The sequence below is a fragment of the Malus sylvestris genome, chromosome 7, assembly GCF_916048215.2.
Source record: "Malus sylvestris chromosome 7, drMalSylv7.2, whole genome shotgun sequence".
Classification (NCBI taxonomy): Eukaryota; Viridiplantae; Streptophyta; class Magnoliopsida; order Rosales; family Rosaceae; genus Malus; species Malus sylvestris.
In genome coordinates this window covers 24,515,200-24,587,288 of record NC_062266.1, presented here as the reverse complement: position 1 = coordinate 24,587,288, position 72,089 = coordinate 24,515,200, and the positions used below count along the sequence as shown (strand labels likewise).

The 72,089-nt window shown below is 37.3% G+C and overlaps 4 protein-coding genes and 1 long non-coding RNA gene across 6 annotated transcripts in view; 2 read left to right on the top strand and 3 right to left on the bottom strand.

Moving 5' to 3' along the window:
- LOC126629616 (amino acid transporter AVT1C-like) overlaps positions 1-6,249 on the bottom strand; it is a 6,875-nt gene extending 626 nt beyond the window's left edge. Inside the window, exons 1-11 of one of the 2 annotated variants that reach the window (XM_050299696.1) lie at positions 6,037-6,249; positions 5,010-5,251; positions 4,114-4,436; positions 3,062-3,276; positions 2,803-2,826; positions 1,554-1,734; positions 1,158-1,377; positions 857-992; positions 694-713; positions 289-428; positions 88-131 (exon numbers count right to left, since the gene is read on the bottom strand). In XM_050299696.1, coding sequence (XP_050155653.1) covers positions 88-131; positions 289-428; positions 694-713; positions 857-992; positions 1,158-1,377; positions 1,554-1,734; positions 2,803-2,826; positions 3,062-3,276; positions 4,114-4,436; positions 5,010-5,194 — 1,488 coding nt within the window. In that variant the 5' untranslated portion in view covers positions 5,195-5,251; positions 6,037-6,249. The remainder of the gene's footprint in view (positions 1-87; positions 132-288; positions 429-693; positions 714-856; positions 993-1,157; positions 1,378-1,553; positions 1,735-2,802; positions 2,827-3,061; positions 3,277-4,113; positions 4,437-5,009; positions 5,252-6,036) is intronic. The other variant, XM_050299695.1, reaches the window with a different exon arrangement.
- Positions 6,250-44,803: 38,554 nt separating this feature from the next.
- Positions 44,804-45,463, top strand: LOC126630208 (uncharacterized). Its single transcript, XM_050300321.1, has one exon. It carries the CDS (start codon positions 44,804-44,806, stop codon positions 45,461-45,463), a length of 660 nt encoding a protein of 219 aa, XP_050156278.1.
- A 12,200-nt stretch (positions 45,464-57,663) lies between these two features.
- LOC126630206 (putative glycine-rich cell wall structural protein 1) lies at positions 57,664-58,468 on the bottom strand. The gene is made up of 2 exons (XM_050300320.1): positions 58,416-58,468; positions 57,664-58,144 (listed from the first exon to the last, which is right to left on the bottom strand). Exons 1-2 carry the CDS (start codon positions 58,466-58,468, stop codon positions 57,664-57,666), a joined length of 534 nt encoding a protein of 177 aa, XP_050156277.1.
- Positions 58,469-59,279: 811 nt separating this feature from the next.
- Positions 59,280-60,679, top strand: LOC126630468 (uncharacterized). Its single transcript, XR_007626012.1, has 2 exons — positions 59,280-59,468; positions 59,514-60,679. It is a non-coding gene; the product is annotated as an uncharacterized LOC126630468 (long non-coding RNA).
- Positions 60,680-61,409: 730 nt separating this feature from the next.
- Positions 61,410-62,912, bottom strand: LOC126630205 (uncharacterized). Its single transcript, XM_050300319.1, has one exon. The coding sequence runs from the start codon at positions 62,910-62,912 to the stop codon at positions 61,410-61,412; it is 1,503 nt and encodes a 500-aa protein (XP_050156276.1).
- Positions 62,913-72,089: the final 9,177 nt, after the last annotated feature.

Genomic DNA, 72,089 nt, shown 5'->3' with positions numbered 1-72,089 from the left:
GAAATTTTGGAATATATGTCCTGCAATTAAGTGCAAAGTTACTACCACAAGAATAGAAGAAGAAATAGAGAGCAAAGGTAAACTTACTACAAGCATTGTAAATAAAGATCCAATCAGCGACATCACGAGACCTGCAATAGTTTAAGGTAAGTTCGTAATACTTTTAACCAACACAACATGACAATCAAATGGTTTTCCAAAGACATAAGTAAGCACGGAAACACAGCTTCCAGGAAATATGAATATAAAGTGGGAAAGGCAAAGAAAAGAAGTTCAAGGCAGACTTACCAAAGAAGGGGATGCAGAGACCGACAACCAGGGTAGAGACAACCAGTGCCGTTCTAATTAAGATTGCGTATACGTGAGACTTGTTTGATGGTACCAGCTCCTCCAGACTCATTGCAACGGGAGATATAGTTAACGCATATGTGGGTCTAATTAAGGAGAGACAAGTAAGTCTTTTCTCGTCATTTATTATTTTGTTTTGTGTGTGTATGTGTGTATGTGTGTAGATGTTGAGCAACAAAAGAAAAAATATATGCATATGTGGTTCTAGTTACTGTTCTTTCCGATGTTTTTCCGAAGACAAAATAAAATTCGAGATTGCATGCATTGTGTGCGCTTGTGTGATATATGTTTGTGTTTGTGCATAAGATGACATTCATTATCTGCATAATTTGCAGTAAAGGATATTTTGTAAAGGGGTTGACCACCTGTAAAATAAACCAGTAATAGTATTAGCAATCAGTTATAGTCTCTAATTAATGATCAAAGGAAAGCCTCGCAACATGCATATAGAACACAAGGTTATTGTTTGAGGTTACGAAATCTATAATGAAATCTTTGATGAGCATACCGTAGTCCATAGAGCAATCTTGGTCGCAACTAAATCGTGAGGCATGTTGAGAGTGAACTGCGACTGTGTTAATTCTCCAAACATCGTGTAACCCATGACAGCAACTCCACCGTACATTAAAGTGCAAATACAAAAACTACATGGATAACAAATCCAAGTGAAACAATGAGTTCAGAAGTTGCAATTTATTCACAGACAATAAGACTTGACGAAAAATTGACAAAAGAAAAGGCAGAAAACTTTTTTAAGAAATTATTTTAGTAAATTAGATGAAAAGAATGATTCAGCATCTTTAGCTTACCAGGTTAAGAGGATTGCAGGGTATTGGCTTCGGTTTTCCAATGAAGTATAAATGTTTGGGAAAACAGCATGTCCTGAGTAGCAGTAACCGTAGAGACCCATAGCAACAGGAAGGGTTGCAAGGTTCAGTGGTGTTCCTTTGCTCTCAAAGCCAACTCCATCTACTAGACCAACCCAAAGGAGGCAAAGGACGACCAAGATCGATGCAATGACTCCACCCGCTGGAAGCAAAACAAGTAAAATGTAAGAGTTTCTCCAAAGAACAGCATGCATTTAGTTAATGCATTCTTATTCCGATCGAACAGATTTTCTAGCTTCATCAATAACATGGACAAAGCAAATTCATTTCAGACAATTAGATATATAAGATACATTATATTCAACTTTCCAAACTCACCTGAGATATAGCTAAGAACGCTGAGGTCTCGAAGCCATACAGTAGGAAGAACAGCAAGGGTGGTCACAATCGCAAACAAAAGGTGAGCATCTAACACGAATCCGCCCAAACTTAGTTGCGCATTTGGAAATAGTGAAGACAAGTTATCACTCTCCAAAATTATATATTCTATGCAACAAGCCTGCAGGTAGAGCAATTTAAAGTAGGTGATCTATGTGCTTAAAAAGATATAAGTAACACTCAATATGTCAAGGCAACGCCTATGATGAGCATATTTTTGATTCAGTGTCTCACAGCAGCATGACAATGTGATGATGTATATATGAGCAAAAGAATCCGTTCCACTAGAGAAATCGATCATTTGGCTACACAGTCATTTAAGCTTGGCTCTAAGTTCCTAACAAAAGAAAATTCTTTTTCTGTCCAACAATAGCTAGTCTGTTCACTGCCTGCATTCCAAATTCTAATTCACAAAGTCTGAAGCCCCCAAAAGCTAAGAACCTCAATCAAATATGGATCTCAAAGAAACCTTAAGTGCAGTTTAAAAAGATGTTATGAGGAGGAGCTACGTGTTATGGCCCTATATCCCACACGTCTCTATATCAATCGTTGTGATAAGTTACGCCAGGAGTGTGATAGAGACATGGGAGAAATACCCCGAGATAGGTAAGTTTTCAATGATGTGCTCAAGAGCCGATTTTCACACACCTTTTTTAGTCTCTTATAAACCCCTCTTTATTCCTCGCTATCAAGTTGAATAAATTAAACGAAAACAATAGTCTGGATTAAACAAGGGTGTGTAGGAGGACAATTAGTTCCCTTTTGGTAAGTGAGCACCATGACAAGAACCACCTGCCTCTTGTCTATTTTCAGTTTTTCTTGAGTACCTACTGGCACTCAAGTGCAGACATATAATTTCACTGTTGATCTAACAGTCCTGGGTCGATTAATTTAAGTAATTGAGTTTCAAATATGTATCGACATTGAATGCTTACAGATACTCATAAAAGTTGCTTTGTTTTAGTAAGTTCACTCAATGACTAGTCAAAAAACACATCCAAATGTGGACCCAATTTATATAAGAGGCTCACTATATCAGATCTAGATGTGGGACAAGGAATTTAACGGTTGTCCCCACTGGGACCCAGCTTCTTGTTCCTTTCTAATCACTCCGTGGATGTGTTCCATTTCAAACAATACAGTCATAGATATGGGTAAATACTCACTCAGTCAAGCCAGCTGTACTTACATATAATTCCACGTACAGTATTATCTGCGCCCACAAAAACAAAAACAAAAACAATTCACTTAGACGACAACAATTGCAGCCATTCAATTCAAATCTGTAAATTCACTTTGTAATTTAATGTCTTGTTTTCTTCTATGATTCCTGCTTTTAGATAGGGTTCGATCATACAAGTCGGTCTCGCCTTTATTAAAGATGTGATACATAATCCGGTGGTCGTGTTTAAATATGGTACATATACTATAACTGTAAGCAAGCTTACCGAGATGGCGATTCTGCCTCCAGTACCAAATGCAGCTTGGCCAATATCTGGGTAAGTCTCAAGCCCAGGTTGGCTATCCAAGCAGTAACGCAGCAGCAATCCTGTGTAGAATGAAAGCACTGCAAAAATAAGTAACACGAAGAGCCCAAGCCATCCCCCTTCTTTGACCGCGTATGGTGTCGAAAGGATCCCAACCCCGCAAAGAACGTTAATTCCTGAATAATGTAAAATGGTCGGTCAATGCTGATCGATCTTCAAATTACGTCACATGTTCACTTTCAAAGTTTAACAAGTTATCCAAACTATAGCTTTAAATTGAAAACTACACAAGCCAAACAAGTTAATCGGTGCCCATATTTTGTAACTTATTTAGTGGATCTTTTCATGTGCAGTAGGGCCAAATTGTAAGCAACCACATTAGCTCATGTGAAATAAATACTGGGTTTGCTTGTTTGGATGCCCATAATTTGAAGATATTAATAGGATATGGACAAAGCAATGAGGCAATCTGCAGACACGTTATATTATATTCCTCAGATTTGAAGAAATTTGGTACCTATATTTTATTCCTCAGATTTGAACAAACTAAAAAATCAGTGTAAAAAGAGAACTCTGAACTTGACAGATAGCTTCTACTCTATCCCGGTGTATATCCCCGTGTTGTTCTTCCGAGATGTGTGCTATAGGAACACCGCGGTATACACCCAGGGATGAGAATAAGAGTCAGACCGACTACTGAGTTGAACTGCAAGGATATGCTAGCATATTTTCAACAATACATGACATATAGTGAAGCTCAAGACGTTGTAACTTTAAATTGTGAAAACTAACAAATTTCAAAGGATTTGTATTTACGACACACGAAAAGGTCTAATTATATATTAGACATCCTTGAACGCAATAAATAGTATGATATCTTTTGAAAGTACTCAAATTTGATGCATCGTCGATAGAGATTTAATTGATGACCAAGAAACAATTCCTAGACTTAAAACAGCATTATGGCAAGTATAACCTGCAGATGAAGGTGAACATAAAATGTTCATACTTACCATTGATCACGGCTTGTGCAAATGAGCTGTGGCGAGGCATCGGATGATGGTCATGAGTAACCCTGGATGCTTTCTCATCTTTTCTAACCGAAGACCTCCTTGGCAGAGGAGGAAGCAGAGAATGAGAACTGCGCCTCTGCTGCTGGTGTTGTTGCTCATCTGCGACCGTTGGTAATGGTTTTGACAAGAAAGGTAATGTTTCGGGAGTGTACCTTCTTGTTAGGGATGAGGAAAGAAATGAACTTCCTAGTCTTGACAATGAAGGAGTGCCCAGAAACCCAATACTAGGGGATGGAACACTACCATAGAGATCAATGGATTGCCTGAAAAACCAATTGCAAGACAGTAAGTTTTAATTCAGAAGTCGGAACTAAAGATTGAAGAATCACAAGAATAAGAGAATCAAATAAATTATTATCACCCGTCTAATTTGTCAATAAACTTCTCTAGAGACAATTCAAAATCAACGAGCAAGTCACTAAATCAAATCTCTCCTTTTGGTTCAGCAAGTATAAAAGAAAGGATGCAAAGAGAAACAATGAACAAGTACTTTTCAAGCCTGCATTACCGCCTAACAATCCAAAACCAATGTGTTCTTTTGGCTTAACAAATTGAAATGTTACAAGCAGCCAAATATTGGTTTATTTTTCTTCGTTTAAATTTTTGTTTCTGCATATCTGTAAACCACCACTGCAATAGTAACATGTTTTGATCATTATTCTCAGTAAGTAAACTTTCTCACAAATCCACCAAATTTTACCATTCATGTTTTGATTCCCAGCAGAAACTCACCTATAGAAATAGATTTTTTTATTTTTTGCTACATATTACAGTGGTAAAAATTCTAATTGAACAATAAAGAAATCATGGTAAATTATATGGGGGAGAGAGGGAACCTGTAACTTTGAGGCCATTGATTGTTGTGAGAACTGGGATTATTCGGCTGCCGATTCTCAGTAAAAGATTCGGCAGAAGAATCCGATTCGCCTCCGTCTTCAATGCTCTTATTGAATTCCTTTTCCTCATCATCTTCTTCCTCACTCTCAATGTAAAAACTCCGATCCGAAACCGAATTATTCATCTTCTTCTTCAAATCCTCCTCTGCCAATCGCCTTCTGCAGAAAACTCCCAAAGAAATCTATGAAAAATTGTAATTAGGTAAAAGGGTTTGCAAAATTCAACTGACGCAGTTGAGAAAACCAGTGAAAAATCATGAATACAATCAGAACAAAAGTAGGCTCAAGCCACATTTTTCTCCTTTGTTTGATGCTTGGGGCAGAGAGTTAGTGGTTTTCCTTGTATGGAATTAACAGAACGTGAAAAGTGTTCGAAAAAACAGAAAATTATTTATTTTCCAGCTAATTTAACGTATATGATAGTAACAACTATCCAAAATTTCATCAAAATAAATAAGACCTAAAAAAGAAAATAATACAAATTAATTTGGTAGAGACATAATGATACACGGATTCAGCAGAAAGTTTAGCCTACGGTTTGATGTTTTCAAAGAGGAGCTTGCATGTTCCATGTTAAACTCTGTTTGGTTTCCGAGAAAATAAAAGAAACGAAAAAAAAGGCTGAGTAAACTCCGGAATCAATGATTCCTAAATCATCTTAGACTACACAAAAAACCCAATTCAGTTAAGCTCGGATACTGTAAGAAAAAACAAATTTGAGAAAAATACAAGAAGAAGGGACATCAGAAAATGTGACCCGAAAAATTTCTTTTCTTTAGTCTAATTTTCCACCTCTGTTTTCTCGGCAACCATACAGGGAGTGTAACAGAATACATATAAATTCTCTCTCTGGTAATAAATACCAGGAGAAATTAATGAAGTAGAGCTCTCTAAAGGCTAGAAGTGGCATGGTATTACAGGAGCTCCAGAACTTGAAAGAGTGGACAGGAAGTAAAGAAAAGTGAACCTCTTTTTCTTGGATTTTCTTGCTTTTTGTTTCCCGGGAATCGAAAAGGAGTTTTGGGTTTTTCTGGGATTCAAGAATATGTAAAAGGTCGAGACTGCCAAAGCAGAAAATTTTGAAAAGGCTCTGGCTTTTTTTCCAGAAGATGCCCCCAGCGAGAACGAGAAACAGGGTGAGAGAAGATGCCTGCGGGCCACTGTATGCACTTGGAAATATGTACTTACATATAAAGGTAATGTTCTGTGAACGTGAACAGTTCAGAGATGATTGGCAATTTTATCCTTCTCGGCGTTCTCGCAGGTAAAATCTGTGGTGAATTAATTTGGAGAATTTTTAACTTTAAGATTGAAATTTAAATAATCCTTTGATGTGTTCTTAATTCAAAATAATTAATGTGCATTTTATTTAATATCTCTCGTTAAATATTTAAATTTATTAATATACAAATTTTAATTTATTTTTTGACCAAAAAAGAATTTTTTAATTTATTAATTTTATTTAACATTCTTCAAACTTGAAAAACTCAATTAATATACCTAAATGTACCGGAATGCATTATATTGAACTAATGTATTTAAATGTTAGTACCGAAATGTATATACCGAAATATATACATCAAAATGTATTATATTAAATTAATGTACCTAAATGTGTGTACCGAAATATATGCACCGAAATATTAGTACCAAAATGTATTATATTAAATTAATGTACCTAAATTTTTGTATCGAAATGTACGTACCGAAATATATGTAACTAAATGTATGTACCGAAATCTATTATAATGAATTTAATTTACCTAAATGAAGAAAACAAAGTACATTGAAATATATTGTATAACAAAAATTAGTTTATCTAAATGTTTACAACAAAATATATTATGATAAATGAAATTAAAATTAAATAAAATTATATATTAAAAATTAGGAAGAAAAAGAGAAATAATTAAAAAATCAAAATATAATTAATAAATGAGGTTATGAATGTATCAATTGACTAAAATTAGATTTTGATCTTACTCATGGTTTTAATCTAAAAGTCATATTTACTAAGGATTAAAATGAAGTTTTCTAATTAATTTGTATGGTATGTAGCCCCCTTGTCCTTCCGAACACAATCGGGTCGTCGTTTCCTTCTTTCGTTTTACTTCATTGACTTGAGCTAATTATTTGAATGATTTCATAGCTGATACAGGGGCAAAAAACGGTTGATTGGTATCAGAAAATGTGCTTTTATAAGGTTGGACAAGGATTGTCTACCCTTCTTTTTTCCATGCCCTCCTGTTTTGTATGATCACTGTTAAGTCACGCCAACATTTTATATTATTTTTTTTATAAATATAATAAGACAAAAATGAATAGTAATATAAAATGTTGATGTGGTTTAACCGTGACCACATAAACAGGAGGGCATGGAAGGGCATGGAAAAATGGAGGGCAGACAATCCTTGTCCTATAAGGTTTCACATAAACAAATGAAAGTGTAAAGTTGCACTTCTAGTGTTTTCTAAGAAAAATATTTTTTTTATTGATATTGTCTTGTAGTATTCTTCTTAATCTGGAAGTAGTATTTTGCTTAATGTATAAATGAGAAGTATTAAATTTAAATTTCATGAATGGCGAATTTGATACTATTTTATTTCTCTCACCATTTAGAGAAAATGTATTGTTCTGAAAAGAAAAAAAAAAGGTAAACTGTTTCTTACTTGTTAAAAGTTATTGAAGTTGGAGATGGTTTTTATCTCTTTAAATTTTTTTTTATGAATGAACAGTTTTAATTTATTTTTTAAATAATGGGTAGGTGAATTCACATAAGATGTGTTGTTAAAAATAAATAAATAAATAAATAAAATATGTTGCTCTCACATTTACAATTTGGACGAGAAACATCTCTCCTTTGTAAGTGATTTTTGAATAATGGGAATGATAGTCGGAAGAAGCATGTGCATGTCTATTAAGTGACTTTTAACGAGAAACATCTCTCCTTTGTAAGGGGAGTATTTTTGCTCACCACTATTTAGTGTGGTGTATGCTCACTACTCTATTTATTATCGTTAGATAAGTTTGAATTTCGAGATTCGTGTAGTGGATATAACAAATCTTAAAATTCAAACTCATCTAACAGTGATAAATAGAGTGATGAGCATACACCACATTAAATGGTGGTGAGCAAAAATGCACTCCCTTTGTAAGTGATTTTTGAAGCCACGTACATTCTCAAACAACATAAATAGCATAGAATTATAAATATATACTATTATGAAAAGTGATTCTTCAGAAGAAAAAATAAACCTAGCGTCTAGAGAGAAGAGTCGCTGATCGTTGTCTTTGATCTTGGGTCCGCAACAATCCTTCTTGGTCTTTTACCTCCCTCAATCTCATCTTGTTTTTGCTTTTAGTGTATATATTTTCCGTGAGACATTGTAGTCATCGTTTATTGGCTCACGCGCACAACTAACACAAGGATTTGGCTTTACCTTCAAAATGCGTTTAGAGCTACAAGGTTATCAGATTGCATCAGGTTTAGGTTTAACCAGTACAACATTAAGAGATTAACTGATATGACTCTCTGTCTCTCTTTAAGATGTTGTGACAATGTGGAGCATCAACACTACTTTGTCCTTTTAGTTTGATTTCGATTAAGAGTAAATCGCCAAAATGGTCTCTGAGATTTGCATAATTCATCACTTTGGTCATTGAGATTCCAAATCGATAAAAGTGGTCCCTGAGATTGTCCACCATCCATCATTTTGGTCCTTCCGTTAAAAACTCTGTTAAGTGTCCCGGAGCTCTTGGCTGGAAGTTTGGGCAATTTTCAAAGCTTCGTAATTCAATCGTTTCTATACTAAATTCGACCCATAATATATCAAAATGAAGATAGGAAAGTGCAGAATAAGATTATACCTATTTCGAAGCCCAATGGTTGCCGGAGATTGCTGGAAAATAGCCTCAAAGTTGACTGATCCAAGTGAAAACTTGAAAACTCGCCGAAAACTGGATAAACTTTAAACGTTCGTAACTTCTTCAATACTCAACGAAATCAAGTGATTTAAAAATGAAAATCAAGTGATTTAAAAACGAAAATCATACTTCTCGATGAGACAAAGAGAATGGTACCTTTTTTGACGGATAACTCACCATGGGTTGGCCGGAAACGGCTCAAAAGTGACTGTCTTGGTCTCGAGTTAGCCGTGGCGAGTTAGCTGTCAAAAAAGGTACCATTCTCTTTGTCTCATCGAGAAGTATGTTTTTCATTTTTGAATCACTTGATTTCGTTGAGTATTGAAGAAGTTATTAACATTTAAAGTTTACCCAATTTCCGGCGAGTTTTCAAGTTTTCACTCGGACCAGTCAACTTTGAGGCTATTTTCCAAGAATCATTGAGCTTCAAAATAAGTATAATCTTATTCTACGCTTTCCTATCTTCATTGGCCTGAAGTTAGCCAAGTGCTCCGGGACACTCAACGGAGTTTTTAACAGAATGACCAAAATGATAGATGGTGGACAATCTCAGGGACCACTTTTATCGATTTGGAATTTGAGGGACCAAAGTGATGAGTTATGTAAATCTCAGGGACTATTTTGGCGATTTACCCTTTCGATTAATAATTCCCCAAAATTCACTGGAAGTTTGATGATTTTGGATCTTCTCCTTATAATAGTTCTTTCATTTTAGTTTTCATCTTGGCGTGCTAGATCCCTTGGATCTATATGTAAGGTTGAAACTGTTTGATTTGTTGGATCTACTTCACTTGGTGTTTTGGGGTCATGACTATGATTATATGGTGTTCTTAGACGATGGTACTGTTGTGAGTTATATATATTAGTTAGAGTGTAAATAGTAGTTTATTGTCCCACATTGATGAAGTACATATGTAATACCAATTGTAACTCCTATATATACTCCACTTTGGAGATTAATGAATATATAAGAAATTCTCAAATATTGTTATATATATTTTTGGTATTTACCATGTTTAGTTTAATATTGATATTTATCATGTTTAGTTCAATACGGCATCAGAGCAGTTCGCTCTTGGTGACATGTGTGCTTTAATTTTGTGCCCACATTTTTCGTGATTTCCTTCAAAAAAAAAAAGTGAATAGTGGCTCGCTACAGTACAATGCGTGAACAGTGGTCTGCTTTGTGAACAATGATCCTCTACAGTGCCGTAAATAGTCTCTGCTACAGTGCTGTGAAACAGTGCTCTGCTAAAGTGTCTGGTAAATTGTTTTCATTCCGCTGCGTATCTTTTGTGCCTTTGTTGTTCAGGTTTTTTGTTCAATGACTCAATATAATCTTAGTGTTGTTATGCATCTTAGTGGAACAAATAAATGGATAATAGATACTGGGGCCACTGATCATGTGACTAGTGACCCTAGAGTGTTTGATGAGTTATGTGATTATGTTCGTGATCCGTATGTTACTAGTGCAAATGGAGCACATTCTCCTGTGAAGGGTGAAGGCATTATCTCTCTGACTCCAACCTTATCATTGGTCCGTGCTTTACTTGTTCCTGATCTTAAGTGCAATCTTTTGTCGGTAGGAAAACTTCTTGATACTTTATATTGTTCTGCTCACTTCTAGAGTGTTTGATGAGTTATGTGATTATGTTCGTGATCCGTATGTTACTAGTGCAAATGGAGCACCTTCTCCTGTGAAGGGTGAAGGCACTATCTCTGTGACTCCAACCTTATCATTGGTCCGTGCTTTACTTGTTCCTGATCTTAAGTGCAATCTTTTGTCGGTAGGAAAACTTCTTGATACTTTATATTGTTCTGCTCACTTCTATCCTACGTATTGTTATTTTCAAAATATTCAAACTCAGAAGATAATTGGTCATGGTAAAAGAATAGGGGGTTTGTACATCTTCACTATGGAGGATACTGTTGTTTCTGGTTCACATAATCATCAGGTTTCAAGTGCTAAAGTGGATGACAGACATCAAATTTGGTTGTGGCATCGACGATTGGGACATCCATCATTCAGTTATATGAAACATTTATTTCCTTCTTTGTTTCGCACTTGTAGTAATTCAGAGTTCAAGTGTGAAACATGTGTCATGGCTAAGAGTCATCGTGCTTCATTTCCTGTAAGTGATTCTAAAGCTACTTTGCCATTTGATTTGATACATTCTGATGTGTGGGGTCCGGCGAAAGTTACTTCTAATGGATTCCGTTGGTTTGTTACTTTTATTGATGATTGTACTCGGTTAACTTGGGTGTTATTGATGAAGAATAAGAGTGATGTTCCATTACTTCTTCAAGATTTTTGTACAATGGTGTCTACTCAGTTTCAGACCAAAGTTAAGGTATTCCGGTCTGATAACGGGGGCGAATATGTGAATCACACTTTGGCATGTTTTTTCCGTGATCATGGTATTATTCACCAGACGACTACTTCGTTTACACCCCAACAAAATGGTGTGTCCGAACGGAAGAATCGTCAAATAATGGAAGTTGCTCGCTCCTTGATGTTGGATAAATGTGTTCCTAATCATTTGTGGGATCATGCTGTTTTGGCTGCTGTGTATTTGATCAATCGTTTTCCAAGTAAGGTTTTTGATTTTCAGACACCGTTCGATATGCTACAACAACATGTTTCTCTTGTTTCCGTATCAAAGCTTCCTCCGAAAGTGTTTGTGTGTATTGCGTATATGCATGTCTACTCTCATCAGCGGAGTAAACTTGATGCATGTGCTCTCCAGTGTGTCTTTATTGGATATGCTAATAATCAGAAAGGCTATAAGTGTTATCATCCTCCGACTCAAAAAACTTATATTACCATGGATGCCACATTCCATGAGGAAGTTTCGTATTTTGTGAAGCCTTCTTCCGGCTCTCCACTTCAGGGGGAGAGAGGGAGTAAAGTGCAGATCCGAAGAGATGGTATGGATGATGTGTTACAGGCAGAGTTGGGAACAGAACCTATTATGTTGCGTGATACTGATCAGTCGACTACAGATAGTGATCGGTCACATGTTATTCCCAGAACTATCTTTACTGATGATGGATCAGATGTGCCCAGCAAGTTGCCTGTTAGTATGTCTGATGAATTGCCTTCTAATGATCGATTGCCTGTTGCTGATATGTCTAACGAGTTTCCTGATGATGGTTCGTCCAGTGATGATTCTGCTAACAGTTTGGTACAAGATGGTGGCATACATGAGGTAAATTCTGACGATTCTTCTACTTATCAGTTGCCTCCACGAGCTAATCGTGGAAAACTTAAAGTACAATATGAGCCTGATATGCATGCCAAAGCCAAATATCCTATCCACAATTATGTGTCTACTCATCGTTTATCCAAACCATATGCATCTTACATATGTCAGCTATCTAGTGTATCAATTCCAACAAAATTGCAAGATGCCTTGTCTGACCCTAAGTGGGTTAATGTCATGCAAGTTGAGATGGAAGCTTTGGAAAAGAATTCTACCTGGGATTTGGATCCTTTACCAAACGGAAAAAAAGCTGTTGGATGTAGATGAGTGTTTACTATTAAGCACAAAGCAGATGGTTCTATTGACCGGTATAAAGCTAGATTATTCACTAAGGGTTATACTCAAACCTATGGGGTGGACTACCAGGAGACATTTGCTCCTGTTGCCAAACTTAATACTGTGCGTGTTCTTCTGTCCTTAGCAGCAAACCAGGATTGGCCTCTGTTGCAGTTTGATGTTAAGAATGCTTTCCTTCATGGTGATCTTAAGGAGGAAGTGTATATGGATCTCCCACCTGGTATTGGAACATCTCCTGGAAAATGTGTTGTATGCAGGTTACGAAAGGCTTTGTATGGTTTGAAACAATCTCCTAGAGCGTGGTTTGGGAGGTTTACAAGTTCAATGAAGAAGTTTGGGTATATCCAGAGTCATTCAGATCATACTTTGTTTCTAAAGCGTCAAAATGGTAAGCTAACTGCATTGATTATTTATGTTGATGACATGATAGTGATTGGTGATGATCAAAATGAGATACAACGTCTTCAAAAGTATCTAGCTACTGAGTTTGAGATGAATGAATTGGGTGAATTGAAGTATTTTCTTGGAATCGAGGTTGCACGATCCAAGCATGGTATTTTTCTGTCTCAACGGAAATATGTTCTTGATTTGTTAGCTGAAACAGATATGTTAGATTGCAAACCTGTTGATACTCCGATTGAGCAAAATCATCGTCTGAGCTTATTTCCAGATCAAGTTCCTACTCATAAGGAACGGTATTAGAGGCTTGTGGGGAGATTAATTTATTTGTCTCACACTCGCCCTGACATTGCTTATGCTGTTAATGTGGTAAGTCAGTTTATGCACTCACCTAGTGAAGCTCATATGGATGCAGTAACCCGTATTTTGAGGTACTTGAAGATGGCTCCAGGCAGAGACCTGTTTTTCTCCAAGAATGGTCATTTGAATGTCGAAGGGTATACAGATGCAGATTGGGCAGGTTCTATCACTGATCGGTGATCTACATCTGGATACTTTACGTTTGTGGGTGGTAATTTAGTTACTTGGAGAAGCAAGAAACAAAAAGTGGTGGCTAGGTCAAGTGCAGAAGCTGAGTTTCGTGGTATGTCGCATGGTGTATGTGAGTTGTTGTGGTTGAAAAAAATGTTGAGAGATCTTGGGTTTAACCCCAAAGGTGCTATGAAACTTCATTGTGATAACAAGGCTGCTATTGAGATTGCTCATAATCCAGTGCAACATGATCGAACAAAACATGTGGAGATTGATCGACATTTCATTAAGGAAAAATTGGATGATGAAATTATTATGTTTCCGTTTGTGAGATCTGAAGATCAACTTGCTGATGCTCTTACTAAGGCTGTGTCTAATAGTGTGTTTTCCAACTCGATTGACAAGTTGGGCATGCGTGACATCTTTGCACCAACTTGAGGGGGAGTGTTGCGAGTTATATATATATTAGTTAGAGTGTAAATAGTAGTTTATTGTCCCACATTGGTGAAGTACATATGTAATACCAATTGTAACTCCTATATATACTCCACTTTGGATATTAATGAATATATAAGAAATTCCCAAATATTGTCATATATATTTTTGGTATTTACCATGTTTAGTTTAATATTGATATTTACCATGTTTAGTTCAATAGGTATCACATACCCTGTACCAAAATGCTTGTTTTGCTCTCACATTATCTCCGTGTAACACGAGATTAGGATTCTATTGATCATTGTAATCTTGCAACACCATATTTCCTAAAATATTGGACCACATGCTTGTGACATTTTTTTTCTAAAAAATTTTATGTTAAATTGTTTTACTTCAAATAATGAGGTTGAGGACTATGCACCAGTTTCAAGAGGTAGTTCAAGTTCATCATACAAATTTTTCTATTGGAAATCATAAAAATATAAATAGTAAAGCATTTTTGTTTTTCTCTAGCAGCATCTACATCCGATAGTACTGAAGTGACTCATGCATGGAGCCTACTAATTTTAATTCATTATCTACTAAGAAGAAACTAATCATATGGAAACACTGTTGTAATACATCTTCGCCAACTGGCCCAAGTATGTATGCATTTGCGTGGCACCGCATCCCATTTAATACGTAATGGCTGTGTGGTATGATACATTGCATTAGCACTAATTTAATTTGTAGACAAAATTTACAAATTAAATATTGTGTCATTAATATAAATGAGTACATTCTTCTATGTCATTTAATTTACAAAATTTAATTTGTCCACAAATCTAGTTTCTTTAGCATTACCTTTATATTTTGTAAGAGTTTTGTTTAAGAATGTTTTTGTAAGAAATACTTTTGATCATAATAACTTTTGTTAATTAGAAGCATAATAAAATTTTGTTAATTAGAAGCATAATAAAATTTTCATTAGAAATTCAGATATGATCCGGAAACATTTTTAAATTTTTTCATCAAACATTATCATAAACGTTTTTGGTACTCGAGTTATAGGGAGAAGAACTCCTACATTTTTATAGTCTTATCATTTAATTGAGTTATAGGGAGAAGAACTCCTACAAACCTTGGATCCGATATCTTAACCCAAACCCTAATCACAAGCTGGAATTTGGATGAGGGGTTAGCTAAAGGAAAACTCATCCATCTTATAATTGTTGTACGTTGCTTTCAGATGTGATTTGACACCGAATTGACAGCGAGGTTTGTAGCTTTGTGCCATGAGCAATTCTCTGTTGCAACAAATCGGATAGATCCACACAGGAACCTACAAAGATCGCTGTTGCAAAATTATGGAATTATATATATTATCACAATTTGGTTGTCTGGCTGCAGAGGCAGCCTCTAGTCATGACAGACAGTTACATTTACCACATTATGTGCCATGAGACTCCTTCCACCTAATTAAAACATAATTAATATTTGTTTTTATTCATAAATATATGCAGATAAGATAATAAAAATTCTATGAATTAATCACACTCAACAAGAAAATGGTGAAAGTCGGAAACATGAAGACGAGGAGAATGGGATACGTAGGAAGACAAATGGGGTTGCTGCTACTCCAGTTCATGCACCTGTTAGTAATGAGGTATCTTGGTACGTATCATATCATGATATATTTGTAGAATTATCACATAGACACATTTCTAATAACATCAATATTGTCTTCAACTTGTTAATTACCACATGCACAATTCGTCAGGTGTGGAGTTTTACCACAAAAGGTTTCAGTATTAGTTGGAGTGGAGTTAGGATATTTAAACTTCTTTTCACAGAGATACGGATATGGTCAATGTAGGATATTACAACATGTAGATCCACACATCAACAACCACATGAAACCAAGGGGACTCACCCTACATGCGGGGCCAAGGGACCCACCATCATCGCAAGGGGCCAAGGGGACCCACCCATCATTTGACAGTATGGGCCCGCTCCCTGGCTCTGATACCATGTAGAATTATCAGAGAGATGGGCCAATAACCCACTTCCAACAACACCGATATTGTTTCCAACTTGTTAATTACCACCTGCACAATTCATCAGGTGTGGAGTTTTACCACAAAATGCCTCGATATTAATTGGAGTGTGGTTATGATATTTAAACTTCTTTTTACAGAGATACGGTCGATGTGAGATATTTCAACAATAGGGTAAATTGCGGTTTGACCCCCTGAACTATCACTCCAGTTGAAATTGACCCCCTAAACTTTTTTTTTGGTAAATTACCCCTTGAACTATTTAAAATCAGTCAATTAACCCCTTGTCGTTAGATTGTAGAATCAATTCCGTCAAATTTAAGGGCAAATTAATCATTTTATCATTAATTGTTACTTGTTAGCTATAACCACCAATAAAATTTTGACACATGGACAAAAAATAATTCAAAAGCATATAGCATAATAAGAAAACATAAAAAAGCCAAACGTTTACATGACAAACCATCTCATATTGTCATTACACATTATTTTGTTTTCACATGTTATAATTACATTGTTGGTTATAGTTGACAAGTAAGAATTGATGAAGGAAAGACTAATTTTCCTTTGAATTTAACGAAATAGTGGATGAAATTTACCGACAAGGGGTCAATTGACTTATTTCAAATATTTTAGGGGGTTAATTTACTAAAAAAAATAGTTCAAGGGATCAATTTCAACTGAAGTAATAATTCAAAGGGTCAAATAACAATTTACCCTTCAACAACATTATCATGGATAAGATCTATCTGTCTGTCCATGATAATATTAATGAACAAATCTTAAAATCGCAATCATGCATTGGATGCTTTTCTTCTATTACAAAAATATAAAGATATGTATGTTATAAGAAAGTTGACCTACCTGTTGGCACACATCGATCGCTATCTCCCAACATCGATCGCTATCTAACGAGAGCGATTTTCGGAGTGGTTTTCTATAGGTTAGGGTTTCACCATATTTACAAATATTAATTAATTAACTTGCTGCTGAATAATAGTAACTATAATTAAAAACTAGCATATGGGCACACACAAAATGTGTGAGATTTTTTTTTATTTTTGTGTTTGAAATAGAAGGAGAGATCAATAGAGTGATAGAGAATGTGGGAGTGAGAATTTTTTTTTAATTTTTAATTTTTTTTAATTAGAGATATGTTGAGATTATATGTATGTGAGACTTTGAAAAAAAAAAGCAAAATTTGGTTGTGTGAAATTATATTTCTGCCCTATATTTCTTATTCATGTTCTGTTTTAATTAGAGAGTTAAACTAGTAATTTCATAGGATTTTGGTTGACAATGAGTGTTTTATTAATTAGTAGAGATAGGCTTAGGTAGTTTTTTTTTTTAATTTTTTAATTTTTATATTTTTTTAATAAACGATATTATCTATATTAAAGAGAGAGATAGTGGATTTAGCCTCACAATGGGCTAACAATAATGTTGTTCAAATTCTCTTTTAGTGAGAATCGAACCTAAGACTTATCACTTATAAGTGAAAGGAATATGGTTTAGGTACTTAGTACTAAGTGACAATAGGCTTAGTTGATTGAGGCACTTAGGTACATTAGGCCACACAAGATCATTTTGTATACATTATGGGTACATTTATTATTGGTTTTCATATGTTGATTTTATTCATATTATCGATTGGTACATTTATTTTTAATTTTTGGTGCGTTCAGCTTTGTACATGTCATTAATTGGTATGCCTAATTTTAGTGTTTGATACATTTAATTTTAATTTTTGGTACATATCATTGATTGATAACTTATTAACTCTATTTTTTTTATTAATAATAATAATTTTGGTTTGAAGAACACTAGGAATTGTTGTGGTCTATTTTTATCTGACAGAAAGACTAGGGCCGGCGGCAGAGAGAGAGAGGAGAGAGATGTGTGTTTGTAGAATTGTAGGGGAATGTATGTGTTGTTATCCCTCCTACATTGTGCCTTTATTTATAGTAGTAAAGGGAGAGAAGATATTCCTTCTCCTCCAAGTAATACAAGTTGTAATAGGAAATGATAACTAGAATCTAATCTTATCTAGGATTTACACAATCATACTTAAACTAGGAATGTTTACAACACTCCCCCTTGAGTGTGTAAATACTCAAGGTAGATTCAGCATCATGCAGAAGTTGAGGAAGTCGACTCGTCGGCATTGATTCCAAGGAACAACGCTTATTCTCAATAAGGTAGGAACTTGCATAAGTAGTAAGTCTCACTAAAAAAACCCTAAGGCTATGGCAAAAACCCGAGTAGGGACAAAATCCATAGTCTAAGGAAAAATGCGTGAGAAATGCAAAGTCAAAATAAACGTCTACAGGACGTCATCAGGGATATGACCAGCCCAAGGTGGGTGCCTCGTTAAAACCTAGTTAGGTAGCAAAAACCCAGTGGGAAAAATGCTCCTAATCGTAGGGAAAAAGAGTACATTAAGATCAAGCAAGTATCCAGAAGATACTCCCCCTGAGTTTGACATAATTCCAAAGAGAAATAGCAAAGTTACAACTCAGAAAGTTTACGCATACCAATTCCATGAACAAGCCTCTGAAACGTCGCCTTCGGTAGTGATTTGGTGAAGAGGTCGGCCAGATTGTCTTGTGATCGGATTTGCGTGACTTCAATCTTCTGATGCTCTTGTTGTTGATGTGTAAAGAAGAACTTCGGCGCAATATGCTTGGTGTTGTCTTCTTTGATGTAACCCTTCTTGAGCTGTTCGATGCAAGCTGCGTTGTCTTCAAAAATCGTCGTCGGGGCATTAACGGCGGGATGAAGATCACAGGAGCTTCGAATATGGCCCACTACTGCTCTCAACCAAAAGCATTCCCGAGTTGCTTCATGTAAGGCGAGAATTTCAGCATGGTTAGACGAAGTGGCAACTAAGGTCTGTTTAGTTGACCTCTAAGATATTGCGGTGCCTCCAACGGTAAAGACATAACCTGTTTGAGAACGCGCCTTGTGCGGATCAGATAAGTATCTAGCGTCGGCATAACCAACAAGGCGAGAATCAACCCGATGAGCATAGGGTGCGGCATCACTCGAGGATTCGTAGGGATAGAATAAGCCCAAATCCGTAGTACCCTTAGGGTGCGTTTGTTGTACCGGACTGTCTCGGACTGGATTAGTTGCAAGGACTAAGCTGGACTGCTTTAGACTAGACTAAGCTGTACTAGCTTAGTGAAGCGTTTGGTGCAATGTCGGACTAAAAAGCAGATAACTAAAAGATTCAAATATTATATTATTTAATCTATATTTATTAATAGTTTATTATTAATTTATCATTTTTTTTGTTTGTAGAATCATCTCTCTCTGCCAATATCTTTTCATGTTTTTTCATCTTAACCCATTCTTCTTTTCCTCCGCCAGTCTCTCCCTCTCCTCTCTGTATCATGTTTCACCATTTTTCTAGAATTCTCTTCCACTCCGTATACCTCTTTCTATTTTCCTCTACCTACTCTCTCACTCCCCTCTCCCACTTTTCCTCATCCACTCTCCCCCTTTTTTCCTTATGCAGAGATTCGTGTAGAGGATTTATCAGAGCTCTCCACCCAGTGCCTTCACCGACTTTCTAGGAAAATCTCAAAATTTTCTGGTGATTTTGCCTTTTTATTTTGAATTTGTGTGGGGGATTTGTTTGCAGGTGCTTAAATCTGGGGGTTTTGCATTTTTTTGTTTTGAATTTTAGGTATTGATTTTGAGATTTAGGCAGTGGGTTTGAGATCTGGGCATGGGTAAGGGAGTCGGAGATGCAGACGACAAAGGCGTGCAAACGATGTTGGAGAGGGGATTAGGAATCCCATGCTTTTTGGGGGGTCTCACTAGGACGACCTAGCGAAGCACTTAGTCGGAACGAGTCCGACTTAGTCTCATTTAAGTTTAGTCCAACTCGCATCAAACACGGGATTAGTAGTCTTAGCAAAGTAATCCAGTCCAGTGAACTCTAGCAAGGGCAAACAAACACGCCCTTAAGGTAACGGAAGATGTCTTTCACGCCAGTCCAATGTCTGCGTGTTGGTGCATTGCTGTATCTTGCCAAAAGATTAATAGCGAAGGAGATGTCGGGTCTAGTACATTGAGCTAAGTACAATAAAGCGCCTATCGCACTTAGATAAGGAACTTCAGGCTCCAAAATCTCTTCATCATCCTCCTTCGGACGGAAGGGATCTCGCTTTGCATCTAGCGTACGAACGACCATAGGAGTACTCGAAGACTTCGCTTTATCCTCATTAAAACGGCGCAACACCTTATGGGTGTAGTTCGATTGATGTACTAAGATTCCATCCGAACAATGCTCTATCTCGAGACCGAGACAGTATCGAGTCTTACCTAGATCTTTCATCTCAAATTCCGACTTCAGGTGCGAAGCAGTTCTCGCGAGCTCTTCAGGAGTTCCGATGAGATTCATGTCATCGACATATACTGCAACAATCGCAAATCCGGAATGTGACTTCTTAATGAACACACAAGGGCATAGTTCGTTATTCACATATCCCTGACTAGTCAAATACTCACTTAAACGGTTATACCACATTCTTCCGGATTGTTTCAAACCGTATAGTGAACGCCTCAGCCGAATTGAGAGCGTGTTCCGGGGTTTGGAAATATTTGAACCAGTCAATGTAAGTCCTTCGGGAACTTTCATATAAATTTCCGTATCAAGATCCCCATAGAGATACGCGGTTACTACGTCCATCAGCTGCATATCCAGTTTTTCGGAAACTACCAAACTGATAAGGTATCGAAAAGTAATCACATCCATAACGGGTGAGTAAGTTTCGTCATAGTCAATCCCGGGGTGTTGTGAGAAACCTTGTGCTACAAGACGAGCTTTGTAACGCATAATTTCGTTCTTCTCATTACGCTTCCGAACGAAAACCCACTTGTAGCCAACGGGCTTCACATGTGGAGGAGTAGGAACTACAGGTCCAAACACCTTACGTTTCGCAAGTGAATCAAGTTCGACTTGGATTGCTTGTTTCTAGTTTGACCAATCAGCTCTACGTCGACATTCATCAACGGAACGCGGTTCAATGTCATCGCTCAACATGATCTCAGTAGCTACTGCAAATGCTAATGCATCGTCGACAATCATCTCATTTCTACGCCACACATCATCTAAGCTAGCATAATAGACCGAAATCTCACGATTCTCGGGAGGAGGATTCGTTTCTTCAAGGACGCTTCCATAATCTAGAATTTCCTCATGAGTTGGGTAAAATGAGTAAGCGATAGTCGGATTCACGGTAGGCTCTTCAGGACCTTGTGCCGTGGTTTTCCTCTTTCGGGGGTGTGAATCCTTTGAACCAAGGGGTCTGCCACGCTTTTGTGTAGGGGCAGATGATTGGCTAGCCGCTAATGTACGTGGATCACCAGAATTGGCGTCCCGGGCTTCCAGGAGGGTAGTCCGTCGTACATTTGGTACATCCATCTTTGCAGGCGTATTCGCAGCTGGAATATGTGATCTTGTCACGCGCGCTAGATCGGTGAAAGCATCCGGCATGCTCTGAGCTATGCTCTGGAGATCTAATATGCGTTGCACTTCAGCTTCAGACTGAGCGGTGCGGGGATCTAAATGAGACAAAGTGGGAGTCGTCCACGATAATTCGCGTCGTTCATTAGGAACGTTGACGTTCTTATCTCCCCCTAACGACGGGAAGACTGTCTCATAGAAGTGACAATCCGCGAAACGAGCGGTAAACAGATCGCCTGTCAAAGGTTCTAAGTAACGAATAATCGAAGGAGAATCATATCCGACATAGATTCCCATCCTTCGCTGATGCCCCATTTTTGTACGTAAGGGCGGCGAGATCGGCACATAGACCGCACAACCAAAAACGCGCAGATGCGATATGTCGGGTTCGCATCTGGTGACCAACTGAAGGGCACTAAATGGTTGTGTCGTAACAGGCCTCAGGCGGACCAACTTTGCTGCGTGCAATATTGCATGGCTCCAAGCAGCGATCGGGAGCTTGGTACGTATGACCAACGATCGAGCAATCATTTGTAAACGCTTAATGAAAGCCTCTGCCAGGCCGTTCTGGGTGTGAACATGGGGTACAGGATGTTCAACTTCAACCCCAACCGACATGCAATAGTCATCAAAAGTTTTAGATGTGAATTCTCCAGCATTATCCAATCGAATATATTTGATCGGATAATCAGGGTGGTGAGCCCTGAGCTTGATAACCTGAGCCAACAGTTTGGAGAATGCAGCGTTCCTTGTGGACAACAAGCACATGTGTGACCAACGTGTAGAAACGTCAACCAAAACCATAAAATATCTAAATGGTCCGCAGGGAGGTTGAATCGGTCCATAAATGTCCCCCTGAATCCGTTGTAGAAAAATGGGAGGATTCGAACGAATCTTGTCATAAGAAGGCTTAGTAATAAGCTTTCCCATAGAACATGTTTGACATGCAATTTCATGGATCGAACCTAAGCTTCGGGTTAGTGGATGCCCGTGTGAAGTTTTGAGGATACGGCGCATCGCTATTCGTCCAGGATGTCCCAAACGATCATGCCAAAGTGTAATTTCGTGCGCGGTCCCTATGGTAGGGCCGGCCACATAGTGGCATTCTATGGGGCGTATGGTCGTAGTATACAGACCACTCGGGTTATGCTCCATCTTCTCTAGAATACGCTTCTGGCCATATTCGTAGGAAGTTACGCACAGAAATTCAACTCCGTTTTCTACGTGGGTTTCAGCGTGGTAATTGTTACCTCTAATGTCCTTGAAACTTAGTAACGTTCTTCTGGAACGTGGATAATAGAGTGCCTCAGCAATGGTCAAGATTGTACCATTGGACAACATTATACGTGCCTTACCGTATCCTTCGATCAGGTTGGATGGGCCTGAAAGGGTTGTCAGAGGTGCATTCTTAGGTACGAAGTTAGTGAAATAGATGCGTTCACGCAAAACAGTATGCGTGGTTGCACTATCTGCCATACAACTAACTTTCCCACTAGTCATACCTAGAATGAAAAATTAATTTGAATCGGTCACATGCATAAAAGTTTATAAAAACAAGTATCAATTCAAAATAATTTCATTTATTAAAGGATTAAAAACTTAATATCCAAAATAAATCGCCAACTAATGATCCAAAACATAAAGGAAAATTGTTCAAAATCAACCAAAAAACAAGGTGGGGTTCGGCCACTAGGTGGAATTCGGCCCCAATTGTATTATTTCAACTGAAAAATAAGTCTATGTCTAAGATTCTAATCTTCCATAGGAGTGGTATCCTCCTGAAAGTCAGAAACCTCCATCTTTGTAGTCTCCGGTTCGTCCACTTGCAGGAAGTTTGATTCAAACTTCGTACGACGAGAATGATATGCATCCACAACCTTCTTGGGAGCACGGCAAATACGGGACCAATGGTCCTTGGAACCACAACGAGAGCACATATCGTCATTCATTGCGGCAGGTGCTTTGCCCTTATTCTTGAAGTTCGGGGCCTTGGGAGCGAGGTTTGGGCGCTTCTGGGCTTTGTTTCCTCCCTTGGATGGGCCTTGGCTCTGTTGACCTTGGTGGGATGGCTTCTGGCCGCCCTTACCACGCCTCTTTTGGCGTTTTGGGTGCTGATTAGTGCTATAATGTGCTTCAGGCACATCAGTAGCCCCAGTAGGTCGAGCTTGATGATTCTTCATCAACAGCTGGTTCTGCTTTTCAGCAAGAAGTAAAACAGAGATCAAATCCGAGAACTTAGTGAACTTCTGAGCTCTATATTGTTGCTGCAGGACAATATTAGAAGCAGAGAAGGTCGAGTAGGTCTTTTCCAGGAGATCCTTTTCAGTCAAAGTTTCATTGCAAAACTTGAGAAGTGATCGGATTCGACAAACTTCAGAATTATATTCATTCATAGACTTAAAGTCTTGGAAGCGTAAGTGCTGCCAATCGTGTCTTGCTTCAGGCAAGAATATGTCATTTTGGTGATCGAAACGATCAGCCAAAGCGACCCATAATGCACGTAGATCCTCCTCAGCAAGGTACTCAGTTTGCAGAGCGTCATGGATATGTCTTCGGATGAAGATCATAGCAGTGGCTTTTTCAGCTTCGCCAACAGGTTGATCTGTTGCTTCTTCAATAGCAGGACGCAAGTTCTTTGCGGTGAGGTGGAGCTTCACATCTCGAACCCACTTGAGGTAGTTCCTTCCTGAAACCTCCAAAGCGGTGAAGTCGAGTTTGTTCAAATTCGACATGTTCCTATCACAAAATAGATGGACAAGATGTGGTTAGTGTAATGGAGAAAAATCAATCCATTCACATAGGAGTAGAACATACAGGTTCTAATAGACATGTATTGGTTTAATTTTGCATGAAAAACTTCGGGTTTTCATGGGTGATATATTTAAGTGAAAACTTCAGGTTTTCAAACAAGGCATGTTTAGAAGAAACTTCGGGTTTCAAAGTAATTATGAACTTCAGGTTCATATATTCCTGTAGGCAAACACAAATATATATGCAAACAAATATGCAACAAGTATATGCAAAAATATAACCTTTAGGTGTATAATTATAATTGAATTAATTTATTTTTTGTCTTCGGGGCCAAATTAAAGTGTGGGTGAAAATATAAAAACCCATATTATATTAAAAAAATATTAAATAATAAAATTTCGGGGCCTAAAAATATAGGCCAAGAACCCTCGGGTGTAGGCTGCAGGCCCACGGGGTGAGAAAAGGAATGGGCTGCTGTGTGCAGCCCTAAAAAAATTTCTCTTTTTTTTTTTTTTTTTTTTTTTTGCGGGCGGGCCACTTCAAGTTGGCCCAAAGAAACAAAAACAAAAAAAAATTTCTTTTTTTTTCGGTCTGGGCCGCTGCAGGTGAGCCCAGGAAATAAAAAAAATTTGTTTTCTTTGCGGGCTGGGCCGCTGCAAGCGAGCCCAGCTAAAAAATTGTTTTATTTTTCTTTTGTTACACGGGCCGAGAGACAGAGCCCGAGTTGGGCTCGGGAAAGAGGTCCAAAGAAATCCCAGCCGTGCTGGGTGTGCGATGCCGAAGAAGAAAGTCGGAGTTCGTGGACGGCGCCATGGCAGGCGGTGTGTCCAGGGTCGAGCAAGCCATGGTTCGTTGAAGAACCAGGTGTTTGTCGACGAAGAAGAGATCTCGACGTCGATGGAAGAAAAAAAACCGAATGAATTCAATTGAATTCGAGTGAAGACCCATGAAATTCTGCTGGAATTTCTAGAAATCGTTGGTGAAAACGATGGGTGGTGTCCAAGTTTGCACGACTGCAGGTCGTGTTGTGTCGGAAAATCGACGGCGAGGACCTGGGCTTCAGGCCGTAGGTCGGGACAAGGTGCTTCAAACGCACCGTTTCGGTTCAAGGCTTGCGGCCTGGGTTCTCGGTTTGGGTTGGGCCATCGCAGGCTGCGGGCCTGGTGGCTTGCGGCCTTGCAAAGGCACGGGTTCGACTATAACCCTAATTCCCAATCGCAAAAAAAAAAAAAAATTTCTTTTTCAATTCAAATATAATTATATGCATGTAAAATTCAATGAATCACATATTTACGTTGATGCATATGCAAATAATAGTTTCAATGCATGTACATATGTAAGATTCAATTCATGGCAAATATCAAATTCACATAATTGTAGCAATTTTGATTATGAAGCATACACAATTTACGTAGAATCTAAAATACGTTAAACGTAAAGTTGGGTCATGCATCATGGTGAATGTTCATGCTATCAGGGCTTGCAAAATATCGAGTTAAAAGCCGTTGTTTGGAAAGAACCTGATTGCGTGATGATATGGATGAACTGGTTTGATGCAGAAAAAAAATCTCCAACGTCAGATTCCTAAGCGCAGCGGTAGGAGCGTGCTGATAACGTGTTGTGGTCTATTTTTATCTGACAGAAAGACTAGGGCCGGCGGCAGAGAGAGAGAGGAGAGAGATGTGTGTTTGTAGAATTGTAGGGGAATGTATATGTTGTTATCCCTCCTACATTGTGCCTTTATTTATAGTAGTAAAGGGAGATAAGATATTCCTTCTCCTCCAAGTAATACAAGTTGTAATAGGAAAGGATAACTAGAATCAAATCTTATCTAGGATTTACACAATCATACTTAAACTAGGAATGTTTACAACAGGAATGAGCTTCTTTTGCTATTTTGCTTGAGTTTTATTTGTGGATTGAGAGTGCTCTTGTAAGGTTCCACTTATATGCTTATTATAATATATATGTAATATTCTAATGGGGTTTCAAGTTGTCTTTTGGATTACCGAACACTTAAGCCGATTCTGATTAGATTGAATCAGCTGCAACTTAACACGAACTTCATGTGAAATGGTTCACTTAAACTCATTTAAAGTTGCTTAATAGTACTGTTTAATGATGATTCTCTTTTAACTTTTAAGTTTGAATCTATTTTTAAATTCAAATTCATATGGCATGCCCATAATTTAATTAGTCGAAATTCTCAACATTATTGTAAATATATCATTGTTTCATTCAAATTTATACCTTCCTTCCTACCATATAATTAAATGGAAAGTGCGAGGAAAACCATGTTTTCAGACCATATTTTGTAGACCATATGATATGCTCATTGATGATTGGATACTTCTTTAATGATTTAAATAAGAAATCCAACAATCAACTGCCACACCATATTGTCTACATAATTTTTTTGGACACTTTGGATGCGGTCTCAAATTATCAATATTCTTTGACTAAAACCTTGTTGGTTTTCAATTTTTGATCGAAGTCCCTGAAATTAATGTGATAATGTATTTCTATGTAGGTTACTATATTTTTTAAATTAAAATTTTAAATTTAAAGTTGTTTGTATTAATGTGATTTTAAATAAAAAAATCCATAATTTGTGGATTAAAATTATTAAAATATAAATTATACTCTCCAATATATTGTGTGTCACAGCCCGTCCCGAAATATTTAGTTTTGACGGTGTGAAATTACTATTTTGCCCTCGGACGTTTTGTGTGATTGTGTGATTTAAGTTTGGAAGTGAACTAATACCTTAAGTCCCTGATATTTGGAACCAATTAGGACTTAAAGTTGTTATGGTTTTGTGGTTGTTTGGAAGTCAAACAATTTTGGACCACACACACACTCCAACTCCCTTTCTCTCTCATTCCCGTGCACTCTCTCTCTCTCCTCCTTCTCGATTTTCTTTTGTTTCCATCAACTTTGTACGGACGAACTCCAAGCCTTCCATCTCAGGCACGGATCGAGGTTTTAAAGGTAACATTCAAACTGTTTGCATGCCTAGGAGTTGATTTATACCTTTATTTGGACTTAAAACCTTCGAAAACCCTAGTTTCTCACGAGCTCCGATTTAGGTACTGTTCATGCACTAATTATTGTGAGGTTTTTAGGAGTTTTTAAGGGCATAGGAAGCTTTAGATTGTCTTCACGAAGCTCGGAGAAGAAAAATTAAGTGATTTGGACGTCGGAAAGTTGAGTTTCAACGAGTTGCAAGTTTAGCCGGATTATTAAGGGATTTTCCGGTGATTTCCGTGGGTTTTAGGGCTTTTGGAAGGTATGGTTGTGTTCTATTCGTATTAAGCTTTAAATTGGTTTAAGTTTCATGCAAATTGGTTGAGAAATGGATGAGAAATGAAGGTTTTAAAGTTTTCCAGTTTCCGGTGACGGCGACGGTCGCCGGAGTTCGAAGGTAGGGGATGACGGAATATTCTGTCAACTTTGACGGAATATTCCTAACGACATTGGTTAGTTTTAACAGTTTTTGTTACTTTTAACGGAATATTCCTAACGGTGTTAGGGGATTTCGTTAAGGTCGCTGTGCGTGTCTGCGCGTAGGGCTGTGCCCTTGCCGGCGCATGACGACGCGTGAAGGCTCCAAAAATTATTTTAAAAATATGGGGATGTTCGTGGAGTTGTGTAGGTCACGATGGTATATTTATATACCTCATTTGAGCAATGTATGAGAAGTTATTAGTTAATATTGGTTATGTGCTTTAAATTAACATTTTTATAGTTGTTTTGCATATAGGGGAGACTTATCCTAAGGACAAGCGCAGTCAAGGGCGACTCGGGGGCTACGACCCTTCGACATACCAGTTAGTGGACTTTTGGTTTTAAATATATATGTATATGCTTGGTATCTTTCCCAGAAAATGCATTTAAATGAGTTATGACTTAGATTGCCATGCCAAATGTTTTACATTTAGAATATGCATATGATGTTTGCATATATATATATATATAAATATATATATATATATATATATATATATATATATATATATAATTGTGGTGTTGTGGATGCTCAGGTAAGTCCCAGGTGAGTTTAAGAATTGTGAATGTGAATAACGGTTGTGATTAATTGAGAAACATTGAGCTCATAAACATGCACCCGGGTGTTAGTGATTAGCCAGAGATATGGCACAAGCCTGTATATAATGTCACCTCTCGCACCATATGCTCACATTGGATCCAATTCAGGTGCACAGTCTTGTCGTATAGACTACTATAGGTGGTTTCGACTCGTAGGTGACTAGCGATTTATCGCATAGCTATCATGAGTGTGTAGCATTGAGCATAACTATATTATACCCAATCTTGTCGTACATACCTTTTAGTGGATCGGACTTGTGTGCAGTGTAGTGCCGTATAGGTCATTTGTAGTGACTTTGGCTAAATTGACTAATGAGCTATGAATTCAGCCGTATAAACTTCTGCAGGGTTTCTGGCTAATATGTTATTTTCCATGAATCTATTTTTACCTGAGTTACTTATTCTATTTTATGTTTTGGCATGACATACTTATGAATATGGTTATGTGAAGCATGAATTGTTATATATATATATATATATATATATATATATATGTATATATTTATATTCTATTTCTAAGAAAATTATACATGTTTTACGACGAGGGGTTAGAGCATTTTGATGATGAAATAGTTTTGAAAAGCTTTGTTTTTGGCCACTCACATTTTCTGCTTTGCGCCCCTCCAGGTTTTAGGTAGACTTGCTGTTGGTGGCATTGAGGATCTCTGCGGTTCTGACAGAATAAAAATTCGTAGGATATCTTTTGGTTCTGTATAACTATTACTTGTCTTACTGGACTGCACCTAGACTTTCTATGCTCTGATTAGGAGTATTTACTCTTGTATCTCACTCCTAGCACTTTCTGCTTATTAGTACACATTAGTAGCTTTCGGTTTTTATTTATTTGTATATTTCATATCCTTATCACTTTCGCATTGTGCACATGGTTACATCACCCTCACGTGACGGCCAGGACGCCCTGATTTTAGGTCGGGGTGTGTCACTGTGTGTGTGTATATATATATATATATATGTATATGTATATAAACATGGTTACATTCATCAAAATTAACAAAATAATTATTGTACCAAAATATGGGTACATTCTTCAAAACCACACAAAAAATAATAGACATTAGGCTTAATAACATTAGTAAATTTCTTTGATTAAACTTGATAGGAATACATTCTCAAATCAAGAAAAACAATGTACCCATATAAGTTTAAAAATGGATTAGAAAAAAATTGAATAGATTTTATATAAAAAAGGGTACATTTTACTACAACAAATTGATATATTTAAGAATGGGTACATTTTAAATTAAAATTTGAAAAATTACATGAATGGGTACCTATAAGATTGAATAATTGGAAACCTTTTTATAAAAAATTAAGGGGTACAAACTTATTCTCATTTATTTATTTTTATTTTGGAAATGTTTTGAATTGAAAATTATTTATGAGTTTAATAAAGGTGTGAGTATATTTTTATTTAAAAAATTATGTAACTGACATATAAATTCATTATTGCATTAATGATAGGGACCTTGATCAAAATTTGAAAACCAATAAGATTTCAATCAAAGAACATTAGTAACTAAGGACCGGATACTAATTTTTCCTTTTTTTTTTGGTACATTGATATTTTTACACTAAACCATAGTACTGATTGGCATACTGTCTACATAATTAAGTTCAAACAATGGTCTCTTTAGCATCACCATTGTTTTCTCCCTTATACACTTTATTAAACTCATAAACTAATATCAACTAGCTTTTAATCTAATAATAATATTTATCATTCTAACGTTGGATCATATCATAAAATCAAATCCGTGATTCCCCGTTGCTTAAAAAACCTAGAATCATGATCTAAAGTCAACTGGTTCTCTCAATAGAATACTTGAATCAACCTACTTCCTCTCAATATGTAACTGCCAGGTGCATGACATTGACAGGCCCCCATTCAAACAAATCCAAATTGCATATGCAACTAGCTATTTTTTACAAAACTGTGATGGCAACTTATCAAACCAGGGTCGGTTTAGAGATTTTAGAGGCCCTATGCGAGACTCAAATGAAGGTCCTTATAAGGTCTAAATTTTGATTGTTATATTTTCTTTTATATTTTATATTTTTTTCTTGTGTATAAATTGATATAAACGCAAAAGAAAATAAATAAAAAACATGGTTTGGTGGCTATGTATCTACTTTCTTTATGTTTTTGCGTTTGAAACTCCTTACTTTTTAAATACAAAAAGCATGGTGTGGTGGCTATGTACATATCATATCACCGTATATATATCATAATCATAACAATCCATGCTCTTTATTATGAACTAGTTAAACAAATCACTGGTTATGATATTTGTAACATCTTATGATGAACTGTTGTGAAAGCCCGTCCCTGATTTTAAGAGTTTTTAAAGTTTTAATAAAGTATTTTACAAAAAGCCCTTTGATTTGAGGTTAATCGTTGTGTCGTGCCATCTAAGATTTGTTTTCTTGACATATCCTCGTAGTACTCGTCGCTATGGAAACGTGGGCGCAGACGGTTCGTGATTTGGAGTTATAATGAAAAAGATTGTAAAGTTTGAAGTTTGGGCATTTTATGAATTTTATTATAAAAATTTGGTGTGCCATTTGGATGGCCCAGATTAAAGGAAATTTGAAATGGGTGGCTCAGATGTAAGGGAAAGAAAATAAAAATAAAAAGGAAGGTTGTGTGTGTGTATGTGTGTGTGCGTAACTGGTGAAGAAGAAGAAGAAAAGATTGGGCAAAATTGCCCAACCAGAGGAAGAGAGCAGGAGCTCCGGAAGAGAAATGAGAGAAGCTGGGCGAATGGGGAGAAGAGAGAGAAGCTTCTGGCCAATCAGAGAAGGGGAAAGGAGGAAAGGAGAGAGGGCAAGAAACGGAGGAAGAAGAACAGAAATGGATTTTCAACCCATGACCCGCGCGTCCCGGTGGGTTTTCCACCCATTTCCGTCGAAATTTCTTCATTTTTCCGGTGAGTTACTTCAAACCATCACTTGGAAAACCCTCCATGATCTTTCCTCTTCCTATTACACCCCAAAAATCAAAGAATTTGGCCTTGAAATTGGTTGAAACTGTACGGTGTGTGCGGTGGCTTAGTGTACAAATTCTTCAAATCTTGAAATGTTTTCTTTCAATTAATAACACCATTAGCATTCCCTTAGGACCTGGAACAAAGCCCAAGCATTAGTTGGAGCATCGGAGTGATTTTGGAGGTCGAATTGAAAACACCCATTTCTAGGGTTCTTCATGGTTTTGGTGGAATTAGAGAATTTCTAGGAACAATTGGCCTTGGCCTCAGGTATAAAGTTTACTCTACTAATTGAGATCTTCATTTCTGTAAATTTTGGTAATTTTTGGAAATAATTGGATTTTCTGGCGAGCCAGGGCGGCTGACTGCCACCCGCGGCGGCCCGTGTGGCGGCGCGTGGCCAGTGGCCCGCCAATGTCATTCTTAGCATGTGTTTAATGTTCTAGGTTCAGTTTTGATAATTGATTGACTTAAATTGAGTAATTGAACCTAAATTCGTTACGATTCGTGGTTAGGTGAAAATGTGAATTGACGATCCAACCGTTGGATTGTCAACAAACTTTGATACGTTGTAATACGTAATATTTTAGGATTATAGGAACTTACGGATTGGGAATCCGATTTACGGATCTTCCGGAATTGGAGTTGTAAGTTCATAAAATAGAATGTTAACCGTCACTTGGTTTTGATAATTGACGGAGATCCGACCGTTGGATGGTAATGAAATTTTAGGATGTTGTTCTAGAGATATATTGTGGACCTCTGAAAGTTATGGATTGGAAATCTGAGTTGCAGATCTTCCGGATCGAACTACGTAGTGACGTGTTTTATATAAGTTATATTCTATCGATATAATTTCTGAGGCATGTCTTGATGATTATTCTAGGCGGCGATTGTCATGACGCTTTGATGTGTTGTGCTAGGGAGTTGTAGGGCGAACTCTAGGTGAGTGGGCAGTTTTGTTTTCCGTATATACCTATATAAATGAGATTTTTCCCAGGAAATCAATTTAAGTGAAATGTGATATGAAATGCGATATGAAATGCCATGCAAAATATATGCCTAATTATTTATGCATTAGTAATTGCATACATGCATGATTGGTGCTTCGGACGCACAGGTAAGTGCCAGGTAAGTTCATAAATTAAATTATGTAATTGTTGAGTTGATATGATTGAAAGTTTATAAACCTGCACTAGGGTGATTGTGATTTAGTAGAGATGATTCAGGCCTGCATATATATAGTCACCCCCACACCATATGCTCACAATTGGATCCAATTTAGGTGCCCAGTCTTGTCATACAGACCACTAGAGGTGGTTCTGATTCGTAGGTGACTAGTGATTTATCGCATAGCTATTAGGGGAGGATAGCGTGAGCATAACTATATTCACTCAGTCGCGCAAACCTTTTTAGGGGTTCCGACTCGTGTGCAGTGTAGTGCCGTATAGGTCACTTGCGATGACTCCGGCTGGATAAGATTGATGAGATTGATTATGAGCTATAGATTCAGCCGTACAGGCCACTATAGATGGATCCGGTTGACATATTATTTTGCATGAGTTACTTATAGGATTTGATGAGATATATATTTTGGCATGGCATATAATTCACATATCACTACTTCTGAGTATGGTTTTGAGACAAGTATACTTTTTACATATTTCTGGGAAAGTATACGGGTTTTACAGCGAGGGGTTAGCGTTTTGATAATGAGATGATTTTCGAAAAACTTTGTTTTACTGACCTACTCAACTTTGTTTTGTGCCCCTCCAGGTTCAAGATAGCAGAGCTTTGGTGGCCACGAGGAATCTAACGGTGTTCTGACAGAATTCACAAAAGTAGGACTCACCCTCGGGTGTTACATCTTAGTAATTGTATCTTTAAAGCTTCCGAACTGTGTAAATGGTTACGTCACTCTCACGTAACGGCCAGCATGCCCTCCTTTGGGACGGGTGTGTCAACTGTTAGTTTTTTTTATTGCATTTTTTCTCACTCCCTAAAGTGAGGATGATTCTAACCCCCGCTCGGTTGATTGTTGATATATTAGTTAGAATTTGAGATTTGTGTCTTAAATCAATTAAACCAAATTAATTTAATGGTAATCAATAGGGGATGAGCATCACCTGCTTACCTTCACTTTAGTGTTGTGAGCAAAGTTGTATTATATATGAATGACTAAATAGTCTTCAAATAAGATGAAAATTAGATGATCCTTAAAAGCTGACCAAAAGAATAAACGAACGACATGTATTTGATTAAATGATGTCATATATGAAAATGGGGTTTTAAAGATTATATCTTCAAACTTTTAAGGATTTTAATTAATTATGATATTCCTAATCATAGGTTTATTATCAAAAGTTCTCTTTTATAATGATAGAAATTAAACTACAAATATTAAAGAGAAAAGAAAAAATTAATGTAGTTCAAAAAAGTCCCAAAATGGTTCAACTCAAATGATGTCATATATGAAAAGGGGGTTTTAAAGATTATATCTTCAAATTTTAAGGATTTTAATTAATTATGATATTCCTAATCATAGATTTATTATCAAAAGTTCTCTTTTCTAATGACAGAAATTAAACTACAAATATTTAAGAGAAAAGAAAAAATTAATATAGTTCAAAAAAGTCCCAAAATGGTTCTAATGGGAGTCGAACCCGTGTGAACACAAATGTAAGTACCAGTGCTTAACGATTCCCTTAAGGCAACAATTTTAACTATCTTCATACTTTTTTTATGTGTAGTACATTATAAAGGTTATTAATATTTAGGGGCCCCTGGAAATCAGGGGCCCTGTACGGTCGCACGCCTGGCACCCCCTCAGGGTCGGCCTTATATTAAACATTTACCATTGCATTATTTAATTAAGTTTAGGCAAGTGGCGGAAATAGTTTCGCGAATATGGTCTTCTTCAACTCACCCGTTTCGAAGCTCCCCGTCTTCGTAGATAGATGAACTACTGGATTGTCTTACCATTTGTCCAATTTTTTTTTTAGTGAAACGATAGCGTTAGTAAGTTAAATGTTAGATTAGAAAGTTATTTCTTGGTTTTGTCCATTTCTCTTTGATGATGCACAAAACCGGAGGAGTCTTGGAACAACGTAAATCCGACCGTGAATATGCAAGAAAGTAAAGAACACAAGATGTATCGTGGTTCACTCCAATGTTTGGGCTACGTCCACACTGATGTTGATACTGTTTCACTCTGAATGATGAATATACAAGAAGGCTAGAGGCAGCGTGCTCTCTAGCCTATTTTCTGTGTGCTCTCTTCCCATGGCCTAAGACTTGGCCTCTGATAGGGAGAGTCAGGCTTGAGGATTGTGAGGGTGAGGAGTCCCTTTTATAGACTAAGGGCTCCTCACTTATTACATATTTGTCTCTTCATTTATTACATAATTACATTTGAGTCTCCCGAGTATTTATACGAGGTCTAAATATGAAGGCCCTAAATATGGTACAAACACTCTTAATTAGGACTTTTTGCATTTGAGTTAGCTGTGAAGCCTGACAAGTTTTATTGATCCAATGCCAGGTAAAATCGAGATTTATTCGCTAGCTTGTTTTATCATGCAATGTTCCCAAACCCATCCAAGTTTTCGAGGTTTATTTATTTATTCTTTTTGAACATACGATATTATTTACACTAAGGGGAAGGAGGTGGGCTTAGCCTCACAATGAGTTAGCAATAATGTGATTCAAATTTGCCTTACATCTCACTTACAAGTGAAGAGGAACATCACTAGACCGTAGTACTGAATGACAGTTTTCGAGGTTTATTTGAATAGGAAGTTTTATACAACACAAAACCTGGTCGATTGCTAATTCGTCGTATCTATGAAGGATATGCTGTCCTAGTAAACCTTACATTGCAATGGGTAGCTCTGTCATGTGCGTATGTCTTGCATGTACACATTTGGTAGTAAGTATGGCATGTTAGAGACCTTATTCGTATTACTGGTACTTCATCACCAAACCGATCCTAGTCGATCAAAAGTCTTGTTTAGATTTGGAAATTGGAAGTAATACAAAGCCCTAGCCAACAGACAAAAAGAGGCTCGGGTGTTTGGATAAAAAATGAACAATCCGCCCAGGTCGCGGCCCAATTCTCTCAAGAAACCGCTTGTTGCTTAATGGGTATTTACTTTAAGGCATTTGCATAATTGGCCCAATATTTATATATATATATATATATATATATATATATATATATATATATGTATGTATAAATACTTGTGACGTGGCAACTTTGGGCGGCAAGCCTACTCCTGATCAGTCTAGGAAGGAACTTTGCAGATGGATTTTGCAAGAAAAATGTTTTTCGATGGCAAAGTTCGTTCAAAAGGATCAAAGAACGGTTGTTCAAGTGGGAACTCATTCACATCAGCCACTTGGCAGAAAGGGAGTGTGTCGAAGCCAGAAAAGCTTAATTCACAGGGAAGAAAGCTCTATAAAAGCACCAGAAGAAGAAGAAGAAAAACACATTCAACTCAACTATCATAAAAACTCTTAAAAGCTCTGTCACGTTCCTTACATTCCTTATGTAGTTCAACCATCATATTTATAGTTTTAGCTCTGCTACTTTCCTCTTTGTAGTATCAATTTCCTTGTTATTATTTCTCTTTTCCTGTCATTAAGCTTGCACCTTGTGACTACAAGAAATTTGCCCGACATGCACCTGATCTTGCCCAAATAAGTTGAAACCTTGTTTGAATACTTGTATTTGCTATTTACTGTTTTGATTATCATCTTTTCATACATTTTGCTATCATTTTCATTAACGTTATATGGATTCCTGCAAGCCTTTTATCCTAAATATCTATTCAATATTTGCTTATTTTTCCTTTCTATCTTATTTCTTCAAACTAACACCTATGAAATAGTACACACCACTGCTGGCTAATTTATAATGATTTGGCATTCAACATTATAAATTAAAAGTCCTTATCTTCAAGGCATATAAAAGAACTTGTTATGGACTCACTCCATAAACAATCCCTTGATAAAAAAAGCTCAGTTAACTTGAGGCGCAAGCAAATAACTTACAAACTCTTAAATCAGTCTACAATTTGTTGGTTTTGGCCAATAGTGACACGCCCGCACTCTATCAACTTTTTAAGAGAGCCTAAAAGCCTAACAAAGGCTCCACTGATGCACCTTTCAAACTTAACCCAAGAGTTCACCATTCACGCAAGGGAAATTGCGCGAGTAACATACACACCAAACATAAGGTTTTACCATTGGGTTCCTTATAATTTTAGAAAGTTTTAATATTTTATTTCGTAAACTTTGCTATGTTTTTCAGATGGTGTACTTTGAAGATTTGTAAGAGCATTTAATTTTGCGAATGAGGTCCTAAATTTGAATTTCCTCTCTCTTCCTAAACCCTAGCAGCATTCCTCTTCATTTGTAAGTGAGGGGTCTTAGGTTTGATTCACGCCAACGACGAATTTGAACCACATTATTGCTAGCCCATTGTGAGGCCTAGCCTACCTCCCCCTTAATGTAGAAAATTTCGTTTGTTAAAAAAAAAATATCATTAGTGTATATTGTCTTTATGATTAGCACAAATTCAGCATACTTATTCATTCTTTCTAGCCCCATTGTACATCGTCTTCTTTAGTCCATTGATCTTCACGGCACTATAATTATCTCCTTTACTTAGGCCTCATTTGACTTTACTTCTTTTTTTCACTAAAAACTGATTCACTTTAAAGTTAAGCAGTAAAACAGTGTTTGGTAAAAGTAAAATATCATACTTATTTTAAAAGTAACGAGCTCCAGACATGTCACTCCCCAACCTACGAATAAAGACTATTCATGAGCTAGGGTGTGAGCTATATCTTAGCTATATAAATAAATTCTACAACCAAGATATGGTGAAAAAGGAGAAAAATTATAACAATTGCACCTTACATCAACAAAATTATTTAGATTAATATTTGAACCTTGGGCTGGAAGTATATGGAAGCCCAAAGTTGCCGATTAAGAGAAGATTTGCCTGAAGCTCAGCATCAAACCCAGAGACAAGTTGGCGCCTTCCCATTAATGCATAAGCCATGTGCCTATGATTTAAAATGTCAAGTGATGGGGATTAACTCACAATCAGCCAAAAAGCACTTTTCAGTGGCAACACAAGTAAAAAGATGATGACTCACTACCCTCCAAATACTTTCGGGCAAGAGCAAAGTCACTGCAGTTGGGCTAATATGCCTATAAAAGGAGGAAAAGGCCCCAGAGACAAGGACACTCAACCAATCAATCAAACAAACATACAAACATACAAACTCTACTCTCAAGCCAGATTTGCATCCAAAAGCTGTAATCAACCCAGATCTCAGTCATTTTCAAAACCATTCCTTACAAAAGCCATCTTTTGTCTAGTTTAAAGCTCTGCTATCACCCCTAGTGGCGTAGTATCGATTCCCTTGTGTAAACTTGTTTACCATCCATCCTTTTTTAGCGAATAAACCCTATGAACTCAATAAAGAAGTGATTGCAAGAAGTTCAACCTTACCTGACAAGGTGAAATTTTACTCAAAGCTCTTTGTTTGTTTTATAATAGATTTACTGCTTAATGTCTTCTCCAGCATGTATTCAGGTCATTCTCATTAGTTTTCCCATTATAAGAGTTCCATTTGCATCCGGATCTGGTTAGTTTAATAGACATGCTATCATTAAAATTAATCAAGAACCAAGTAAATGATTTAAGGGGATCTGGACTCCCTCCATTTAAACATACAAGACTATGAACTGAAAGTCCTTGTTCGTAAGGAAAGAAAAAGAACTTAATGTGGACTTAACCCATCCACGACAATCCTTTGATAGCAAGAAGTCCGAGTAACTTGGGGCGCAAGTAATTGACTAAACACAATCTTATTCTACATATGCTATATTGAGATAATAGTGGCACGCCTAGCATTTGGTTAGTTTTGATTGTGAGCCTCAAGGCCTACACCTAAGGCCCCATAAAGGCACCTTTCAAAACTAACTATATCCTCTTCTTACAGCACATCAGCAAACAAGAGCTCGACTACACATCTAAAGTGCCAATCCCTTGGGGAGCTTGATGAGAGCCGATGAACCATCTTTTGAGAAATCTTTGCCCGAACATAGTTTTGGCACGCCTACTGGGACCACATTAGTCTTGTATGCCAAGAAGAAGAAGGAAGGAGAAAACCTTCAGGTGTAACACATAATACAAGCTACCCCAGTGTCTACCAAGATCAAACATGACAGATCGCCTAGAGAATGTTTCCTACTTACAAGGACCAGTTATTCTGAGAAGTCGGGGGGATGATAACCAATGAAGACTTGTAAGTCACCATGGTGCAAGTGTTAAGAAGTATGAAGGAGATTTCTATGGAAACCAGGGGAGAAGTAAGTAGACTCTGTTCTTTAACAAGGAGTTTGCAAAAAAGACTACATTTGGAGTATTTTACTCCAAAGAATGGTTATGTGAGGGGAGCAAGCCTTGAGAAAGAACCAGTTATTCCATTCTTTCCTTTGCTCGAGGAAAAGAATGGTAAAGATAAAAACAAGGAGAAATCTAGAGCTAGTAAGCCAGTGTTGGAGGAAATCCTAGAAGCAGAGTTGCTCGACCCCTCACTATTTTCACTTAATAGTAGGGGGTAGAGCAGGCAAGAAAGAACGAAGCATGGGATGCCCCAGTTGATCGGGGAATCTTGTGGAAAATGCGGGCTTACCAAGGCAGACAAGCCTCATCCCTATAGGCCCCCACCATTGGCCAATTAGGGAGGTGATGTCAAGTGGATGAGACCCGAACCAAGAAAATAGACTTTCTCGGGCAATGATTGTAGCCCAAAATGGGAACCTCTTCATATTCTGCTTGATAATACAGCTCACCAACAGCTTACAGATGGATTAGCCGAGTTGATGAGGTAGGTGGCCCATAATGCTTAGCCACAAGCTCGCCCGCTATTTAGGATTACCTATCAGAAACCCTATCCTGAGTACGTTGACGAACATAACCCTTTTCTAGTCAACTTCAAGATGCCTGCATCCCCAACATTTAGCGGAGAAGACGGAAATATATCTTCTAGATATCACATTTTCAAGTTCTCTAATCACTGTGTTGCATTTGAAGACAATCCCATCTACAAGTTGAGATTGTTTAGGAACTCCTTGGTGGGCTTAGCATCTCAGTGGTACTCTCTGTTGCCTCCTAATTCTATTGCCGACTGGGGGCAAATGGATATGGTTTTACATGAGCAGTTTTATAGGGTCGAGCCCGAGATGACTATTAACAATTTGGTTAAGGTCAAGTAGTATGAGCATGAATCCACTGAAGACTTCATGATGAGGTTTAGGAGGACAAGGATGAGGTGCCAATTCCCTATAAATCATGCACAACTCATATCCATCACTCAGAAAGCGTTGAGATTGCCTTTGAGGAAAAAGTTTATGATGTGCAATTCAATGAGTTGCAAGATTTGGTGATTGCTGCCACCAAGTATGAGAATCTATTACTGGAGGAATAGTAAGTAAAGTACTCATCTAAGGTGCCTCATTTCTACAAAAGCAAACCTGTAATCCACCAAGTAGAGTTTGAAAAGGTAGAGCCAGAACAAAATGATGGCAACAAGAGAGAAGTGATAAACATGTGTGTAGCGGAGATGACTACCCCCTTCAAACCTTTGATAGTAAAAGGGTTAGTCCAGTTAGTTAAGGACCAGAAAGTGGTCATGAATGATGGTGGTTTTGTCCCCATGATGCCCCCCAAATACCAGAGTTATTCTTTTGACTTAACCAAGGCCGTAGAGATTTATGAGGAGTTAGTTGCAAGCTGCATTACACTTTCAATCACTCTATAACCAACTGTGTCCAGTTTAGGGATTGGATACAAGACCTTATAATAAAAGGAAAGTTGTTGTTGGAGAAACCGCAGGCCAATATGATGATTAACACTAACCCATTCCCAGAAGCCTCAATAAACATGATCAACTTAACGTAGGCTAAGAAGATGAAAGGAAAAGTTACCAGGGAGGTGAAAACAGAAAAGAAGGAAGTTGATAGGCCGACTGAATGAGCTATCAAGTTACCCGAGAAACCCAAAGCAACTATAATCAAATGAGTGGTGTTGTGTAGCAATTGCCAATGTGAGTGTGAGTTGTAAGTTCTAGCGTCAGGAGCTGATCAGAAGAAGAGAGAGAGAGAAGAGGAAGAAGGCCATAGAAATGTTATGCGGGCATCTGAAAGAGAGACTTCTAGGAATGTTTTCCAACGATTGGGAGAAAACTCTTAACCAAAGGGCTTGTGAGAAGTGTTTAGGAATTACGAAGCTTCTGAAGAGGTAGAGAACAGAAAAGCTAAGATGCCAAGATGGGTGAATGTGAGGCCATCCCAACCAAGCTATGCCGGTGGAGATGTCAGAGTAAAGGGATGGACAGTGAATCCAATCACAAAGAAGAAACCTGCCCGACTCGGGCTGAAATGGTATGTGGTTGGAAAGGATGGAAGGCCCGTCAAAGAAATGGGGCCTCTACCAGGAGAGTCCAGAGGCAACATAAAGCCTACATGAACTCATTGAAAGTCCCTATTACCTCAGAAACCTCTGAGAATGTAAAGTTTGAGAAAGTACCTGATGAGGGAAGAAATAAACTCCATTAGAGAACCAAGAGGAGGTTGAAAAGGCTAATACCAAGACCGAAAGGGAAGGAAACCATGTGCCGTAGAACCCCCATCTTAGGAAATACAGAATCTTGAGGAGAGCTCAAAAGGATATGGTGATGATGCCTACCCCAACATAGAGCCCACAACCAATATGCTTTGGAACCATCTCACCAGAAAGAGGGTTGCCCACACCATTGTTGGTTAATACTCTTTGTGAAGTTCCATGACAAGTGTTGAACTTTGGCATAACCCAAGAAGAAGCACTGCCCGAACTAATGCTGCCCGCGGAAGCACATGTTTGGTTGGATGAATTCATGGGCCACATTGGGAGCAAGAATGAGGACTTACCTAGACCCAACAATTTCCACGTAACCATGACATATGTTTTATTTGCCATGTTTTGTGCTGATCATGATCAACCTACCACAATAGAGGGTGACTACTTAGTGTTGAAGATGCAGGAAAAGAGGAGTCAGACATAGTAGATTTGCCCATAAAGAAAGAGCTCGAAAGAGTGTACACCGACAGAATGGTCTTCAGTCGCCCGAGTTTGACCTTAGCCAACAATCTCAAACCCATTTATGTAACTTATCATCTGGAGGGAGTGCCTTTAAAAAAGGTTTTGATTAATGGGGGAGCCGCAACCAATATGTTGCCTTTCAAGCAGATGAAGAGGGTATGTAGAAGTGAAGAGGATTTCATCCCCATGGACTTAACAATTTCCAGTTTTTCTAGAGCCATCACTTGAACTCATGGGATATTACCCTTGGAGGTTGACTTGGGTTCTAAGCAGATCATGTTAGCTTTCTTCGTTGTGGATAATACTTCCACATATGGAGCTTTATTAGGCCAAGATTGGATTTATTAGAGTTTCTCGGTGCCTTCCTCCCTGCATCAACAAGTGCCAGTTTACCATGAGGAAAAAGTTATGGGACGTGGATTTTGGGAGATGGTAGAGGTAGAGTCACGACCATTCCTCACCACTGCCAATGTGGCAGAAGCCAACTTTTATAATCCTAGTATTGGGATTCTTCAATGCTTAGGAGCTGATGAGAACGGTCACCCGACTAAAGTGACTTCCCAAAAGCTTTTGGAGCAATGATTGTTCCTCACCAGGGAAGAATGTGATAGACCCCATATTGTCCCAACTCCCCGACACCAGTAATGTCAGAACAAAGAAGAAGGGACCAGGTAATTGCAGTCAGGTTCTTAATCAAAAGATTGTTGGTGTATGAAAGAGAGATGAAGCAAGAAAGGGAGAGATTGGAAAAGAACAAAAGGAAGTATCTTCAAGCACCTAAAGCAGAAGTGAAGAAGAGTTCTTTGGGAAGGAATTGGAGGCAACCATACAAATGGCTGAATGTATATATGACCTGGATGGGCCATAAGACTTGCCTGAGAGTTCAGAGTTGGTTGAATTTTTGTGCGCATAACCTGACAAGCCACCACCAGAGGTACAAGACCTCTTAGAGACTATTGATTTGGGGTTTAAGGAAGATCCAAGGCTTATACAAATTAGTGGCCTGCTAGAAATGGGAGATCAGGCAAAGATTATCAACCTTCTGCATGAGTTCAAAGACTGTTTTGCTTGGCATTACACTAAAATGCCATGTTTAAATCCAACCTTAGTAGAACACAAAATACCTATTAAGAAGGGGTATAAACCTGTGAAGCAAGCACCACAGAGGATGTTAAAAGAGATTGAAGAAATTGAAAGGCTAGTAAAAGTTGGATTTATTAAGCCTACCAAATATGTCGAGTGGTTGGCCAACATTGTACCTGTATTAAAAGCTATAACTAAGGCAGTCCGATGTTGTGTTGACTATAGGAACATTAATGGAGCCATGCCTAAAGACAAATATCCCATGCCATGGCTGACTTATCTATTAGTGTAACTGCCAAACACCAAGTCTTGTCTTTCATGGATGGGAATGCTTGTTATAATCAGATAAAAATGGCTAAAAAATATATACATAAAACAACTTTTAGGTGCCCAGGACATGTAGGAGCATATGAATACTTAGTGATGCCCTTCGGGATCAAAAAAGCCGGTGTAACCTATCAAAGAGCGATGAATGTAATTTTTGATGACTTGATTGGCCATAGCATGGAAGTATACATTGAAGACATCGTGGTGAAGTCTAAAACTAAAGAGCAGCACTTGGTAAACCTCAGACAAGCCTTAAAAAGAATGAAAATTCATAAAAGAGGTGTAGAGGTTGACAAGAACAAAGCATGGGCAATCATAAAATCACCTTTTTCCATCAATAAAGTACAATTGTAGAGGCTACTAGGAAAAATTAACTTCCTGAGGAGATTCATTGCTAACTTGGCAGGTAAGATTCAGCCACTAACTCCTCTGCTAAGATTGAAAGACATGGAAGAATTTGAGTGGGGCCCACCACACTAAGAGGCTTTCGACATAATAAAGACTTACTTAGCCTCCCTACCAGTGCTCATGCCACCTTAGAGGGAGAAGCCTTTAAAACTTTATATTTCTGCTTTTGAAAAGTCAATAGGAAGCTTGCTGGCCCAAAACAATGAAGGTGGGAGGGAACAAGAAATATACTACCTCAATAGAATCCTTACTAAGGTAGAGGCGAGATATACACCAGTCGAGAGGTTGTGTTTGGTTCTATATTTTACTGCTTGCAAACTAAGGCATTACATGTTGCCTTGCCACATCCACATCATCGCCAAGACAAATGTAATCAAATACATGTTGTCAAAACTAATGCTAACTGGGAGGATTGGAAAGTGGATTCTAGCACTTTTAGAGTTCAGATTTCAGTATGTGCCCCAGAGAGCGATCAAGGGACAAGCAATTGCAGACTTCTTGGCTGAACACCAAGAGTCTCAGGATAAGATTATCAACATCCCAGGAACTCTGGAGGTAGCCAGTATGTGTATCCTATCGAGCAAAGCCTTATCGGGCAGAGAATAATGGATCCAATAAGAGATAAAAAGAATAGCTAGTCTCTGGATCACTCATTGAAGACTATATTTTGATGGTTCTTGCACTCAAATTACCTTTGGAGTCGGATTGTTATCATTAATCCTAAGGGTGCTCATCATTATTATTCATTTCTCCTAGACTATCAAGAGACTACCAAAAATTGGGCAGAGTACGAAGCGCTGATAATTGGCCTGGAAATCTTAATAGATTTGGGGGCAATTGAAGTTGAAGTATTTGGTGATTCAGAGTTGGTGATCAATTAACTAAATGGAGAGTACAAGTGCAGACATATCACCATGACATGTTACTATTTGGCATCTACACAACTATTGAGCTATTGGGGCACTGAAATATCAATTAGCCATATCCTCAGTGAGTCAAACGTAATTGCTAATGAGATGGCACAGTTGGCTTCTAGAGCACAAATCCAAAAAGGGAAGTTTGAAGAGGATATAGAAGTTTAGAGAAGAAATCTCCCTTCTATCTTTGAAAGGGGATTTAGCTTAGAGGTGTTAACTGAAGAGGTGGAGATAGAAGATTGGAGGACACCTATTGTTCAGTATTTGAAAGATCCCCCATTTCCCACAAGTAAGAAGAATAGGTGACAAGCAACTAAGTATGTTTTATAGGAGGGAAATCTACTGAGGAAGACCCCAGATGTACTTTTATTGAAGTGCTTAGGTCAGGAAAAATCAATAAGAGTAAGGGCTGAAGTACATGAAGGAATCTATGGGGCACACTAAGATGAGATGGTTGCTTAGAAGATATGGCTATTTCTGGCCCGAGATAAAAAAAGACTGCAAGGCTTAAGCCTGAGGATGTGAAGAATGTCAAAGATATGGACCTCTCCAACATGTGCCCTCAGTGCCCTTGAATCCCGTGGTCAAGCCTTGGCCCTTTCGAGGATGGGCAATGGACTTCATCGGGCAAATTCATCCCGCTTCTAGCAAAGGAACATTCATAATTATGGCAATAGAGTACTTCACCAAATGGGTAGAAGCTTCAACAGTGAAGACCATAACCTCAACTGCGGTCAAGAAATTCATCGAGATCAAGATCTTACACATATATGGGGTGCCCGAGACAATTGTTATAGACCACGGGTTATCTTTTATTTCAAAGAAAGTAGAAGAATTTGCAAGTAAGTTCAAGATTAAGATGATCCAATCTAGTCGTTACTACCCCCAGTCAAATGGTCAAGCAGAAGCCAGCAACAAGATCTTGGTAAACATTATTAAAAGAATGGTGACTGAGAGTCCAAAAAAATGGCATGAGAAATTAAGAGACATTTTGTGGGCTTACAGGACTTCCAAGAGCGCAGGAACTGGAACAACTCCTTATGCCTTAACTTTCGAGCAAGATGTTATATTCCCCATGGATATTAATGTGAGTTCTGTTAGGATTCAAAATAAATTTGGGTTGTACAGTGAAGAATATATTCAAGCTATGTGTCAAGGAGTTGAAGATCTAGATGTAGCCCTAATCGAAGCTCTAGATAAAATTCAAGAGGGGAAGAGAGTTGTTGCCCAAGCATACAATAAAAATGTGAAGTTGAAGAACTTAGAGAAATGAGAGTTAGTGTGGAAGACAATTCTGCCTTTAGGAGTTCAAGTTAGAGGCTTTGGGAAGTGGAGTCCGACTTGGGAACGTCCATTCATTATCAACCAAGTACTAAACAAAGGGGGATATTACTTGGTAGATTTGGAAGGAAGCTTACAGAGGTATCCAGTTAATGCTAAGTTTTTTGAAGAAATATCACCCAACATTGTGGGATGTTAGAGATTGCTACATTGAAGAAGTATAAACGTTGCGAGTGGTCTAAAGTCAGCTTATTTGCCCATTGTAGTTAAGTTTTAGAGAGGAAATGCAAGATCAAATGGATTGAAGAAGTCATTTTCATTTCATTAAATGTTGAAGTTACATAATAGTCAGCAATAGTTTTACATCCTTGGTTAAAATAGCTATCCTAGGATGGCTAACTGAGCTTCAGCATCTTCAACTTCAACATTTACTTCCTTGACTGCTTCAATCTTCTAGTAAGGTTGTTTCGTACTAACGGTTATTCCTCCAACCTCTTAATCGCAGAAGACACCTCTGTAATCCTTGCTTTATAGAAGAGCATTCTTCCACAAGTCCTACCAAAGTCTTCGACATTGTTGTGGTAGTTGATCCCGAAGCATACACCTACGATGATGAAGTAATCAAGAAAGCAGAAGCTATGGGGAAGTCTGGGCTTATGGATACCTGTGCAAGGGAAGATAGCTTTATATTCACAAAAGGAATCTATTGGTGCGATTAAAACTGCCCGGCTACTCCTCAATGCAATAGAAGTCTTGAAATAGAAGCTGGAAGCAGTGCACCTTTCTGAGGATATTATAAAAATTGATTTCTCCTTGGGCATATTGTTTTTAACAATAATTCAGACCTAAAAAAGCCCATGTAGGTCCCAAGGAATGCACTCATCCCTCATTGAAGAAGAGTTCAGTGTGCAGGCTTACCAGAGAGCGATGAAAGCCATTGAGAAGACGACACATGGTGGAAATTCCCTCGTCAGTCTCGTAGAGAGATTGGGTTCATGCAGCTTTAGTTGCCATTGAGCAAAGTTGAAGGAGACTGAGAAAGCAAAGAGGATTTTCTGGAAATTATGAAGGTTCTAAGAATTTTGGGAAATTCTAGGAATTCAAAGGCTTGGAATGGCTATGGTATTCTGTTAAGGGGTTTAGGGAAGGATTATATAGTAAGTAGCCAATTAATGGTGGAGTTCATGGGTTAGTGCAAAAGTTTTAGATAACCAACGGTTGCTTTAAATGGCGTAAGTTCTGAGCAAAAACGTGCGACGACTATTCAATCATTATTTATGCCTCAGTTTGCAGGCTAAAAAATGATTGAATGGGGCACTATTTGGGTTAATATTTGAGCCTTGGGCTGCAAGTATGTGGAAGCCCAAAGATGTTGAATAAAATAAGACTTGCCCGAAGCCCAGCATCAAGCCTAGAGACAAGTTGGTGCCTTTCCATTAATGCATAGGCCATGTGCCTATGATTTAAAATGTTAAGTGATGGGGTCTAACTCACAATCAGCCAAAAAGCACATTTCAGTGACAACACAAATAAAAGGCTGATGATTCACTACCCTTTAAGTGCTTTTGGGCAAAAACAAAGTCAATGCAGTCGGGCTAATCTGCCTATAAAATGAGGAAGAGGCCCGAGAGACAAAGACACTCAACCAATCAAACAAACAAACATACAAACTCTGTTCTCAAGCTATATTTGCATCCAAAAGCTGTAATTAGCCTAGATTTCAATCATTTTGAGAACCATTCCCTACAAAAGCCATTTTTGTCTAGTTTAAAGCCCTGCTATCACCCCTAGTGGCGTAGTATTGATTCCCTTGTGTAAACTTGCCTACCGTCCATCACTTTTTAGCGAATAAACCCTGTGAACTCAAAAGAGAAGTGATTGCAAGAAGTTCAACCTTACCTGACAAGGTGAAATTTTGCTCAAAGCTCTTTGTTTGTTTTATAAGTTAATAGATCTACTGCTTAATGTCTTCTCCAGCATGTATTCAAGTCATTCCCATCAATTTTCCAATTATAAGAGTTCTATTTGCATCCAGATTTGGTTAGTTTAAGGGACATGCTATCATTAATATCAATCAAAAACCAAGTAAATGACTTAAGGGGATCTGGACTCCCTCTATTCGAACATACAAGACTATGAACTAAAAGTCCTTGTTCGCAAGGCAAGAAAAAGAACTTAAAGTGGACTTAACTTATCCACAACAATCCTTTGATAACAAGAAGTCCGAGTAACTTGAGGCGCAAGTAATTGACTAAACACAATCTTGTTCTACATCTACTATACCGAGATAGCAGTGGCACGCCTAGCACTTGGTTAGTTTTGATTGTGAGCCTCAAGGCCTACACCTAAGGCCCCACAAAGGCACCTTTCAAAACTAACTTTATCCTCTTATTGCAGCACATCAGCAAACAAGAGCCTGACTACACATCCAAAGTGCCAATCCCTTGGGGAGCAGTGTTGAGAGCCAATAAGCCCTATCCAAAGAAATCTTCGCCCGAACAAAAATCTTTCATAAAAATTTATTGAATACGTAGCGGAAATAGAATAGTACACAAATTAATTCATAACAAAAGCTACTAACAAAATAATAATTATATTGTAACAATTCTTTCGAATGCATGATATCTATATAGACACACACTAAGGAGATGCATGGATGTACTCACTCCTTTCTAATCTCGTCAACATATACCTAAGGCACCCAAGCATGCACGTCCCATATCATGCTTATACCACTTGGCCAGCCGAATACCTTAGAATCTGAGTTAACTCCCATTCATCCCTTAGTCTAATTTTTGTAATTAAACTCTCAATTTCCACTTTATTGAATAGGCACTTCCCTCGACGCCTAATTGTATATTCAAGCCCTTCACCCGACGCCTGACATATACAATATTTCATTATTTTATAATCAACCAATTTGAATACTCAAGCCCTGCACCATACGCCTGAGATATTCAAGGTTCAATATTTTATATTCAAGGCAAACTTCAACCCTTGAATATCCTCACAACGCAAACACTTTACAAACTCAACACAACTCTTTTTTATTTTTTATTTTTTATTTTTTGCATGAATGTTTATGTATATGTCATGTTCACATAGATATCAATACTCACATTTTCTTTAACAAGCATGTTAGCGTCAACATAAATCAAATTGATTAGTAACAAGAGTAATATAATCATAATATTAACAAAATAATAATCTTTAATGTAAATGATAAGCAATATGTTACCATTTCTTCATTTTGTCAATCCTCCTTTTCCATTATGTTTCTATTTAATAACTCAGTGTTTAAATGGTTTGCTCAACTCAAATTTATTGCAATTAGACAAAGGAACACAGAGATTTAAGTGGTCCACCAATTTGGCTACGTCCACTAGGGTTGCATATGCATTAATGTTTTCACTATGTAAGAGAGATTTACAAAAAAAAAAAAAAAAAAAAAAAAAAAAAATACAATGAAGATGCCCTATAGCCTTTACATAAGGTAAAAGAAAAGGATGGTGGGGATAGTGGTCTATGAAGAAGAGGAGGTTTTGTTTCTTTTTTCCCCGTGTGTTGTTGTTGGTGGTGTGTGTTGATTCTTCCCCCGTTTCCCTCCTCCCTCTGCTTTTATGGATGAAGAGATGGAATCCCCCATTAAGCCTTAAGGACACGTTTCACTTAGTGTTGCAACACTTGGACATCTTGTAATTGGAAGCAATGATTCCCATGCATGTGGACAAATACTCAAAAGCCACGTTCAAAGTCTAAGGATTATGAATCCCACCTCTTCAATTTTGGAGGGGATGAATCATTACCAAACATTTAACTCTTAGATTCCTAATGATTACAAACTTGCCAAGTCACTCTTATTTGGTAAAAATATCAAGCCAAACTCATCATAATCTCATTCTCCAATTCAAACTAAAAATATCTCTAATTACATATGAACATAAAATAATACTAGCTAGTTTTTGAAATAATTTGTAGCAAAAAGGATTTTACATTGAAACTATTTTACATATTGCAAGTAGGTTCTTGCATAAAATAAATATAATAAAATCATTATGTAAAAAAATAATTACCCACACACACACACACACATACACACACACACACACACACACACACACACACATATATATATATATAACCATTTTTAAAAAAAGGGGGTATTGCATTCTACCCTCCTTAAAATAAATCTCATCCTCGAGATTTGTAAGACCTTAATTGTAACGATCCGAAATTTTTATTTGGAAGCTAAATTCGGTGATAGGCCAAAATAAAGTCATGGTTAATCTCTATGCTATTAACCATAATAAATTTCTTTCCTTAAAGAAATCAAGTACAATAATAAATTTGGTTATGTTATGGCTGCATCTAACCTTCGCGTTAGACTGCCTAAGTATCCTACGAAGAGATCAAGCCATTCGTAGTTTACAAATTCAATTTCTAACTCATTTCCAAAATCATTCAAGTGACTAACAATCACTAACTAAATTCAAACAAGCGATTCATACCAATTTCATATCAAATATAGATTCAGAATATCGAATTTAGCTTAGAAAGGCAGTGCCGGCTCATTGTCCACGCGCAGGGCTGGCGGTTTCCGGCGAACGGAAACTCTAAATTCTGACGAACTCTAAAAATTACCAAATTTTACAGGGTTATAGAGTTCAATGAGAGGAACAACTTTCATACCTAGGCTGAAGTCCAATTCGACCGGTAAACACCTGAAATTAGCCTCTATCCGTGCAGAACCCTAGAATTTGGTGGTTTCAATTCGACATCAAAACGAACTCTAACGCCCCACCCAATGCATGGGCTTTGTTCCTGAGGTTGAGGGAAGTGTATTAGTGGTGATGGCTGCCTGAGTTAGCTTCAGATTTGGTGAATCTCCACCTAAACCAGTCGCACCCACCATAAGGTTCCTTGTGAAATCGAACCTCATTTCGTTTATTTTAGGGTGAAAATGGGAGAGGGATCGATGGAGATTTACATAAGGATTAATATAGCACTGGCCTCGTCATTTACGGTGGCCGAAATCAGGAGTTACAGCTGGGTCGGGTCGGCGGGTTGAAGGGGACCCGGGTTCAGCTTGTTCCTCATTTTCTTTCTTTCTTTCTTTCTTTCTTTTGTTTTTTTTTTCTTCTTGCCTCCTCTTTTTCCTAATTGGGCTACAACCCTCATTTCTCTCATTTTCTTTCTTTCCTCTCCCATCACAATATGACACGTGGCACTCACACAACTGCTCCAGCAAATCTGGAGCCTTCCAGATTCAAGGCAAATAACCATTTTGCCCCTACCTTCGTTCGTTTCTAATTTATTCGTTTTAACTTCGTTTCACAAACGGTTTTCACCTCGCGCTCGTGGGATCAAGCTCTATCCAAATATGCCAAGAAATACGTCAAAGCTTATAAGAATAAAATACATCCTCATAAAATTACGTTTAATCAAAGAGGGGCATTTTTGTCATTTCACTTTCCGATAAAAATTTCCACATAATCATATATCTTAAATTTTTTCAGGGTATTACATTAATCCTTGTATAAGTAAGATAAACAAATCTAAAAAACATAGTTAAATATATAACAAAAACATTAGTAAAGTAGTTAGTTAGAGTGGTTGCCGACTACCCTTCCATTTCAAGTGGATTGCAATTCTCCAATTTAGGCATTCCAACTCTAGCATAACACCTCTATAATGAACTTGATAGGAAAACGAAATTAGTCTTTAAATTGAAAATCACTTAATAATGAAATCAGTGTAGGAAAATTGATGGTTATACAAATCGGAAATGTAACTCACCAATCACCTATATTCTCATCACACATCTTTTAGAATTTTATAACTCATCACATAGTCCAAAACTATGTAGGAATGAGAATTTCACTTCGCAATGCCCTTTTTCTTTCTTTTTCCTTTGTGAGTAGAAATGAATTACATCCGAATTCGCTTCACCATCAAAATTATATATGAATTCACTAAAAATAAAATATTGCTTCGAATAAATTGCAACAATACTAGTTTTATAAAAGCATCAAACAATTAAGCATGCTGAAATATAAGAACTTCATTGAAAAACTCAACTTTTTCTTAAACAAAACTCAAATTCCAAAAGAAACACATACACATATATATTTATGTCGTTACTATCTGAGCTCTGACCCTCCTCTTAGTAACCTAAAATTATCATCAGTTCATTGTCCTAGTAGCATATTAATACAAGCCCAAACCCATAATCTAGATAACAAAAACTACTCGTTCATTCATTAATCTAATGACTCCAATGCCACTTTCTCTATATAAAAATCAAAACGCAATTAGTCCAAAATCATAAATTATAAAATTTAAGCTAATTTGACAAACATAGTAATCATCACAAGTTTAGAGTATCTAATCCCTAAGCTCTGATACCATTTTGTCACGCCCCGACCCGCGAATAAAGACTATTCACGAGCTAGGATGTGAGTTGTTTATACCATATTTAGGGCCTCGTATTTAGATCTCGTACAAATACTCAAGGGACTTAAATGTAATTATGTGATAAAGGAAGGGGCAAATATGTAATAAGTGAGGAGTCCTTATTCTATAAAAGGACCCCTCACCCTCACAATTAGAGGAGGCCAACTCTTAGGTCTGAAACCCTCTCACATCTCCTCTCATATTACAGAGGTTCTCTCCCTCACCTTTCAGATAAATACAATCTCAGTGTGGACGTAGCCCAAACCTTAGGGTGAACCACGATACATCTTGTGTTATTTACATTACATGCAGATTCACGGTCGGATTTACGTTGTTCCAAGACTTCTGGTTTTGTGCATCAACATTTGACGCCGTCTGTGGGAAACGATATGAAAAGTTATGTCGGTTCTCTTTCATTTTTTCACATCTACTGTGAATCTGCAAAAACCCACAAACCTCACTGGATTTTTCTAGAAAAAAACATTCACTGAGCTCTAAAACTCATCCCTTAAACACTCCTCAGATCTTTCTCTCTCTCTAAGAATAGCATAGACTCCATATTCCCTGCTCCTCCTCAAACGCCTATCTCGCTGTTCCCCAGAACCCAAAACCTTCACTCCTGCCATTTGCTTTCTATCCTCTCCCCTTCCCATCCATTCTTCTCACAACCCAAAATACTTAATCATGGCAGAGAGTGTAGGCTTCCTCAGTCCCTGGCTCTGCTCATATCCTTCTTTGTCCATGACAATTGGCTTAATCCTAGAAGCCATAGCAACTTAGCAAAACTGGCATGCGCCGAGAGATCTCCAGTTCTGCTCTTCGCCCTGCTCCGAGAGATCTCCAATTCTTCGACCACCAAAATGATTAAAACGAAGCGTTTAACAATGTTGATGTCGGAGGTCGAAGACCAAATGGAAGAGAATTTGAATTCAGATTTGAAACTGATGAAGCGCAAAGCGACAGCAATGGAGATCTCGTGCAGGAGAATAGCAGCTCGGACGCGGCCGACACTCACGATCAACTCGTCTAGATGGTCATGGAGCTCAAATTGCAGAACAAAATCCTGAAGTCTCAGTTCGAAGGATTTCAGGATTCTCAATCGTCGGAGCCGAACGAGAAAGAAGGCGGCGAATCGGATGAGGTGAAACAGCTGCATCAAATGATTGAATCGTTGAATGTGGAGCTTCTGGAAGAAAAGCAAACGCGAGCTGAGGCAGAAGTGGCTCTGAAGCATCTTCAAGAATCGCACTCAGAAGCAGATTCTATTTCGTCCTTCACACCCACGACGACGTTGGCTGATTAAAGACCGTTGATCAGTATTATGTTGGCTCCAACAATTCCATCCAGGGAGCTTGCGTGTAAAATGTGATGGATTCTTTGGTTCCTGCTTTGCTGGCTGACAAGAATCGCAAATTCATTTATGTCGAACATGCATTCTTCCAGCGGTGGTGGAGAGGTAAGAGTGACTCTGTCCAAAGTATAGTCAAGCAGCTAGTCACCTCGGGTCAATTAGAGCATTGTCCAGGCTTACTTGTTGGGAGCAGAAGTTGGATTTGACTCACTTTTCTTCGGGTGAATAAATTACTAGGACAGGGCTAAGCGCAAAATCGAGAAAACTTTAAATTTGTTTGGCGGGGTTCGAAGAGTCTCAGTACAACTGCTCAGGGCAATCTTTTCTCTAGCAAAACACGGGTCAAGGATTACAGTGGCAATTAAAAGCTTAAAGCCATATGGTCTCCAAGGCCATAGAACATGGGTGGACAAAGAATGAGCGGGGAGATCAAAAGCAAAGCAGAAAAGAAAAGAGAAAAGAAAAGAAAACAGAGAGAAAAGTAGAAAGAAAAGGAATCAAGTGAACTGAGAAAAACGAAAGCAAAAGCAAAGTAGAAAACAAAAGCAAAAACAAAAGAAGAAAGCAAAAGAGAAAGCAAAAGTAAGGAATAAACACCCCACCAGAATGATGTGATTTACTTTTTTGGTTTTTGTATGATGTAATTTATTTTTCTTATCTTTCAGAGACATCTGTATAAACCCCATCAGAGGATAAAAAAAATAAAAATTAAAAAAAAATTAAAAAAAAGGGCAAAGCCTAAAATAAATGGGCTGGAATGTTGTGTAGAGGGCGAAGACCCATAAGCCCAAAATAGCTCTAACCAGGTGATCAAAAGTACGCCCAGTACTCCACAATTATTCGGCAACCTGCCGTTATTACCACCAACCAGGTGATGAAATGTACAACCCGTACTCTAATATCATTTGGCAACTAGCCATTCATGCCACCAACCAGGTGATGAAATGTACAACCTGTACTCTCATTCATGTCACCAACCAGGTGATCAAAAGTACGTCCAGTACTTCGAAATTATACATGAGCACTACTCATGTCAATCATACATAAACATTCATGAGCATTACTCATGTCAATCATACATAAATATTCATGAGCATCACTCATGTCAACATCCATGAGCATCACTCATGTCAATCAACATAAACATTCATAAGCATCACTCATGTCAATCAGCTTCAAAAGCTTCATTTACGAAAGCTCTAGCTTTAAAAGCTTCATTTACAAAATCTCTTGCTTCAAAAGCTTCATTTACAGAGCTCCAGCTTCAAAGCTTCACTTGCAAAGCTTTACTTACAAAGCTTCAGTGCAAGGTATACAAATACCGCCTCCAAACAACCGCCACTTCAGCCCATACATGGATTCAATTTAAAGTCTCCAGCCAACAGAGTCTATTGACCGAAGACTTGGGGGACTACATTATGTACCATATAGTGGGCCTCAACTAAGCCTCATGAAAATACTTGGGGAACTTAGCCCATTATCTATGTACTGAGGAGCGAGCCCTTATTCTAAAATAGCGACTCCCTCACTTTCATTAGAGAGCACTCATGAAAAATAATTGGGGGACTTAGCCCATTATCTATGTACTGAGGAGCGAGCCCTTATTCTATAAAAGGGACTCCCTCACTTTCATTAGAGAACACTCATGAAAAATACTTGGGGGACTTAGCCCATCACTTATGTATTGAGGAGCGAGCCCTTATTTTATAAAAGAGACTCCCTCACCTTCGTTAGAGAGCATCGCCGCCAGTTGAGGAACTGCCTCGCCGCAAGCATCACTCCTAACCAATCATTTATGTATTGAGGAGTGAGCCCTTATTCTATAAAAGGGACTCCCTTACCATCACTAGAGAGCATCAACTCTAGCCCATCATCCATGTATTGAGAAGTGAGCCCTTATTCTATAAAAGGGACTCATTCACCTTCAAATGCCACAAACCGTGCCAACCAAGACAACATAAGCCACGAGCCGAGCAGCCTCGCAAAGTGTGCTACTTCTAGTTGAGCATCATTTCAGATTGAACACCGCCTCATATCGAGCATCAGTTCAAGACAACATCTAGTTACTTCGGCCCACACATGGACTGAATTTCAAGTCTCTAGCCAAAACACTCTCTTGACTAAAGACTTGGGGACTACAGTTTATACCATATTTAGGGTCTCGTATTTAGACCTCGTATAAATACTCGGGGGACTTAAATGTAATTATGTAATAAAGGAAAGGGCAAATATGTAATAAGTGATGAGTCCTTATTCTATAAAAGGACCCCTCACCCTCATAATTGGGGGAGGCCAATTCCTAAGGCTCCTCACCCCCTCAAGCTCTCACTCCCAAAGCCTCTCAGATTCAATACAGAGGCTCTCTCTCTCCCCTCAGAAATACAATATCAATGTGGACATAGCCCAAACCTTGGGCTGAACCACGATACATCTTATGTTATTTACATTTCATGCAGATTTACAGTCGGATTTATGTTGTGCCAAGACCTCCGGTTTTGTGCATCAACATGAGTCATATCTTAGCTATAGAAATAAATTCTACAACCAAGATATGGTGAAAAAAAAAAAATTATAACGATTACACCATACGTTAACAAAATCTTTCATAAAAAATTATCGAATACGCAGCGGAAATAGAATAGTACACAAATTAATTCACAACAAAAACTACCAACAAAATAATAATTATATTGTAACAATTCTTTCAAATGCATGAAATATATATTTACACACACACACACACACACACACACACACACACACTAGGGAGATGCATGGATGTACTCACTCCCTTCTAATCCCGTCAACACATACTTAAGGCACCCAAGCCTGCACGTCTCATACCATGTTTATACCACTTGGCTCCGAATACGTTAGAATATGAGTTAACTCCATGTTCATCCCTTAACCTCATTTTTGTAATTAAACTCTCAATTTCCACTTTATTAAACAGACACTTCCCCCAACGCCCAATTGTATATTCAAGCCCTTCCCCCGACACCTGACATATACAAGATTTCATTATTTTATAATCAACCAATTTGTATACTCAAGCCCTGCATCCTATGTCTGACATATACAAGGTTCATTATTTTATATTCCAGGCAAACTTCAGCCCTTGAATATCCTCACAACGCAAATACTTTACAAACTCAACACAACTCTTTTTTTTTATTTATTTATTGTTTTTTTGCATGAATGTTTATGTATATGTCATGTTCACATAGATATCAATACTCACATTTTCTTTAACAAGCCTGTAAGCTTCAACATAAATCAAATTGATTAGTAACAAGAGTAATATAATCATAATATTAACAAAATAATAATCTTTAATGTAAATGATAAGCAATATATTACCATTTCTTCATTTTGTCGATCCTCCTTTTCCATTATGTTTCTTTTAATAACTTAGTGTTTAAATGGTTTGCTCAACTCAAATTTATTGCAATTAGACAAAGGAACATGGAGATTTAAGTGGTTCACCAATTTGGCTACATCCACTAGGGTTGCATATGCATTAATGTTTTCACTATGTAAGAGAGATTTACAAAAAAAAAAAAAAAAAAAAAAAAAAAAAAAAAAACAATGACGATGGCCTAACATAAGGTAAAAGAAAAGGATGGTGGGGAGAGTGGTCAATGAAGAAGAGGAGGTTTTGTTTCTTTTTCCCCGTGTGTTGAGTATGTGTTGATTCTTCCCCAGTTTCCCTCCTCCCTCTACTTTTATGGATGAAGAAATGGAATCCTCCATTAAGCCTTAAGGACATGTTTCACTTTGTGTTGCAACACTTGGACATCTTGTAAGTGGAAACAATCATTCCCATGCATGTGGACAAATACTCAAGGCCACGTTCAAAGTCTAAGGATTATGAATCCCACCTCTCCAATTTTGCAGGGGATGAATCATCACCAAACATTTAACTCTTAGATGCCTAATGATTACAAACTTGCCAACTCACTCTTATTTGGTAAAAATATCAAGCCAAACTCATCAATATCTCCTTCTCCAATTCAAACTAAAATATCTCTTATTACATATGAACATAAAATAATAGTAGCTAGTTTTTGAAATAATTTGTAGCAAAAAGGATTTTACATTGAAACTATTTTACATATTGCAAGTAAGTTCTTGCATAAAATAAATCTAATAAAAATCATTACGTAAAAAAATAATTACCCACATACACACACAGACACACATACATATATAACCATTTTTTTAAATACGGGGTATTCTAAGACAACAGCTTTTAAAAGCAGCACGTAGGTTGCTTTTAAAAGCTGCTTTAATAAAAAGCAGAGTTAGGTCTTTAATAAATATTTTCAATTGTTGTATACCTTCATTAATTTTTTAAGTGACATTATTTAGCTTTCCACACATATATTTTATTCTTTAGAGAAAAAGTAAATGCTAATACCGACCACTACAAATACTAACCTTATACCATCACTGCCATTACAACCACCATATTTGCCACCACCACCGCCATAACCACAACCTCCACCACTGTCACTACTACCACCATTGTCACCACCATCATTACCTCCATTGCCACCATTCTTGCCACCACAACTACCACCACTGATGCTGTCATCGCCACCACCACCACCACCATTGATGCTGTCATCGTCACCACCACCACCATGCACCATTACCACAACCGCCATCATTGCCACCATAACCACAATTGCCATTACCACCATCATTGCCGCCACTACCAGTGCTACCACCGCCCTACCACCATTGTTACCTCTCCACCCCCAACCAACACATCCCACTATTAGCATCACCACCACACCTTCACCGCAGCCACCACCACCAGCACTACCACCACTGCTTTCATCACCCCGACTCCTACTATTATGTCTATTTGTTATTGTATACAATTATATCACTCTTACATTAAATTTTACTAAATGCTTTTACGTTGTTTTTTATACTCACAACACTTTTAAAATTTAGTTAGCCAACCATCATTAGCTTTATTTTACAGTTGATTATTCTTAAAGTACAGTAAAATCAATTTTATAAAAAAAACACAACAATTCCAAACTGACCCTTAATCATAAAATAATCCCATAGATCGAGGAAACAAATCAAAACCCTAATGTACCAAAATAAATCATACGCCACATACCTTTGCAATCTGCATCCAACAGCTGGGACCCAAAAAGTCACAAGAAACTTCATCGATTGGCTTTTCTTCACGATGCGTGATAATGCTAGAGGACTAAAGGCTTAATCATAAATTGTTAATACAACACAGACGTCCTTATGCACCATCCAGCTCTGAGAATGCAGTACTTTGTGATGAACTTCAACTTTCTACTATTAATTTACTCAAAATCTTTATAATTAAAGAGCATTTTGAGTGAGAGAAAGGTGAAACACACACTTATGAATGATTTGATTTTAATAAACATATATATCATCACCAAAGTATGCATACTTCATGTGCTCCACGTGTAAATCACAGTCATTTAGTTTAATAAAAAATTGGTACAAAAGCTAGGTGGTGTTCTTTAAAGTACAAACACCAGAGACTTGCTAGTTGCTACCAAGTCAGAATCATTGTGTAATTTGATCTTTCTGCAAATCTGGAATTATCTATTTTGGTTCGACATCGTGAACGCACAATAGATAAACAAAGCCTCAAACTCTCAAGCCAAGCAACTAAATACAATGTACAATATTTAAAAAAAAAAGAAATACCTAAATAAATTAATAAGTTACTAATTAATCGATAAGTTGATAAATTATTAATTTGTTAGTATGTTATCTCAATTCCATCTCAGTTAGGGTTGTTCGAAATTATTTATATTATTTTTTTATAGGTAAACTGATGACTCGTTAAAAGGACTAGAGGATGCACTATATTAACAATTGCTCTCCAAATGTTGTCCACACAAAAACTTTCCATAGGGACAATGCGTATTGAAGGGACGAGCAAGTTTCTTTATGTTGGGTTTTTTCCAGCCTATGATTAGTTGTCCTAAGTCTATTGGGAATTAATAGTCTTAGAGGATTAAATTGTTTTCCCAATTGGAGTTGCTTTCCCAATTGGAGTTGTTTACCCAATTGGAGTTAGTTTCCCAATTGGAGTAGGTTTTATAACTAGTTTCCAATTAAGATTAATAATCCTTATTCAAGAAGACCTTTATTATGTCTATATAAAGGGGCTATTGTACTAGTTTTAGAAGGGGTGAGCAAAACAATAAATTGTATACCACTCAAGGGATTTGAGTGAGAGAATATTGTAAAGTGTGTGCGAGAGAAAAGAAAAGAGATAGTGTATTTCTTGTTCTTGTTCTTTCAGGTTTTTCGTCAAGTCCTAGTTCTAGAGATTTGGCAAGATTATTGGTCGTACTCATTATTGATATAATGAAAGATTGTTGTTGCTGTCCCGTGGACGTAGGCACATATTGCTGAACCACGTAAATTCTTGGTGTTATTTATCTTGGTTATTTGTTTTTCGATTTCCGGAATTTGTTCTTGTTTTTCCCATTCTTAAACGTGATATTCTCAACAAGTGGTATCAGAGCCTGGTTCGGCTGATATCCGTTTAGAATGGAAGGTTCAATTATGATGAAACTCACTCGCTCCAACTGGGTTACGTGGAAATCAAGAGGAGGACATGCTTTACTGAAGGTGTTAAGATCAAGCCAACAAGTATGTATGATGCTGATTGGACCAAGATGAAGATAAACGATGTTTTCTGGCAAAGAAGTCTATAACTGCCTTTGCCAATGACGATGGGTGTTGCGATCAGGGGGAGCCTGGTCAAGAGAAATCTAATCAAGAGGGTCTTGGTTAATGAGTAGTTCGATCAAAGAGAGCTTGGTTATGGGTAATTCGATCAGGGGGAGTCTGGTCATGAAAAGTTCGATCAATGGGAGTTTGGTCAAGAGGAGCAATCCTATTATGGTATACCTTCCTCATGGTCTGGAGGGGGAGATTGTTGGGTTTTTTCTAGCCCATGATTAGTTGTCCTAAGTCTATTGGGAATTAATAGTCTTAGAGGATTAAATTGTTTTCCCAATTGGAGTTGCTTTCCCAATTGGAGTTGTTTACCCAATTGAAGTTAGTTTCCCAATTGGAGTAGGTTTTATAACTAGTTTCCAATTAGGATTAATAATCCTTATTGAAGAAGACTTTTATTATGTCTATATAAAGGGGCTATTGTACTAGTTTTAGAAAGGGGAAGCAAAACAATAAATTGTATACCACTCAAAGGATTTGAGTGAGAGAATATTGTAAAGTGTGTGCGAGAGAAAAGAAAAGAGATAGTGTATTTCTTGTTCTTGTTCTTTCAGGTTTTTCGTCAAGTCCTAGTTCTAGAGATTTGGCAAGATTATTGATTGTTCTCATTATTGATATAGTGAAAGATTGTTGTTGCTGTCCCGTCGACGTAGGCACATATTGCTGAACCACGTAAATTCTTGGTGTTATTTATCTTGGTTATTTGTTTTTTGATTTCCGGAATTTGTTCTTATTTTTCCCATTCTTAAACGTGATATTCTCAACACTTTATCATTATGGTTTTGTCTGTAATTTGTTTCCCGCGATTGTATTCAGGAAGCAAATCTTTTGGCACAATTTATACTTTGGCTTTTTATTTTCGCGTTTGGATTTTGGATAGAACTTTCGGCGAGGGGCGGCTGGTTTAGATCTGTTGTATTTATATTCTCTGTTCTCTCCTTATCCATTCCTTCTGGTTATTTATGCAAAATTGGCAGGGACGAAGCTATTAAATCAAGAACATAAACAAAATTGGTACTCTGACATGAAATTACAAACGAAACAAAGTCTAGTTGGTCACACTTCTACTTACAATATATAGTGAAAATGTGCGAATACACACACACACATCGTTGATAATGGAAGCTATGAACCAATATTAATTCCACACTCATGAGGACCACATTGACACAAAATTTTCAGCACTGAAAATAAACCTAAGCAATTAAAGTGACATACAAAATCGCTCAGATAAATCTTCTTTTCGTGACTTATTTCTTGATTTGTGTCATTTCCTTGATTTTATTGGAAATTAACAAACTACATGCAAAATAAAAATCACAAAAAAAATAGACGAAGAACAATAAAAAGTTCTGTTGCAGTAAGTGGAATATCATGAAAGCTTTTCTTCTGTGGACTCGAACTTGAAATCAAAGGTATTCACACCATTATAAACTCCATCGTCTATGTTGCTGGTAATTATTTCCCCACTCGTACGAGTGTCGCGCTGGGTGTAAGAGAAGGGAACATCACATGAAGCCTCAGCTGCTACAAACCTCACCATTACCTTAGTCATTGCTGGCAGAACATACTTATAAAAAGCATCCTTTACACTACTTGTGACTGTCTCAGTTTCTCCAAATTGGACTGCTCCAGTAAATCCAATGGTCAACTTTTTATCATCTGCAATTACTGGAACTTCGGTGTGGGTGCTGCTCTTGAGGCCGCACAACTTCAAAATCGACGAGACACTGGAGTAATTCCAAGTACTGTTCCTAGTTTCTATATAGGAAAACTTCAATTCCATAGGGTAAGATTCATTAGAATGGTTAACGAGTTCACCCATGGCTAAATTGACAACGTTTTGGTTGTAAATCCTTGCACGGTCGAGATGGAGAGTAATATTACTGATATCTCTCCTTAAGGGAAAAACCTCTTCCACCTCCAAGTATGCCTCTTTGTCGATAGTGGAGACGTTTGCATTAAGACCGCTTGTAATTGTGCTAGTGGTAAATCTCTTGCAAAACTTCTTGTTCTGCATGTTGCGGAGGGCAATGGCACTGTCGCCTACTTTGATGGGCCAAAACAATGTGTGGGAATCGTCGTTGGTAGAGTCATCTGAGTCGGCGCATATCCAGTCATCCTCGGTGAGCCTCCAGAATTTTCCTGAGGAATCGGACTTTATGCGAACGGTGCCATCAGCATTGGTGAAGACCTCGTTTCCTGCCGATGGATCTTCAATGTCAGTGGATTCGAACTGCAGCAAACTTGGGTATTGGTCGATCAGGCGGGCACCGAGGTAGTGACCATTAGCACCCTTAAACGCCACATGCTTGGGAAGTATCTTGATTAGCACCAACGATTCCCAGTCAATGACTATGAACACATCCATAAACCTCTGGCTAGGAGATTCCCCATACGTGTACATGAAACCCCAGTATTTGTCATTCGGATCGTTTTGCACCAAGGCCAAGTACTTTCCATTGTGGGCATGGCGGAATCGGAGTACTATAGAATTAGCACTTCTGGAATCATCAACTGGGAGGCCATCATCATCTTCGTAGACAGGCTCGAACAAGGTACATGAGAACTTGGATTTGTCTTCCTCTGGTTCATCAGCACCAGCAACAATCTGAGTATAACCACAAGCAGGCATCACCCAGTATTTATTGTTGTAGCAGCATCTAATGTGTACTAGTCCCTCATTCCCAATACTCTTTGCCTTCTCCACTTCAAATTTTGTGTGTTCGCTCCCTGCTTCCTCTCCTGTGAAATTAATATACCTTGCAGCCGGCATGATTCGCTTCAGATTCTCATCTGCATCTATAGTATTGAATCGTAAGTATTTGTTGTTGTAGTTCGACTTGAGCACCACAAACTTCGGCAATGTTGGCATTTTAATTCTCTCCTCGCGAGGTTGTGGTGGTCAAGTCGATCTCAATCTCCCACAACTCATCTTTAACTTAAGCACGATAATTATCTTTTTATATTAATTAATTTATTTAAATAATTAATTTAAATATTTAAAAAAAAAATTTAAAAGAAATGAATTAATGACGTGAAACCACCCACTAATGTGAGAGGTTTTGTTTTTGTTTTTTTTTTCAATAATTTTAAATATTAAATTCATTCAAAATAAAAATATGGTTAAATACTTTAACTTCTTTTGGTTCAATTGTAATTTATGAAATTCTTAAACGACAATTTATGGTATTTTGAATGTTTCACCATTTTAGGATGCTCACTTTATATATAAAGATATAGCAAAAAATTAATTTTTAATTTCAAAAATGTCAGTTTTTATATAAAAAAATTCATAAATATTCAAAATCTCACCTAAATAGACACTAAATAGACACAAGTACCCTCAATTTTTATGAATAACTAATTGTTAGACTTAAAGACTTCTTGAGCTATAATCTCTAACTAAAAATTTCTCTGTTTTTTTTTTCTCCTTTCTTTTCCAAACAAAGAGCAAACGTTTTTCTCAATTTTATTTTAGTAAATAATCAAGGAAACCTTTCTTTCTCACAGGGTTCCAAAAAAAACACCTTAGCATCTTATAAAAGTGAACTATCAGAGTAAAGAAATAAAAGTAATGCACTTTTAATTGTCTGAAATTTAAAGGAATTTACGTACAATCAAAAGCAACAATAAAATGATCAAAAGGAAATATTTATTCATTACACCCCAATTTAAAAAGAGTTCTACATGGAACGGGATTCCTACAAGTTTGTTTACAATGGTCATTTAAACCACATTTTGAACATTCCCTAGTTGATTTTTTTCCTCCACATGATGGGATCATATAGTACTACAGTCTAGTGATATATATTTTTCAATTGTAATAGGAGGTCTTAAGTTCGATTCTTGTCAAATAAGAGTTTGAATCACATTGTTAGCACATTATGAGCCTTAGACTACTCTCTTTCTTTGTGTAGATATCATTTGTTCAAAAAAAAAAAAAATATTTGTTCCTTAGCCAGTTGGTACTACTCTGTAGTGATATTCATCTTCACTCATCAAAAAAATATTCAAGTCAAATTATTACTAATCCATTGTGAAACTTAACCTATTTTTTTACACTTTTAGTATATATAATGTGTTTTGTTTGATTATATTGAAAACGCATGACAAAACTTTTACAGTCAACTACAAATTGTTGAATATTAAATTTAAGGGTATTTATATCTACTTAGGTGAGATTTTGGATATATTTGAATTTTTTTATAAAAATTGACATTTTTGAAATTAGAATTTAATATTTGGCTATATTTGATAAATACACATCTCCAGAAAATTTGTCTATATTTCTTGATATTTATAATCCACAACCAATGAAACCATCTCATGTCCCTCGTGACATAATTAATCGGCATGACATCACCGCCTGTCATTTTCAAACACAATATTGGAGAAAGGATCGAAGATGTCTTAGGAGAATAATGTTGGTTCTTCCTTAAATGATGATTTTATATTTCATAGTTAGTGGTGTTAATGTTTGTTTATAAGGTATTTTAGTGTTCTGTCGCGTCATGGTAATCAGAAAGCGTGTCTTTTAATAAAGATGCGACTTTAGCTCTGATATTCACGTTTAGTTTTCTATTGATGTTCTATAATGCATCTTATTAAAAAAAATTATGAACATAAACTAAGCCCAAGTCAAACATGACATCACATAGTAAATAGGGAGTTTTAATTAAAAGAGTTTGGACTAAGTTTGTTTTAACAAAAAAATCATATACTAACTTTATTTAATGTAAAGAGACTGAAATTTAATGAAAAAAAGGACAAAAACTAAAGCCTGAAACAAGGCCACGTGCAAAACTATTTTTTTTTTCACGAGCCTATGCACCTGACGGAAGCTCCTCCGTAAGCCCAATTCTTAATTATCCCAATATGCTTTGAACTAGGTGAAAAATTTGTTAGACACACTCCCATTAAATATTTATTTGGTGTGTCTATGCCTTGTGGTGTAATGAGTGATGAATGTTAGCATATTTGTCCAGCCATGTAATTGTGAGAGAAATGGAATGGAGATGCTAGCAAGACTTTGCTGGAGTAGCATACATGTGGATTTCCACTTCTCAATCAAAGTCTTATTTGGGTCCCGGTTGAAGAAAATTAATTGCTGAAAGAAAAAAAAAAGAAATTCTGTTTTTTTTTTTTTTTTTCCATCCATCAAGAAGAAGAAGAAGAGAGAGTGAGAAATGTTGATGAAGAGAGAGAAAATATTATTTTATATTAAATATTATTTTTTTATTTGAAGGATAATTAATGTAGGAAGAAGAGCATTAATAAAAAGAGTTTGGACCACTAAAAACCATCCTTACAATTACAAATACATAAACGTCTTGCATAATTATAACAAATAGTAAACACAATGATGTATGAATTATAATTTTACCATATCTTTTTTTCTTTCTTCTACCATAGATATTGAGGGACGAGCTCGAGATTCTGAGAGTAAATGTGAATGTTTTTAACCAACTGAGTTACAAGTCTTTGTTATTTTAGTCATATTTAAAAAGACGAATTTAGTAAAATTCGGGATATATGTATGTAAGAAGAATGAAGTGGAAAATAGTGAAAAGGATATCAGTGGGTAACTAATGCCACTTGTCAAGAGACTATAAAGGCTGGTATGTTAGTTGGAATCTTAGTGGTTAGAGATATAATTAGTTGGAATAAGGAGATAGTTGGTTGACATAAGGAGGTAGTTAAAAAGGAGGTTACTTACTTTGTAAGATTGGGTTTTGGAAACACTTATATAAGTGTGAATTGTAAAACAACATAGTAAGGAAAATCAAATACATTTTACATCTATCATTTTCTCTCAATATTTTCATATAACTTTCTGTTCTTCTAAAACTTCACACATTCTGCTATCTTCATATGGTATCATCGCCGGCCGATCGATCCGGTGCTTCCGCTCAATCTTCATCACATTTTCTTTCTCTTCTACACCCTCTAGTTTGAATATTTGTGTGAGTTTTGGCATCCGGAAATATACAAGGTGCTTCGACAGTTGGTTTCTTTTCGTCTGCCCACCAACTGTTTGATTAAACGCATCAGTGAAAGTGTGCTTCAAGAATTTGCGAAAATGGTTACAGCTGCTCAGTTGCAGATTGTTCAGTCACCCATCACCAATCTTCTCTCCACAATCTCCACTTCAGTCACAGTGAAATTGGATGACTCCAATTATCTTACTTGGAGTTTTCAGGTTCGGTTGCTTCTGGAAAGTCATGGAATCATGGGATTTGTGGATGGTTCAAGAAAGTGTCCATCACGTTTTGATAATGCTTCGAATGCTGAAGGAGTCGAAAATGATGACTACCTGGTCTGGAAGATGCACGATCGTGCATTAATGCAGTTGCTTATTGCTACACTATCTTCGACTGCCATGTCCTGTATCATTGGGAGTAAGAGTTCTTGTGAGATGTGGCTCAATCTCACCGAAAGGTTTTCTGCTGTTACGAAGGCTACAATCTTTCAGATGAAGATAGAACTTCAGAACATCAAGAAATGGTCAGAATCTGTGTCGGTTTATCTTCAAAAAATCAAAGATGCCAGAGATCATCTTGCTGCCGCTGGGGTAAATTTTGATGATGATGATATTATCATCCTAGCGTTGAAAGGTTTATCTGCAGATTTCAACACATTTCGATGTGTGATCAGAGGAAGAGAAAATGGGATTTCTCTCAAAGACTTTCGGTCTCAACTATTGGCCGAAAAAGCTATCATTGAGCAATCTTTTGACAGTACCTCTGGGTTGTCTTTTGGCAATGCCATGGTTGCTAGCACTCAATCCGATAAAGGAAAAGCTCTTGCTCTCGATCAAGATCAACCAAGGTCTTCTTCTGATTAATCCTTCAAGTCAAATGGAGGATCAAGTTCTGTTAATCATGGTCATGGACATGGGCCATATAACAATTTCAATGGTGGTTATTCTACCTATGGAGGCAATAAAGGGAATAATTTCAGAGGCAAAGGCAGAGGAAGATTTCAATATACTAGTGGTCCAAGATTTTCAAATGGTAATCCTGGTATTCTTGGTACTCCCAAACCATACCAATCCCATTGTCCAGATCATCCAATTGACATTCCTATTTGTCAAATATGTAATAAAAAGGGCCATGTTGCTGCAGATTGTTTTCAAAGGCATACTACTCCACCCTCGAGTGCTCCTACTCCTACTCAATGTCAAATTTGCTGGAAATACGGGCACACAGCAGTTCAATGTTATCACAGGAGCAATTTTGCGTATCAAGGAAGGCTTCCAATTGCTAATCTCTCTGCAATGCATGCCAACTATCAACCTTCAGCACCATCTGAACAGTTTTGGATTGTAGACACTGGTGCTACATCACATATGACATTTGAGTTGGCAAAATTGGAGTTGTCTACTCCATATCAGGGCACAGACACCATTACCACTGCAAGTGGTGCCGGTTTGAGTATTTCCAGTATTGGTACTTCTTAATTAGTAGTTCCACAACACTCTCTTACACTTCGGAATGTTCTACATGTTCCAAAACTTTCACAACACCTGTTATCTATCTCTCAACTCTGCAAAGATAATAGATGCAGATTCATTTGTGATGATGTTTCTTTTTGGATTCAGGACAAATCCACAGGGAAGATCCTCTTCAAGGGGCTATGTAGAGCTGGTTATTACCCTATATCATTCAACATTTCACATAAGACATCATCTATCCCACCTGCATTACATTCATGCTTTCTTGCAAAACCAATTCAGTCCAGCATTTGGCACAAACGACTAGGACACACATCCAATGCAATCACTTCTGCAATTCTACATCAATGTCAAGTTTCTACATCATTAGATCCATGTTCATCGATCTGCACACCATGTTTAGAGGGCAAATTTACCAAGTTACCATTTGATTTTCCTGTACACAAATCTGTCATACCATTGGAAAAAATACACAGTGATGTATGGGGACCTGCCCCTTTACTTTCTTATGAAGGTTTTAGATATTATGTAACCTTCATAGATGATTGTACTCGATACACATGGATTTTTCCATTACAAAATAAATCAGAAGTGTTTGCAACCTTTGTTCATTTTCATGCTTATTTGTTTTGCAACCTTTGTTCATTTTCATGCTTATTTGTGTACCCAATTCTCTACTATAGTTAAAGTTTTTCAATCTGATGGGGGTGGTGAATTTACAAGCACTAAGTTTCAACAATATCTATCACAGAATGGTATTTTACATAAAAAATCTTGTCCTTACACACCTGAACAGAATGGATTGGCAGAACGAAAATATAGACACATTGTAGAAACAGCACTTACACTTCTTCAAACTGCAAAAGTGTCAACCCAATTCTGGTTTCATGCATGTAGTACTGCTTCTTATTTGATTAATAGGATGCCTTGTGCTACTTTACATATGCAGTCACCATTTCAAAAACTATATAACAAAGTCCCCGATATAAAACATCTCAGAGTTTTTGGTTGTGCATGTTTTCCACTCTTAAAACCTTACAACACTTCTAAACTTCATCCTAAAACTGCAACTTGTGTGTTTTTAGGATATGTAGGTCAATATAAGGGGTTTATTTGTCTTAACATTGCAACTGGTAAAATTCTTGTGTCTAGGCATGTTTTATTTGATGAAAATAGCTTTCCATATTCCACTTCCAGTATGTGTCAACCATCAAAATTAGTGTCTGCCTCATCTCCATTGCATGAATCCCATGCTCACATCCATTCCTCATCTGTCACACCTATCATTACATTAACCAATCAAGCATCTACACCTTCATCTCATTCATTATCATCTCGAACTACACACTCCTTGTCTATGCATTCATCTAGTGCCTCAGATTCATTGTCTGCATCCAGAGCCTTAGATTCCTTGGAAACAGTTGCATCTAGTGCTCCAGAATGTTTTTCTTATCCCACAAATCATATTCCTTCATCACATATATCGTGTGATCCTGCAGTCCACCTAACCAGCTCCACAACACAACACATTTTCCCTGTGGATCCTGACTTTCAACAGGAGCAACTAAGTGTTGTTCTCCCCATACCTATGAATATCCATCCTATGCAAACCCGATCTAAGAATGGGGTGTTCAAAAAGAAAGCTTTTACTGCTACTACTACTTCAGAACCCAAAACATTCAAATCTGCATCTCAAGTTTCAGAATGGCAGGTGGCAATGCAAGAGGAAATAGATGCTCTTCACTCTCAAAAGACTTGGTCTTTAGTTCCATTACCACCTGATAAGAACTTAGTTGGTTGCAAATGGATTTACAAAATAAAGAAACATGCAGATGGGTCAGTGGTAAGGTATAAGGCTTGACTTGTGGCCCAAGGGTATAGTCAAGAGGTGGGTGTTAATTACCTAGAGACATTCAGTCCTGTTGTTAAACCTACAACTATAAGACTTATTTTTGCTTTGGCTGCTCAATTCAAGTGGTCTCTTAGACAGCTCGATGTAAAGAATGTCTTCTTACATGGCATACTTCAAGATGAGGTTTATATGGCCCAACCTCCAGGCTTTGCAAGTGCCTCACATCCTTCCGATTATGTGTGTAAACTCCAGAAGTCATTATATGGATTAAAACAGGCTCCCAGAGCCTGGAATGAGAGGTTTACCAGTTTTTTACCAAGTCTCGGGTTTCAAGTCTCTCCTGCAGATCCTTCATTATTTGTGCAACAGTCTTCACATGGGACAGTGTTATTACTCTTATATGTTGATGATGTTATTCTCACTGGTAGCAGTTCACAATTAATCGATCAAGTCATCCACGCTCTCACTCAAGAATTTGAAATGAATGACTTGGGACGGTTGCATTACTTTCTGGGATTGCAAATTACTTATACATCCGAAGGCTTATTTGTATCACAGACAAAATACATCACTGAGTTGGTTGATAAAGTGGATTTACAGGATTCTAAACCATGTAGCACACCATGTCTACCTTATCATAGGTTGATTAAGGATGATGGACAGCCTTATCACAGTCCTGAACAATATAGGAGTGTTGTTGGTGCACTTCAGTATCTCACGTTCATAAGACCTGACATCACATTTGCAGTTAATCAGGCTTGTCAATTCATGCATAATCCTATGGTTTCTCATGTCCTTGCTGTCAAGCGAATTCTTCGTTATCTCAAAGGCACATCTACCTATGGTATTCACTTCAAACCAGGTCCCATGCATCTGCAATCTTATAGTGATGCAGATTGGGCAGGTGATCCAAACGATAGGAGATCCACTTCAGGTTTTGTTGTGTTTCTTGGTTCAAATCCTATTTCGTGGGCATCGAAGAAACAACATATTGTGTCTCGATCTTCCACAGAAGCTGAGTATCGTGCCCTTGCTATTACAGCTGCTGAACTTGCTTGGATTCGACAGCTCTTCTGTGATATGCATATCTCTTTACCTTTTTCTCCCATGATCTATTGTGATAATATTTCTGCTATTGCCATCTCTACAAATCCTGTGTTCCATGCTAAGTCCAAACACATTGAAATAGATTATCATTTTGTTCGGGAGAGGGTCACTCGTGGCGATCTTTAGGTTCAGCATGTTTCATCTGATGATCAGTCTGCAGACATACTTACAAAGGGTTTGTCTACGCCCTTGTTTCAGCAGCATTGTGCCAATCTAATGCTCAGTGCTCTCGAGCATCAAATTGAGGGGGGATGTAAGAAGAATGAAGTGGAAAATAGTGGTCCAAGTGAAAAGGATATTAGTGGGTAACTAATGCCACTTGTCAAGAGACTATAAAGGCTGGTATGTTAGTTAGAATAAGGAGATAGTTGGTTGACATAAGGAGGTAGTTAAAAAGGAGGTTACTTACTTTGTAAGATTGGGTTTTGGAAACACTTATATAAGTGTGAATTGTAAAACAACATAGTAAGGAAAATCAAATACATTTTACATCTATCATTTTCTCTCAATATTTTCATATAACTTTCTGTTCTTCTAAAACTTCATACATTCTGCTATCTTCATAATGTATACTAGTAAGATGTCTAGATGCTTATGTTGTCAAATTGTACCATTATTGATCATATAATTTTTTTATCACAATATGTCATTTTAATCCTCCTTAAAATAAGGAGACACTATTTATGAAACTGAACCAATAAGTAGACATTATTTATGGAATCAAATCAAGAGTGAGGTACTATTTTTAAAACTAAATCAATAGATGGAAACTATTTATGAAACTAGACCAAGAAAGAAACACTATTTATGAAACTAGACCAAGAAAGATACTATTTATAAAATTGTACCTATTGCTATGCACTATTTATGAAACTAGACACTGTTTATAAAATAGGACCAAGAACAAGGTCACAATTTATGAAAGTGAACCAAGAAATAGGCATTATTTATAAAACTGAACTAATAAGGAGACATTATTTATGAAACCAAAAATTATCAAAAATTACTTCTTTTTTTTTTTGCAAAATAAAAAATTAATACATATTGATAAAAAATAATAATTACAAAGTACCCATGATTTACAGGTTCTTAGAAATTTAATTTACAGTGAATTTCTAGGTAAAGTTAAGAATAGGCATAAATGTATACCTTACACCAGAATAGAGTACTTTGATACTTTGATTCTTGAAGGTGTCAAAGGACAAATAGCAAGTAGGTTGTGTTAGCTAAATTAGGTAACTGTTTTCTAATGTGATAAAAACAAGAGGAAAGCATTACGGCAAAATCATGTTTTCTAATGGGCTTCATGATGCTTAGAGATTCTAGTTTTGTGTGAGAAAACTTTCCAAAGTTAATAATCAACTGATGAATTTGCTGCTCCTTAGCTATGACTTGCGCCTCATAAATCAAATTTTGTGTTTTACATCCTCCACAGTAAGAAGCATAATCACAAGAGTGTCCACAAAGTCCCAATGGGGAGAAATTGTCTCCACCTTTGTCACCTGCACTTTTTACCCAAGAAAAAGATATTGTTATTGTCTTGAAAAGTTCTTGAAATGAACATGAGATACTTCCATCACATGCACTAGACTATGAATTGTGTAAGGGCAATCACATAAAATTATAAACCAATACAG

What these genes read in the sequence shown, in the direction of transcription:
- LOC126630208 (XM_050300321.1), top strand. Translation starts at nt 44,804, where the DNA reads ATGGACTTCATCGGGCAAATTCATCCCGCTTCTAGCAAAGGAACATTC.
- LOC126630206 (XM_050300320.1), bottom strand. Translation starts at nt 58,468, where the DNA reads ATGAAGTTTCTTGTGACTTTTTGGGTCCCAGCTGTTGGATGCAGATTG. An exon ending in GTTGGATGCAGATTGCAAAG is followed by an intron (nt 58,145 to 58,415) that starts GTATGTGGCGTA and finishes AATAACAAATAG; the next exon opens with ACATAATAGTAGGAGTCGGG.
- LOC126630205 (XM_050300319.1), bottom strand. Translation starts at nt 62,912, where the DNA reads ATGCCAACATTGCCGAAGTTTGTGGTGCTCAAGTCGAACTACAACAAC.